General features: G+C 48.1%; 1 protein-coding gene across 1 annotated transcript; it reads left to right on the top strand.

Moving 5' to 3' along the window:
* The first annotated feature begins 49,150 nt into the window (after nt 1-49,150).
* LOC118569156 (sperm acrosome-associated protein 7-like) lies at nt 49,151-68,827 on the top strand. Its single transcript, XM_036166882.1, has 6 exons — nt 49,151-49,244; nt 60,845-60,907; nt 62,468-62,569; nt 63,416-63,502; nt 68,165-68,245; nt 68,757-68,827. The coding sequence occupies exons 1-6, from the start codon at nt 49,151-49,153 to the stop codon at nt 68,825-68,827; spliced, it is 498 nt and encodes a 165-aa protein (XP_036022775.1).
* Nucleotides 68,828-72,089: the final 3,262 nt, after the last annotated feature.

Raw genomic sequence — 72,089 nt, 5'->3', positions numbered from 1 at the left:
CCTTACTCCAGCCCCCGGCCCTATGCTTTCCCTGCTGGCTGGCACTCCGCGACAGTTTAAAATAGAGCTTGCAGTGTCCCAGGAGACCTTCCCCTGGGCCAGGCGCGCACACTCATCCTGTAACTGCTCAAGGCTAGAAGCCTTGCGATGCTGTCAGAAAACGATTAGAGGTTCTACCCTCACCCCTACATTCTCCCAGGAGCTTCCATCACCACCATCGATTGTATTTAATAGCATCTTCTGGCTAAGTGGCTACATTTCTGTTCCAGACACAAACAAAGCCTTGGAATAGTGTGGAGTCTGTTGGGGGCGAGCTCCTCTGTGATGGCAGCTGCCTTTGAAGGAACGCTAACCAACCACCGCTGCAATTCCCCTGTCTTTATCACCGACAGACACTAGCCTCGTTTTTTGTCCATTTTCCTGGTTACACACGAGAGGTAGGTAGCCTTAGCTACCTTAGCTACCCAGGAGCAGCAGCCCAACCAGTTTCCCCTCCTGCTGTCCCATGCCTGTTCAGAAAGAGGCAATGCAACTGACCACCGACACCTAAAAGTCTACCAACCACGCTGTTCAAGCCGGAAGTTACTGCTTTCCTTAGTGCTGAATTTGAAAACGGATGGAGAACATATTCGTTAAGATTTTAAAATCCTTTTAGACTAGGTCTGAGCATATCAGTAGGACAAAATACATAGATTGTGTGTGAGTGGCCTAAAAATTCAGGCCTAGGCAGACCTAGGAGACTGCAGAAGTTGGGAGCCAATGGTCATAATGGAGACTCACGGGCCATTGATTACACCCAGTCATTTTTGCAAAAGCCCCTAGGTTGCTAAATGCTCACCTTAGAGATGGCCTTCTTTTTAACTTGAATACATGTTAACTTCAAACGATTGTTGGGAAGATACCCTAGAAAGTAGCATCGCTCACAGCTGAGTATTTTCAGGTGCTTCACTGAGCACTTCTGGTGTCCAAGGTGAGTGAGCACTTGGTCAAATTCCCTTGACATTTTGTAAGTCCCTGCTACAACACTGAGTAGAGGAGATGTCCTTCTCAGTATGGGTGTGACACCAGCTACAGTGTCAGCCTCCTCCCCTCCCCACTTCAGCCTGTGCCACCTGGAGAAGTGGACTAGCCAGCCGCTACTCACCTGAGCCAGATCTCTCCTCAGACAGGTGGTGATTGACTGACGGACAAGTGGTAGATGCTGAATTGACAGATGTTAGCCCATACGGACATCAAGGATGTACAGATAGATGAAGATCCTTTACTATTATTGGATATTCTGTGGCTCCATGTCTTTGGAGAACACTAACACAGCCCATGATACAGCATGGTGTCTGGCTGGTAAAACATGTCTTCTTTAGGCTGCCTTTGGGCTCCCTTTCTGTGTGACTGTTTTCCAGGGTCCCCTCAGAAATCCCTGTGTCAATCCCGATTCATAGGGCTTCAGTGAAGGCTAGGGACTAGTCACAAGCCATCTAAACCAGGAGATGGGAAGCTACAGTGTGGCTGGTGACCTGTGGGCATCGATGTAATCCCACTGAGCCCTGGATTCATTTCCTGAGACTGATTTAGTCCTCAGGAAGTGGAGTAGCTCCACACAACAGCAGAAACGTGTTCTATCATAGTTCGGAGGTTGAAAACATTTGAGGTGGAGTGTCTGCAGCGCTGGTCCCTCCTAGAAGTGGGGGGAATCTGTCCCGCCTCCCTCCTGTCTCTGCTGGGGCCACCAGTCTTGGGGCATCCTCCCTTGGTTCATACCTCAACTTTCCAATCTCCATCCTGCCTTCTCATGGCATGCACTTCCTTTTATGCCTAGGTCTTGTAAGGATGCTAGTCACAGGGTTTGGGGCCACCCTCCCTGACCCAGGATGACTTCATCTTGACTTGATGACATCTATAAAGACCCTATTTCCAAATAAAGTCCTGCACATGGGTACTGGGACTTACAACTTGAACATGCTCTCCAGGGTATGCCAACCCACAGTCAGACCATTTGAGGAGCATCCAGGACCCCACCTCAGATACATCCCACTGGAGGACAGGACAGAGCTTCCCACCATCCCTCAGAAGAGTGTGGTGCCTGAGGCCTCTCTGAGATGTGTATGGCTCTACAGGTTCTGGTGTGGCCATTGGGTGGATCCCTCAGGAATTCGGTCATCATCTGTGATGCAGGGGCCATCAATCACCCTACTAGACTCTGGAATTCTCTGGAAGTGGCCAGTCTGTGTTGTTTGTCAGTTGAAATTCGGGAAGAGTCTCTATGAGGACCTTGCGTTATGGTTCCAATAGACAAATCAAGGTGGGACCTTGCCCACTCCTGTTGCCCACCAGTTTTGGCATCATGAGCTGCAGAGGAGCATTCTGGATGTGTGGAATCTGAGACACGCCAGTGCTTCTCTTGTTATTCCTTCTTGCCTATGTCCTTTCATGCCTGCTCCAGGATGCTCACACTTATGGACATCTGGTCATGGACATCACAGCTTTTTGTTCCTTACCTGCCTTTCAAAAGTATTTTGCGCCTGGGCATGGACCTGTAATCCTTTGCTTGGGAGGAAGAGGCAAGAAGATCACTAGTTCAAAAGCAACCTGGCTACACAGCAAGGCCCTATCTCCAAAAACCACTGTTTAATAGCAATTGCCTAGGAAAACAGAAACCTTATCTCCTCTCTTAGGCAGGGGGCAAATTTTCTGGCTGGCCAGCAGATTAAAAAACCATGTCTTCCTGTGGGACAAAGTTTGGGCAGGTTTGTGTATCCTGTAAGGACTGTTTCCAGAGCTCAGGGACCCTCATCTGTAACACAAGACCACCATGTGCAGCATTTCCCTGTCCCGCTCCAGCTCTGAAGACTCAGGAAGGAGGGGCAAGATGCAAATTTTAAGCCCCTCCCATCTACAGAGAATGACTCTAAGGTCCTCTGTCCAAATCCCAGGAGTCACACTCCTCCTACCAGCAGCTAGACTGCTGGGTAACTGCCAGGATAGACAGGGAGGCTGAACTCTCAGTCCCTTGCTGCTCCTCATGGTGCCTCACTTGTTCCAAGAATAACACCCCATCCCTTTCCCCTCCCATTCTGCTTTCACTCCCTCTGGAGAGAACCATCACCATCCCATGAGTTCTATAAGAGAAAGCTTCCAAAGGGAGTTATCATTTCCCTCTGATTCTCTCCTTAACCACAGTGTTACAGAATAATGTGTTTCTTAATAGCCAAGAACTTGAGGCTGCCGGCCACCGACGTGATCCAGGAACTGAGCCTGTAAATACCACTTTCCAAAACTGGTCTGTGAACACATGAGTGCATGCTTGCTGTTCAAGAGAATGTATGTTACATAAGCTTTTGTGCCTAAAGCAGAAAAGATCTTCTGTGAGACACTTGTACACTCACAGTATGTATCAAGAATAGTTTCCATGTGCCCCACACCCAGGACGTCCAACCATAACCACCCACACAACCAGAACACATTTTCAAGACAAGCCTCTGGAAGTGGGAAGCTAGTAACTGAACCAAATGTATAATGTGGCTCCCTCCAGACTTTGACAGACATCGTGTGTAAAGGGGAAGTAGAGAAAGAGGGAGGTAGGTGTGTAGAGTGCATGGTGTATGCATGGTGTGGGGGGGAGGGCTGTGGTATGGTATGTACAGTATGGGGGATACATGCATGTGTGCCTATGGTGTGGGGAGTGCATGTATGGTAGTATCGAGCATATGTGTAGTATTGGTGCACGCTGTGTGCTCTTGGATGTGTATGTGTATGGTGTGAGATGAGTGTGGACTGGGGGTGTGTAGTCCATGGATACACTCAGGTGGCCACCACCACAAGGTGGCTTTAGCCCTGTTCAAACCACATGGGTTCCCTGCAGCTCAGCTGTAATGTCATTCTCTGCCTGCCGAGTTTCTAAGTCCTTTCTGGTCCTCTGCCTTTAAAAAAAAAATCTCTTCTGGGTGAGTTCTCAAGGGCTTATTTTTAAATCAAGTTATAATATAAGGTATATAAGGTGTGAGGACCAGAAACTAGAAGCATTTGGCTGGTTAAGCTTTTAGGCTTTGGAGCAGCACAGTTCTGCTGAGAGCCATTGGGATGAGGACTAAGAAGCTTCCAGTCTGAGGAAATAGGATCAGCTGAGAAGTTGGCCAGGTGAGGTAGCTGTGGCTTGTTCTGTTTCTCTGATCTTCCTTTGTTCACCCAATAACTGGCCTCAGTTTTGATTTAATTAATAAGTACCTTTAAGATTCCTGCTACAGATCTCTCCATGAAGCTGTCCTGGAACTCACTATGTAAACCAGGCTAGCCTTGTAGAGATCTGCCTGCCTCTCTAGTTCTGGGATTAAAGGTATGTGCCACCATGCCTGTCTGATATTTTTTAAGATTTATTATTGTTGTTGTTATGGTTATGTGTGTGCACGTGAGTGCAGAGCCCACAGAGGCCAGAAAGGGATATCAGGATCCTGGAGCTGGAATTACAGGCATTGTTAGCCCCCTGACATTGGTGCTGGGAACTGAACTCTGGTCCTCTACAAGAACAATCTCTCTTAACCGCTGAGCCATCTCTCCAGCCCCATAAATGAATATTTCTGTCATTTGTCCTAGCCGGCAATAAAATGAGTTATGTGGGAGAAGTTTTCCTTCGTGAACATCTTCGTTTACTTGGATGTGACTTCACAAGGAGAAACATGTTCCAATGACCTACATTCTGTCTTCTTGTTGCACATTCTTGAAAGAAGGTACAGCCAATGAGCAAAGGCTTGAGAAATTGGAACCTGGTTTTAGAAGTCACAATGTAAGGAGGATCCAACACTCCCTTTAAAAACATGGCTTCCTAGGCTTGTCCAGGAACTAAATTTAATTTCTAGTCTGCCTAGAGTGGTGTTAGCAAATGTGTGTAGTGGGAGCCCTGCCCTCTCACCTCCACAGAACCAGCCATGGTGGATGGATGGAGCTCCAGCTCAGGAGACCAGGGGAGTGGGACGGTGGATTCAAAGAAGAGACAAGAAGACAGGCCGTGTGACAGTCACTCCGCAGGACTAAAAAGAATGAGAGGGTAGAAAGCGAGGGTGGCCGGGCAGGACCCTGGAGAGGGCCGGATGGAGAGAGACAGCAGTGAGGTGAGTGCGGGATCCTGGGTGCTTTTAGGGCGAGGCTGACAACAAGGCAGGAATGAAACACAGGGCTTAATGAGCCAGAGTGTCTTCACGAAGCATCGTTGTCTTATTTTAATTCACTGCTGAGAATCAAACCCAAGGCCCTGCGATGCTCTACCACTGAGCTACACCCCAGCCCAGCATTATTGCTCAGCACAGGAAAACATATTGTTGGGAAAGAGCTTGGAAAATGAAAGCAGTGGTTTTATGGATCGTGGTGAAATCAGTAAAATACAAAGCATGCTAAATATGCGTGTATCACACCAGGGCAAACCGTCTATACCACAACTGCAGCCACATGAAGAAGAGGGTCAGAAGGGGCCAAGGCCACATAGTGAGGCATCCTGTTAAGGATGGAGAATGGGTGGGGGGCTATTCTCTCTCCCCCACCATACTCTGTTTCTCAGTTGTTTATTTATGATAAGGTCTTGCTACATAGTTAAGACTCCTCCAGCAGGGGCTGGAGAGATGGCTCAGAGGTTAAGAGCACTGCTTGCTCTTCCAAAGGTCCTGAGTTCAATTTCTAGCAACCACATGGTGGATCACAACCATCTGTAATGAGATCTGGTGCCCTCTTCTGGCCTACAGGGATATGTGTGCACTGTATACATAATAAATAAATGAATTAAAAAAAAAAAAAAAGACTCCTCCCGCTTTCCAGTGCTGGGTTTGTAGGCATGCACCACCATCCCAGCTTTATACAAGGCTGGAATAAGAACCCAGGACTCAGCCGGGCGGTGGTGGTGCATGCCTTTAATCCCAGCACTCAGGAGGCAGAGGCAGGCGGATCTCTGTGAGTTCAAGGCCAGCCTGGGCTACCAAGTGAGTTCCAGGAAAAAGCACAAAGCTACACAGAGAAACCCTGTCTCAAAAAAAAAAAACCAAAAAAACAAAAACAAAAACAAAAACCAGGACTCCATGCATATCAGGCAAGCACTCTGCTGACTGGGCTACATCTTCAATATCTGCTATTATAAAACCTGGTACAGCCAGACAGCCTCTTCAGAAGGTCTGTGTGCCTTCCAGGTCCTCCAGCCTAGGTAAGGTGCTGGCAAGTCCACCAGAGAGAACACACACACACACACACACACACACACGCACACGCACACGCACACGCACACGCACACGCACACGCACACACACACACACCATTACCACCACCACCACCACCACCACATTCCTGTGTCCCATTGAGGTTTCAGGATTTACAAGAAACTTTGTTGCTTCCATGGGCAACAGTGGTGGACAGTCTGTCAGTGGTGTCTGCAAATGTAGAACCCCAGCCCCAAACCTGGCCTGGGCAATGGGCTAAAGCCCAGGAATATCAGCTGCTTCCCTGTTGCTTTCTAGGTGCTCAGCATCTGCTCCAGGACTACAGTCCTATTAACACCCTGCTGCTTAGGGACCCCTGTTCTAAAATAGGACTTGAGGATGCTACACAATGAGGCTCTGCCAGCCTCACCCGTGCTGACCTCCAGGCCAAACAGGAATCCAGAGAGCCAAGACAGCCCTGATCAAAAGGTCTGCATGAGAAAAACAATGACAGCATGAAATCTGCAGGCAAATGGATGGATCCAGAAAAACATCATCCTGAGTGAGGTAACCCAAACCCAGAAGGCCAAACATGATATGTACTCACTCATAAGTAGATTCTAGATATAAAGCAAAGAACAATCAGACTGCAACCCACAGAACCATGGAGGAGATATATATATATATATATATATATATATATATATATATATATATATATATATATATATATATATATATATATATATCATGGGGGACCCTAGGATGACTGTGGCTTATAATAGGTTTTGGTTTTACTCAATTACTGAGCAAGCCTCAACGAAACATTTCACTATTAAGGTAAGAATTTATACTGTATCAAGCTGATAATAGAATAATTAATTAATTAATTTAAAAATAAAAATGAAAAAAGAAAACACAAGGATGCTAATTATAAAAAAAAAAAGGTCTGCACATCACTGTGGTTCCCTTCTTCCACATCAATGCTTCACCCTATCCAGCCAGGGGTAGGTGGTGGGACCCCCCAAAACTGTATCCCAGTGGGGTACAGGTACCTTGGCTGCCTTGAGAACAACACACACCAAGGAAGGTGATGAGGCTGGATGGGAATGCTCACGTACCCAGGGTCTTGACATGGCCCTGTAGAGGGTACACAAGAATGGCCTCAGGTGGACATCGGGAGAGGTGCGGTGGCTCCTACGGGGGGCTGGGGGCCTCTCTCATGCCCAGAGGCTTCCTAACCCAGTGGAATTCATCTTGCTATCACAGGAAGAACCCACCCATGAGGACAGTGAGAAGACTCAAAGGTTCAGCTAGTAGAATGTTCTGATAGGATGAGAAATCAGCACACAGCTGGAAGATGAGCCTCAATGACTTCCACTCCAGGACTGGGGCACAGCCAGGAACACAGGCATAGCTTCTGGAGACTCTGGTAAGGGACAGTATGTGACACCTGCTGAGGACAGATCTTCAGATACTAGCTAGAGCTGTCTCAAGGATAGATCTTCACATACATGCCCAAAAGGAAGCCCCTCTCCTGAGGCCGCTGCACAGTCTCCTCCCAAGAGGGCAGCCGTGCTGGAAGACGGCTCCCAGGGCAAGCTCCACACCCACCGAATTCTTTACAGTGGCCCGGTGATCCTGACGGTACAGAAGTCTCTTGCTGATTCGCTGATTCGGTGCGCAGAGCCCACCTCTTCCCACACTCTTGTCAAGGGTCTAGTTTGCAGCATTGAGGTCTGCCTTGGAAAATGTTCCAACAGTAGGTTGCCACTTGCATTGGTTGGCTAAGGCAGCCATAACCATGTGCCACAGATGGAGGGATTTAAATAACATGCTTTTAGTTCACATAGTTCTAGAGGTCTGAAGTACATAGTTAGATGCCAGCATGGAGGTGAGGGGGTTCAGGTAAGACCCTTCCTGGGTGCAGATGGTGCCTTGGCACTTTGCGTGGTGGGCTTCAAGCTGCAGATCTGGGCTGTTGCCCAGCACTTACAGGGACCATCACGAGACACAGCTGTGGTCTGAAGCGGTCCCACCCTCCCTTCCATTCCATCCACTCCATCACCTTCCTGCATGTGCCGAGTGGCCACAAGCTGACCCGGTGCTTATGTCTGGTGGCCAATAATGAGATCAAGATGGATCAGATGTTCCCCTGTGGGGTTTCAGCTGCTTCTGATGTTCCCTCATTGGCCAGTGGACCAGGGACTCAGCCTTGTTCTCAAGTGTCACAGACAGGCACGAGCAGGGACAGGCAGCAGTACCCAGGTATCGGCCTCCAGGTTGGTGACTTCGGAGTGATCACTGGGAAGAGAAAGTGTAGCCAGAGACACTGAAAGCCGTGGGCTCGGCATTGCTTATTGTTACATGTCAAGAGGCAATGTTCTCAATTCCCAACTGACACCTGCCCAGAGGTCAGACATAACCTGGACAGGTGGGTAATATTCCTTTGTGACTGAGATGAAATGCTCACTGTGGGGAATTGTATTCCACAGCAGTGAGGGATCATGGGTAATTCCAGAAGTAAAAATCCAAGGAATTAAAAGGCATGACGATGTGAAAGGAAGAAGGGAATGCTATGATTGTTTGTGTAATAAAACAAGGCATCAGGGTGCATACAGGATATCTGTGGAGGGAAGAGCCTAGCAGACCAATAATAACAACTGAAAGCAAACAAAAGGTGTTATCATTGTTCAAATAAAAATAAGTGTAGAAGATACGAAGACATCATTAAAAACACAACACAAAACAAGTTGAAATTAATTTGTATTTCTTGTGTATGAATGTTTCGCCAGTGTGTCTGCACACCACATGTGTCTCTGGTGTCCTAGGAGGCCAGAAGAGGGTATTGGATCCCCTGAATCTGGAGTCACAGGTAGTCGTGAGCCACCAGGTAGGTGCTGGGGACTGAACCAGGGTCTTCTGTAAGCGTAGGCAGTGTTCTTAAGCGCTGAGCCAAAGTTCCAATCCCACAAATTGAAATTAAAATGTGCCTCGGGGCAAGCAAAATGACTCAGTCAGTAAAGGCACTTGTTGGCAAGCCTGGAGACCTGAGATCTACTTCCAGGAACCACACAGCGGAAGGAGAAAACTCACTCTGGAAGGGTGCCTATGTGCCATGTGCGCACACACGTGTACACACACACACACACACATATGTATAAACACACACACACACACACACACACACACACACACACACACACACACACGGAGGGGGAGGGATTGAGACTAAACTTCAAAAAGTAATAAAAAGATGACGCAATTGAGACATACTGTCATGAAAGTGTCCTTGTCCCCAGACTGGCCCACATAATCAGTGCAACTCCAAAGAATGCCAGTTGGCACACTGTAAGAGTTGTAAGATGAGGGAAGGGTAGAAACAGCCATTGGCGCCCAAGGGAGACCGTGGTGCATCAAGACTGACCTAAGGCTGTGAGTTCTAGGGAAGTAGGGCTCAAAGCAAACTTCAGTCAACGGGCTTGGGTGGAGGTCTCAGAACCACTTCCATGAATGGCGCCTGGCTTACCAGAGAGCCACACCCAAGGTCAGTGGAGAAAATAAGTCCTGGGTGATCGGTGATCGGCAACGACATTCTATGTGCAATCAAGGCCTCACTTCATTCCTCATACAAAAGTCAAAATTCCTGATGTGTTTAGAGCACACCAGCAATGGGAAGATCCAAAACTCAATGAGCGAAATCTGGCTGGCTCCAGAATTAGAAAACAGCTATTAAAAAAAAAAAAGACATTTGGGAATAATCCCGGAAAATTGAATATGAAAAATACATTATATAACGTTATTGAATTAAAGCAATGTTCATGACAGATATCCTCAGGAGAGAGTATTCTTAGAAAATGCACCCTTGGGATGTGGCAGGGAGCTATGGGTGCTGGCATGAACTTAACCATCTCCAAGGGGACGGACATGCCACGGTGACAACATGGTTTCTGGAATCTAGGTGGAGGGTACATGTTGTTCACTGTACAATTTTTTTTTAACTTTCTCTACCTTTGAAAGTTTCCAATAGAAAAAATACAGAAGTTAAAATGGATTTCTAGGGGCTGGAGAGATGGCTCAGTGGTTAAGAGCACTGGCTGCTCTTCCAGAGGACATAGGTTCAATTCCCAGCACCCACATGGCAACTCACAACTGTCTGAAACCTCAGTTCCAGGAGATCTAACACCTTCACACCAATGCATATAAAATAAAGTTAAATAAATTTTAAATAAATAAATAAATAAATAAATAAGTAAAAATAAAATGGATTTCTAAAAACCTGCTCTGCTCCTGTGATAGAACCCTTACAAAGCAACAAAATACAAGTGATACACAGTCGTTATGTGGGGTGCTGGCGAGTTTCATGTCAACTTGGCACAAGCTAGAGTCATTTGGGAAGGGAGAACCTCAATGGAGAAAATGCCCCTACCAGACTGGCCTGTAGGCAAGCCTAGGGGGCATTCTCTGGATTGATGATGGACGTGTGAGGACCCAGCTCACTGTGGGCAATGCCATCCCAGGCTGGCGGTCCCTGATGTAATAAGAAAGCAGGCTGCAGGCCGGGTGTGGTGGCTTGCACCTTTGATCCCAGCACTCGGGAGGCAGAGCCAGGCGGATCTCTGTGAGTTTGAGGCCAGCCTGGGCTACAGAGCGAGTTCCAGGACAGCCAGGGCTGTCACACAGAGGAACCCTGTCTTGGGGTGGGGAAGCAGGCTGAACAAGCCATACGGAGCAAGCCAGCAGACAGCACTCCTCCGTGGCCTTTGCTTCAGTTCCTGCCTTGAATTCCTGACCTCCTTAGATGAACTGTAAGCTAAAATAAACCTGTTTGTTCCCAACTGAGACATTTGTATACAATACCAGGGGCTGAATAAATCCCAACAAAAAGACAAGGATCAGCACCTCAGCACACGCAGCGTAGATTAAAGTTCGTGGCGGTCAAGAGGAGGGTTATGTGAAAAGCAAGAGAACAGCAGATGCTAATGGTGGACTGGGCCACCCCTAGGTGTGTTACCACTTAGCTCCTCTTCACTGGCTTCCCGTTGCATTGGATTACTACTATGGTGAAAACATGGGCCAAATACACCCCTGAACTGTTACTTAGGGAGCCCCTACAATCAAAAGAAGGAACAGGAAATGATGGGCCAGGACGGCCAGCGTGACTCTGGGCAAGTTGCTCAATAGAGAGTGAAAGGACACTGCTCACCATCAGATCTGCTGAGCCAAAAGGTGTGCAGCTCACACTGCAGACACTCCTAGCCTCGGGCTGCTCTTGGCCCAGCTGCAGCGACTGTCCTTGCCTGTCCCTTAGGGGTGAACCACAAGGGCTGTTACCTGCTTTGTGTGCCCCACCAGAAGAGCATTCTGAGTCCAGATGGCCTAGCCGAGGTGCCTGGGACAAGGACGGAACAATGCTCAAGCCTGATGTGGCCCTTGGAGCTGACTTCAGGAACCCTTGGGACTAGGCTCTCCTGTGAAATCAGCAGGGGCCCAGGAAGAGGGGTCTGTATTCTTCCCTCTCCATCCATCCTAGTGTTCTGACCAGCCTCTACTCACCACACTCGTGCGTGTGCGCAAGCATGCATGCACACACACGCACGTACGCGCAGAGAGAGAGAGAGAGAGAGAGAGAGAGAGAGAGAGAGAGAGAGAGAGAAGGCATTTCCCTTAAGAACAGCCTTGCCTTGCCAAGCCAGGCGTAGTGGTACAAGCCTTTAATCTCAGCACTCAGAGGCAGAGGTAGGTAGATTTCTGTGAATTTGAGGCCAGCCTGGTCTACAGAGTGAATCCCAGCACAGCTAGGACTGTTACACAGGAAACCTGGTCTTGAAAAAGGAAAAAAGAAGGAAGAGGAGGAGGAGGAGGAGGAGGAGGAGGAGGAGGAGGAGGAGGAGGAGGAGGAAGAGAAAAGAATGGCCTTGCCAACAGGCCTCTGGGAACATGCCTGATGCCCTAGTGCCTTGACTGACATTGTGAGTGGGATCCTGTTCCCTCGGAGACATTCTAGTCACTGAGGGTCGGACTGAGTCAGCCACCTCTGCTGCCTTGGCTTAGGTTACATCACAGAAAAGCAGGAGAAGCTGAGACCTATATGTGGTCAAGCCTGGTAACACCTTTGAATCTTTGGTTTGAAAGATCCTGTGGATTTTTTGATGGCCTTTGAAAGAAACTTAGCTTTAAAAAATAAATAAAAAAAAAATTTAAAAAAATTAAAAAAAAAAACCTAACCCTTGGCCCCAGAATGAAAGTTCTGGGGAAAGGCCTGGAGGCAGGAGGCTGGTGATGGAGCCAGATTGGGGACTGCTTCCTGGTGACTCACAGACCAGAGACAGATCCTTGCCTTAAGCACACAGGCTACTGGACCAGATGTAAAATGGGAATGTCTTTATAACCAGGGAGACTTGATGTAGATGTAACAGTCTTATTAAATAAGAAATACAGAGCCAAATGCAGAGTTAAAAGCCCAAGAGGTCAGAGCAGTAGCTAAGAGCTGATACTAAAAACCCTTTCTTATCCTCACTGCCGCTGCTGTCCTTCCCCTCAGAAAGAGACCTACGTCTTGTGTCTCTGTCTTTTTATTGACTTTCTGTTCTGCCTTCTTATTGGTTGTAAACCCAACCACATGACCTCCTCATCACTGCCTGTCTATACAGACCTCCAGATCTCTATGGTTGGTATTGAGATTAAAGGCGTGTGTCTCCATGTTGGCTGTGTCCTGGAACACACAGAGATCTGCCTGTCATGTGGTTGGGATTAAAGGTGTGCGCCACCACCACCTGGCTTCTGCTATGGCTTGCTATTAGCTCTGACCCCCCAGGCAACTTTATTTATTAACATACAAATAAAATCACATTTCAGTACAAATGAAATATCACCATAGCTTGGCTTTTCTCCAGGCCACACAGGGGACTGGGGGAGAATTTAGAGGCATGTGAGAAGGTTGATCTGACGTGGAGGGTCTCAAGCTCAGAGCCTGGAGGAGAGCTGAGTATCTTGCTTCCTGTAGCTCTGTCTTAGCAAGTGCTGGCTCAGAAAGCCCCAGGCTCCGGGCAGGTAGGTCACACCTTCCAGAAGTGGAAGTGACTCCCTCCCTATCTATCCTGGATCTCTCTTTGCAGCCCCTGGAGTTTGGTACAGGAGAAAATGTGAATCTGGCAGGGTTTCAACCAGAAAGCAGAAGTCTAGTAAGCTAACAGTAAAGCCTTACAAGAGACACCACGGTATCTGGACACAACGCAAAGCCCATATTAAAAGACTTCAGTTCTTGGGGCCAGGAGATGGCTTGGTCTGAAAAGTGTTGGCCATGCAAGCATGACAGCCAGAGTTCAATCCAGCAGAAAAGGCTGTGTGTGGTGCTGCACACTTGTAATCCCAGCACTAGGGAGGCGGAGACAGGCAGGTCGCTGGGCTCTTTGGCCCATCAGCCTGGCCTACTTAATGAGGTCCAAACCAGTGAGAGACCTTGCCTCACAAACCAAGGTGGATGGTGACCCAAGGAACATACTCAAGGCTGACCTCTGGCTTCTATATGTGCCTGTGCACACACACGTCACCTGCACACATGTGTACGCACATGCACACCTACAGAGAGTTCCATTTTGATTCAGATGTACAAGAAGACAAAACCAACTGCTCCAGCATCTACCCCAAACCTACTCCATGAATTTAGACGGCATTACTTAACAGTCAATTTATTCGTGGTTTGAGCATCTCTTCCAAACTCCAGATAATGGAATTTCACAGACCATGAAAAAAGTGAGAGGCAGAGCCGCTGCGAGGGAGCAGGTCATGAGTGCTCCCAGAGCCTCTGAGAGGGAGCAGGTCATGAGTGCTCCCAGAGCCTCTGAGAGTGAGCAGGTCATGAGTGCTCCCAGAGCCGCTGCGAGGGAGCAGGTCATGAGTGCTCCCAGAGCCGCTGCGAGGGAGCAGGTCATGAGTGCTCCCAGAGCCGCTGCGAGGGAGCAGGTCATGAGTGCTCCCAGAGCCTCTGAGAGGGAGCAGGTCATGAGTGCTCCCAGAGCCTCTGAGAGGGAGCAGGTCATGAGTGCTCCCAGAGCCTCTGAGAGGGAGCAGGTCATGAGTGCTCCCAGAGCCTCTGAGAGGGAGCAGGTCATGAGTGCTCCTCTTCTAAAGGGATTGAGACTCTTATATGAGACTTTGTGCCAGTGCACCCTGCCACGCTTCCTGATGGGATGGGGTGTTCCGTCCTGTGAGGATGGGATGGGGTGTTCTGTGCCCTGTGAGGATGGGATGGGGTGCTCTGTGCCCTGTGAGGATGGGATGGGGTGCTCTGAGCCCTGTGAGGATGGGATGGGGTGCTCCACCTTGTAAGGATGGGATGGGGTGCTCCATCCTGTGAGGATGGGATGGGGTGCTCTGTCCTGTGAGGATGGGATGGGGTGCTCTGAGCCCTGTGAGGATGGAATGGGGTGCTCCACCTTGTAAGGATGGGATGGGGTGCTCCATCCTGTGAGGATGGGATAGGGTGCTCCGTCCTGTGAGGATGGGATGGGGTGCTCTGTGCCCTGTGAGGATGGGATGGGGTGCTCTGTCCTGTGAGGATGGGATGGGGTGGTCTGAGCCCTGTGAGGATGGGATGGGGTGTTCCATCCTGTGAGGATGGGATGGGGTGCTCTGTCCTGTGAGGGTGGGATGGGTTGCTCTGTCCTGTGAGGATGGGATGGGGTGTTCTGTCCTGTGAGGATGGGATGGGGTGCTCTGTCCTGTGAGAACACAGTACCCCAAGACCATCTTGAGCAAGGCTAAGGCTTCACTGGATGGTGGACCTGCTTGATCTCCAGCTTCCCAGCCTCCAGAGCTGTGGGTAATAACTGTCTGTTCTTTATTGATCATGTGTCTGTCCTATTTTGTCACAGTGGCACAAATAAACTAAAGCAAAGCAGACACTTGATTTTAGGACAGATGGTAGACTGTCTGCCTCACATCCACAAAGCCCTGGGTCCCATCCCCATCACTGAGCGGAGCACACACGGCAGTGCATGCAGTCATCCCAGCACTCTGTGGTACAGACAGAAGGACCCACAGTTGAGAGTCATCCTGGGGGGGGAGGGTTGGGGATTTAGCTCAGTGGTAGAGTGCTTGCCTAGCAAGCACAAGGCCCTGGGTTCGATCCTCAGCTCCACAAACAACAACAGAGTCACCCTTGGCTATAGAACAAGTTGACATCGTTCCTCAAAAAAACAGAGAAAACACCGGGTAACTCTAGGGAGATTCAACTAGTAAAAACAAAATAAACAAAAAAACCTTTAATTCCTGTTTATAAAATATGTTAGAAAACATTTAACTTCGTGAAGTACACATCATTTCCTAAAATAGTTCTTGCTGATAATCATAACCCCTTGATCAAATGTCCACCCTAGTCTAAAGCCCCTTGTCAGTCAAGTTAACAGAGAAGCTGTGGTCCTCCTCACCTCAACAGATGGAGAAGAGAGGCCTGAGGGGAAACAACAGGGACAGGACACCACAAGGAGCTGGGGAAACTGCATGGCTCCTGACACCCTGAGCTCCCGGAGCCTGGCTGTGTCTCTGCATCCTGGCAGAGGCATCTGGGCAGCTGGCTGCAGGAGGGGACCCAGGCACTCACCGGGAGGAGCTGGAAAGAGCTGTGTCCCAGTAAAAGATGTTTCCCTAATGTTCTGACTATGGACTAAGATCTCCACACAGATCTATCAAATAAAACAGGGTCGATAACACCTAAAACAGATATGCTTTAAAAAAAATTCTTGAGGGGAGACTGGAGGGATGGCTCAGGGGTGATGCTCTCACTGAGGACCCAAGTTTGGCTCTCAGTACCCATGCCAAGTAGTCCACAACTGTCTGCAACTCCAGCTCCAAGGGACCCAACATTCTTTTCCGTCCTCTGCAGGAACCACCCCTTGTCACATGCACATAAATAAAAATAAATCTCTAAAACAAAGCAAATATACAAAAATCCTAAAGTGGGTAAAGGTGCCTGCCACCAAGGCTGACGGCCTGAGTTCAATCCCCAGGACTGACATGGTGGAAGGAGAGAGCCAACTCCCACAACCTGTCGTCTGACCTCCACACACACCTTGCAGCACACACATACACAAAACAAATAAAAATCTAATAAAAACCATTCACTAATCTGGAAAGCAACTGCCCCACCTTTCTTTGCAAAGCTGTGGATCTTCCAACCAAACAGACCTATGGGTGCTTCCCACAGTCAAACCCACATGGGTTGCATTAGGACAACGTGTGGTTTGTGATGAAATAGATGATCTAAATTTATAAGAACAGTGTAGGACAGTAGTGAGATGCAAAGGGATGTGTGCATTGCGATATTCATATAAGATTCTCTAGGGGAATCCATGCTGTATTGTTAGCTAGGACACAAGGGAGTTCAACGTATTTTAAAGTTCCAGGGTGCACTAGCTTGCTTTTTCTGTTGCTGTGACAAACCGTGACCAAAAGTAACCTGGAGAAGGAAATGGTTTATCTGGCCTACAGGTTACAGTCCATTGTTGAGGGAAGCCATGGAAGGAACCTGGAGGCAAGAACTGAAACAGAAACCATGGAGGAATGCTGCCTACTGGCTTGCTTCCTCTGACTTGCTCAACTACCTACATCCCAGGACTACCTGCCTGTAACGAGATTTCCTTGGACTGCCAGGCCCCAAATCATAACACAGAGACTTACTACTAATTATGGAAGTTCAGCCTATGGCTTAGGCTTGTTCCTAACTAGCCCTTATAACTTCAACTAACCCATTTGTTTTCATCTACATGGCTCATTACCTCGTCTCTCTATACTGCTCAGTCTGCTTCCTCCACATCTGGCTGGCAACCCTGCCTTCTTCCCAGAATTCTCTCTGTCCCCAGATGTCCTGCCTAACCTCTTCCTGCCTAGCTATTGGCCATTCAGCTCTTTATTAAACCAATCACAGTGACACATCTTCACACAGTGTAAAGTAATAGTCTGCAACACCTGCCTAGGGTTGGGATGTGCCCTCCTCTGTCAATTAACAATAAAAAAAATGCCCCAGAGACATGCCCACAGGCCATTCTGATGAAGGCCAACTGAGATTTCCCCCTTCCCCAGAACTTCAAATTGACAGCTAAGATTAGCAAACACACATGGTGAGCCAAGTGTGTTAGCTCAAAAATGTCATCTCAGCACTTTCAAGATGGAAGCAGGAAAATGGGAGGTTCAAGGTCATCCTTAGCTACCTAGCAAGTTTGAGACCAACCTGGGCTACATGAGACACTGTCTCGGACAATTTCCATAGTGTACTTTAGCTCAGCAAATTGGTTCTTCAAACTATTCACTCCTATTTTAGAGTTCTAACTTAATTGTCAATGTGGATGGAGAATGGGGTTCATATTTAGCCACTGAAGTCTACGGAGCCTTGCTCGGTGGCCTAGTGAAGAGCTGTTTTATAAAAACAAGTGTCTGGCAAAAATGAGCATTCCAAAATTCCCAGATAACCAGGCACAGTATATCTGTTAAAACAAACTTCATCGTGTGTGTGTGTGTGTGTGTGTGTGTGTGTGTGTGTGTGTGTCTGTGTGTGTGTGTGTGTGTGTGTGTGTGTCTGTGTGTGTGTGTGTTATCTGTTTCTTGGCTGTCTTTCTTAATTGTCTGTAACTGTGGCATCAATGTGCTGGGAACCCCTGCCATAATGAGTGATAGCTAAACTCCAACACTTCTGGGAATTTTCACTGTGTAATTTGGGGCATGATGGGTAGGTCATGTGTAGTCTGAATTTTCCCGCCCAGGCAGCAGCTGTTTTTATAAAATAATCATTCAGAGGCTTAATATTAATTACAAAGTGTTTGGTCTATGGCTCAGGCTTATTGTTAGCTAGCTATTACATCTTAATTAACCCATTTCTATCAATCTATGTATCGCCATGAGTCTCGTGGCTTTACATCTTACTACCCCGGTGGCTCGCAGTGTCTCCCTTGACTCTGACTTCCTTCTCCTTGTATCTTTCCTTGGATTTCCCACATGGCTATAACCTGTCTTGTCACAGGCCAGAGCAGCTTCTTTGTTAACCAATGGTAGCAACACATGTTCACAGCATACAGAAGGACCATCGCACAGCAGTCATGTGTCTCTCACTTCTTTTCTGCATCTCCCTTTGGGTGTTGTATTTTGCACCCTCTGGTCTGTCTTTCCATTGGGCATTAATTACTATAATCTTCATCTCTAGACTTGATTCTGGTCATGTTTAATTATGCCGTGCCTCCACACATCCATCTGTCCATAGCTCCTTGAACAAATAGAACTCAGTCTGTTTGTCCATCAGTTCTATCATGAGGGCCATTTATTTACTTATGATTTTAACACACACACACACACACACACACACACACACACACACACACACACTATATGCATGAGGATATGTGGGTAACCAAAGACAACAGAAGAGGGCACCTGATCCTCTCTCTGGCACTAGAGTTGAAGGTTGTGAGCCTCCTGACAGGGGTGCTGGGGTCTGAACTCAGGTCCCCTGGAGGAACAGCACACTCTTTGCCACTGAACCATCTCTCCAGCAGGACTTGTTAACAGATCACTTTCTACCTGTGGTTCTTCTTCTCTCTGGCTCACACTTCCCTGCTTCTTCTGTCTGGTAGCCTGGTGTTTGGATCTCGGACATGCAGTTCTGGGTGTTTCTGAACACCTGCAGTCATTTGATCCTGTGTTCTACAATTTTTCTCCTTTGTTACCCTCCACAGCCAGAACCGAACCCCAAACACAGGATGCTTCCATCATCTCACACAGCCAGGATGCTTCTATCTCACACAGTCAGGATGATGCCTCTATCTCACACAGTCATGATGCTTCCATCTCACACAGCCAGGATCCTCCATCTCACACAGCCAGGATGATGCCTCTATCTCATACAGCCATGATGATGCCTCCATCTCACACAGTCATGATGCTGCGTGTGGCCATGGCTTCCCGGCGCTATTTATCTCCTCGTTTCTCTAGTGCCTTGTTTCTTCCAAACATTCTTAGGCATGAACTCTCAAATATTTCCCATGCCCTGTTTCTTTTTCTTTTGGAATTCCAATTCCACGAATGCTAACTTTGGTATTTTCCCATAGCTCTTGCTTGCTCTGGGATGACTGGCTGGGTCTAAGCCCCTGTCATTCCCATGTCCTGCCGTATTTGCAGTCCTGATTCTTCTCTGCTTCCTCAAGGCTCTCCTGAGGAGCCTTTAGGGCATGCCTCCACCCAACCCCCACCCTACTGTTGTTCTGCCCAAACCTGGTATTTTAATCTCCCTGGAACTGGGAGGTGGGATTGACCACAGGAGCTAGTGGGGTCTTATTTTATACACCAGTGTGCTGCTCCATAGATGTCTGGATAGAAAGGCTACAGCCATGAGATTCAGGTCTTCCCACCTTTCTAAGGGACCCCAGCAGCCACTAGAAGACTTTTACATTCCAGGACCAGCCAAGGGCCTCAGAAACACAAAAGGAATTCTTTACCACTGTGGGAAATGGTATGGCAGCTGCTCAAAAACTCAGCATGGACACATCATGGGCCCAACAGTCCCCACGGTGGGTGAAGACCTGAGTCGCTGTGAGAAGGTGCCTAGGAGAGGAGGTGGTTATTCCAGCTCATGGTCGGAGGCTCCCGTCCATCGTGACAGGAGGGAGGCTGCTTGTCACATGGGCAAACCAGGTCTCGGAGAAGGACGTGGCATCACTCAGCTGTGTTCTAGTTGGGATTCTGTTGCTGTGGGCAGCATCATGACCAAAACCAACCTGGGGAGGACCGGTTTTAGCTCATCTTACACCTCCAGGTCCTTCACAGAGGGAAGTCAAGGCGAGAACTCAAGGCAGGAGCTGGAAGTAGAAATCACAGAGGATGGCCGCTTATGGGCTTGCTCCCTGCTCACAAGTAACCAGCCTTTGAATACAGCCCAAGCTCCCCTGCCTAGGGGATGGAACCACACACAGAGGGCCTCCTATGTCGATTGACAATCAAAAAAATACCCTCCCAGACAGTCCCCCAGACCAGTCTGACGGAGGCAACCCCCTAGCTGAGGGTCCCCCCTCCAGTATGTCAGGTTGACACCAGCGTTAGCCATCACAGTTGACTTCCTCTTTCCCCTTGTCCTTCTGTCCAGGACCCCAGGCCATAGGACGGTTCCACCTACAGTCCTTTCTAGAAAAGCCCTCACAGACCCACCCAAAGGTATGATTTGTTGGTTTGTTGGTTTGTTTTTTGGGGATGGGGTCTCTATATAGTTCTGGCTTTCTTGGAACTCACTATGTAGACCAAGGCAGCCTCAACTCACAGAGATCTGCCTGCCTCTACCTCCCAAGTGCTGGGATTAAAGGTGTGTGTCACCACACCTGTCTAGGCATGATGTTAAAAGTTTTACTTTATGTTTAATTATATGTGTGTTTGTGTATATGTGTTCACATAAGTTGGGTGCCTGTGGAGGCCAGAGGCGTCCCTTGGAACTGGAGTTACTGGTGGTTGTAAGCCACCCAACATGGGTTCTGAGACTCAAACTCAGATCCTCTGGTAGGGCAGTATATGCTGTTAATGGCTAAGCCATCTCTCTAGTCCAATCTTTTTTTTTTTCTTTTCTTATCAATTTGTAGTCTTAGGATTTATAATCAATGATCCATGCTGCTAACTAGCACCCAGTGTTGGTCACCAGCAGTAAGTGCATGGCTGAGTCAGTAACCTCTTGCTCTGACACGTCTTCGCTCACGACATCTTTATCCTGGCAGTGAAATTTAGCAGAAAAAGTGGAACTTAGGTGGAAGCTGCCATCTGCTAGGCAACACAGGGATGCTCTGGTTCCATCTTTGTTTCAGGACATCTAAGTCCTGGAGTAAATCACTCCAGCACCCACCCAGGCCCAGGACAGGAGGGAACCTCACTCTAGCATAGACAGCTGTGGCTCTGGGTGGATGCTTCTGTGCATCCAAGACAAGCAGACAGGCCCGGAGAGCACAGGCCTTTTTCAGCAACAAGTCACTTGATGGGTTCAGGAGTCCTGTGGAAGGAATTTGGGTTCTCCCACTCCACATTTTGCTGAAAGTCCAGCGGTCAAGCTTGCTTGTTTTCCCAGCACCTAAATTCTGGGTCTTTCTGCTTTGGTAAGCATCCTAGCAGTGTGGAGGACTGGAGAATGAACTCTCTGCAGCCCTTCCCACATGGGCACAGTGGGTAATCCTGCTGACTACCATAGAAGAGTGCCTGCCGGGCCACTGTGGCACACGCCTTTAATCCCAGCACTCAGGAGGCAGAGCCAGGCGGATCTCTGTGAGTTTGAGGCCAGCCTGGTCTACAGAGTGAGATCCAGGACAGGGTCCAAAACTACACAGAGAAACCCTGTCTTGAAAAAATCAGAGAGAGAAAGAGAGAGAGAGAGAGAGAGAGAGAGAGAGAGAGAAGCTTTCCTGAAATGACACAAACAGCGGGTCCCTTGATATGTGATGGTTTGCCATCTGGCTGCCTGTGAGCAGATACAGCACTTCCACAGGGCCCAGGTCTCAGGGGTCTCTCTCCAGTTAATGCAGGAAACTAGCCTCTTCCCTAGGGCCTCCACCACATCATTCTTTGCTCCTTGGCACTCGCCACCTGGAAGAGCTGCCTCCCTTATTAACTAGCTCCCTAGACACCATGTTTCCCCTTCTCCCCTAAATAGTGTCTCCTTCAAGTTTGCTCCAGATGCCCTTTCTTCGGACTGGCTTTTGGATCCATTTCCCTCATCTTAGTGCATCCTGGCTGCTATCTCTAGATGCCAGAGACTCCGTAATTTATGAAGAAGAAAGGTTCCTTTCTTACAGTCCTGGAGGCTGGGTGTTCAAGGCCAAGGTGTGACTACATTCCGTGTCTACGGTGGCATGATCTCACAGTGCCCGTCAAAGAGAAGACAAAAGGCCAGACGGGTGTGTACCCAGAGGCACTGTTGAATGGGGTTTCTAGCCCAGCCAACCAGCCTGCACAGGGCACAGTGCTAGGAGTATTTGAAAAGGAAAAAGAAAATAACAAGGGGGCGGGGGGGAAGAGCCGCTGTCTGGCTTAGAGAGTGAAGGAACTTGTCCCTAACCCTGAGTTCTGTCCTCAGGACCCACATGGTAGAAGGAAAAACATCAACCTCTGCAAATTGTCCCCCACAGAGTGTAAATGTAATATTTAAAATTTTAAGGAAAATCGTGAAAAAAATGACATGAAGTGATGGAGCCGCTTCTCTGCAGATTTTCAGGAATGGGAGACGGTCAGTTCTGTGCAGAGAGGTGGGGAGGATGCTCGGGCTGGGGCGTGTCTCCCCAGTGCCCTGGGGATGTGGGAAGTGATGGCGTCACCTGCACCAAGAGCTGCACGGGTAGAGAGCCTGCCTCGGGACCCATCAGACTCTGTCACCCTGCTGTGGCTGCCGCTGATGTCAGGTGGTCATCAAGCTGCAGCATTCGCAGGCTCTGCAGCTGTGAGCATCAGAGCCCTGGCTCTCAAGGTAGACCGGCCCTGGCCTGTCTCAGAGCTTGTCAACTCTGGGGTCACTCTCAATGGACGGGGTCTCCTGGGCAGCCGTGGAGGGCAGGGCTGTCTTTCTCTCTGCACTTTCCAGCCAGAGCGGAACCTCCTGCTGTGCCCTTCAGCTCCTCTGCATCTGGTTCTTCCCTTCATTACTTCTTTCTGGGCCTCTCTTCACCTTGGGGCTGTTCCCAGATCTTGGCACCCCTGGGTAGCTCAGTTTCTAAAATAGATTTTTCTCTCAGGATGATACCCAGACCCTGCCCTTCAAGTCACATAGAGTAGCAAAATGGGATTCCTGTCTACCACTAACCCATCTGCTGGAAGAACCACTGTCTTAGCAAAACCAACAGCTTAGATTTAAGTGAGCTTTGCGAGGGCTGTGGACCTGTCCCAAGGGTAAGACTGCCTGCTCCTCACATGGGCCCACCAACACTTGATTTGAATGAAAGATGCTGATTATTTTTGGAGTCCACTACCTATGGTGTGACACCTTGCACAGCCTTGATTCACGGGGAGGGGCTTAGACCTGCCTCAACTGAATGTACCAGGCTCTGCTGACTCCCCATGGGAGGCCTTAACTTTTCGGGAGAGGGAATGGGGGGTGGCTTGGGGAAAGAGGCTGGGGGTGGTGGGAGGAGGGAAGAGAGGAGGAATCTGTGGTATGTAAAATGATTAAAAAATTTCTTGGCCAGGCTGTGGTGGTGCACACTTGTAATCCCAGCACTTGGGAGGGGGGAGACAGGCAGATCTCTGTGAGTTCGAGGCCAGCCTGGTCTACAGAGCTAGTCCAGGACAGACTCCAAAGCTACAGAGAAACCCTGTCTTGAAAAACCAAAAAAAAAAAAAAAAAGAAAAAAAAAAAAAAAAAAAGAAAAAGAAAAAATTAGAAAAAATTTTTAAAAAGTAATTAAAACTGACTCAAAAAAAAAGACACTGGTTAATGGAGGAGAGGAGAGAAAGGCAAATTGAAAATACACAGACTTAGAGAGGGCACACATGCTAAACTATTCCATCTCACTGAACCTCTGTGTCCCGTGGAGGGAATGGAGGAGTGTCTACACATGGCGTGATTGGCGTGGGGAGTGGGATAAATGCTGTTTATGTGTGAGCGGCGCTTACTGATGACATAACGTAGGAAAACACATTTTTCCCTTTGCAGCATTCATTCCTACACCCTGCCATCCCATCACAGACCTGAATCGTGACCTAACAATAGCAGAACCTGCAAGGACAAAGCGGGCCTGTCCTGTGTCACGTCCCCTGTGTCACCTGTCCCTGAGGCACCGTGGACGGCCAGGTGGCACAGTCAAGATGGTCTCTGTGGTGGTGATGTTCTGGGCGGAGGCTGCAGTCTATAAGAAGGAACTTCTCAGAGTCGAGTACTGGAAGGTTGGTGGCATCACGCACTCGGGGGACTGGGGTGGCGGCAGCCAGGATTGTGGCCTGGGGTCCGTAATGAGTTAAGTTCCTCCAGTGTAGACGGCTGCTCTGTTCTCCCAGCACAGTGCATTTGGTACCCAGGAATCAGTTTCTCGTACTTGGCCATTCCAACACCAGGGAATGCAAGTACCCTTAGGCAAGGAGATGATGAAGAGGCTTTTAGCATCAGCAGGGAGGCTAGACACCAGTGACACCCACAGGCTGCAGCTCACAGGCTAGCCTGGATTAACACTGGAGGGATAGCCCTGCAGTCCAGTCCCAGAGGAGCACTTTCTCCTTTTAACCACAGGGCTCCAATTAGTCTAGATCAACCCCGGGAGTCCACTTACACCAGGTCCGTAGGGTGATGCCATTCCTAGAAGGGTTTCCAGGGCTAGCTCAGAAAGCACAAGGCTGGAATCAAGGCAGCGACTTGGGTGGGTGGTGACAGAGCTGATGTTGCTACCTTTGTCCTACTCTCTGCGGCCCTGCTCTGAGCCAGGGGGCCGGCACTCTGCAGGACTCCCCTGGGCCTGCCCCCAAACCCCAGCACACACGGCAGAACCACAGATGTATCCCCTCACATCCTGAGCTCAGGCATTCCCAGTGAATGTGAACATGGCTGGCAGCCTTGCGCTGCACATTCCTGTCCTGTGACACTCTTCCAGGACTCCAGAATTCTCACAGGCTTTCCATAAATAACGGGCTCCCTCGCCTGTGTTCCTGGAATATGCACTCAAGTGCCTGCCGACTGACTGATTAAAGCAGTCATGGCTTCTCTTTGCAGTCACGAAGGGCAAAGGGCCTGGGGACAGCGTGACCATCCAAAAATATGTGTTCCAAAAGTCACGTGACTTCCCTAGCCACTCCCTTGAGTACTCTTACTGTGTCCCTATCAAAAACACAACATCACAGAAGTTTGTTTTTTCAAGACAGGGTTTCTCTTCGTAGTCCTGGCTGTCCTGGGACTCACTCACAGAGATCTGCCTGTTTCCCCCTCCCAAGTGCTGGGATTAAAGGTATGCACACTATGTTTGGCTACAGAAGTGTATTTTTTTTTTTAGTTGAGGATCGGAACCCAGGGCCTTGTGCTTGCAAGCGCTCTACCACTGAGCTAAATCCCCAACCCAGAGGTGTATTTTTTAAAGTCCTGTGTTTTATACAGAGATTCCTTTCCTCTTTCCAGCCAGGCTCTGGCCCTGAGGACCCATGACATTGTACAGACACTGTGGACCATTCCAGGTCAGGCAGACAGGGTCCTACATTGCTTTTTTTCTCTCTCAGGTCTCATTATTATGTAAATACGTTTTCAATGTTGAAAAGTACAGAGAATTTTTTAAAAAAATGTGTCGGGCTGGAGAGATGGCTCAGAGGTTAAGAGCACTGACTACTCTTCCAGAGGTCCTGAGTTCAATTCCCAGCAACCACATGGTGCCTTACAACCATCTGTAATGAGATCTGGTGCCTTCTTCTGTGTACATAATAAATAAATAAATCTTACAAAGGCTTGGGGATTTAGCTCAGTGGTAGAGCGCTTGCCTAGCAAGTACAAGGCCCTGGGTTCGATCCTCAGCTTAAAAGAAAAAAATGTGTCATTGTCTTCATTTTGCTTTTTCACGAAGTTTTGTTTTGTTTTTGAGAGTCTCATGTCTCATGTAGCTCAGGCTGGCCTCAACCTTGCTATGTAGTTGAGAATGAGCTTGAATCCCTGGCCCTCTTGTCTCTGTCTCCCAAGCACTGGGATTACAGCTGTGTACAGGCAGAACTGGCATACAAAATTTCAGTAACAAAGCAGGTTATGTAGTGCAGCTCTGTTTTCCTCCCAATCCTCTTTCCCCAAGTTTGGGTTCGTGAATAACAAGCACACTTTTATCTTTACATCCTACAACACAAATACACACAGCACAGATCAAGAAAAGAAAAAAGAAGAAAAAGAACCACAAGGTAAGTACTTCAGGCTTTGTGGGCTGCTTGTGAACAAAGCCACAGAGATACATCCGTGAGCAGACAACACAGGTGTGTTCTAATAAAACTTTACTTAAAAGAACAGGCATCAGGTTGGATTTGATCCTCAAGTAGTACTTTGCCAACCACTGATGGGCACAGCTTTGTAAGTTAACAAATGACGTCACACCACTCTACAAAAGCTATTCTCCCTATTTCCGTGGCCCTATCGGGGACAATGAGTGACAGTTCCCTGCTACAAGCCACAACAATACGAAGTAGGAATTCAGCTGATTATGACAAGCTATAATATCTCGAAGAAGCCAAGGGCCTTCCAGAGGTAAAACCGAGGCTTACGGAGTCTTGGTGATACTGGCTTCTGATTATTAGCCGTTTACTGCGACGAATTTCTTCTGTGCTATTGTAGATTCCCATCATTTATTAGGTACCATTTCCCCTCTACTAGCTGAATATTTAGATACCATTCTGCTCTGACAGCTATGCACAGCCAGAACCCCAGTTCAAGCCTCCCTGTAATTATCGTCATTAGCAGCATCCAGCCAGGACCATCCCTGAACAGACGAAAGTATTTTATCAGAGATACCTCTGTACTCTCTAGGAACAGACTTAAGCATCCAGACTATCTGTTTGAGAAGGCCTGGCAGATGTGCTAATTAAGCTTAACCTTCCCCTTTCCAAAGTCTTGTCTCTAGTTTTAGATCTACCTTTAACTGTTAACTCAGAACTAAAGGGTTTCTACTTACAGGTACATCTAGCTGTGACTCAGGCTGCCCAGTCACCAAGTACACTCCTCCGCCCTGCCAGAAAGCAGTAGCCAAGACAGCTTAAACAGATAAGGGTCCAAAGGAAAATAAGGCAGTTTTATCTTTACTCATTACTGATAGACTCCTAACACTTTAACTAACCACTTCTAAGAACATGGTTGAGCACATAAAATCCCCTTTGCTCAGATATTAACCGAATTTAGCTCTCAGTTGATTCTATTCCCCATTAGTCACTTCCTTTTGGGTTACAGGTGATAGCTGGCAATTACTGCTCCTCTGTGTGGATCTTACTGCCACTCCTATTGACCCTGAGGGAATTCAAGCCTGGTGACCTTGCCTTAGCCAGAGCATTGCTGCTGCATGGGTATATAACTGTAAACCTCAGAGACTTGAGGAGACAGGGAGACAAGCGAATGGAGGAACTAGTTGGGTAAGGACTGGAGAGGAACGAACTGAGATGGGGAAGAAGCAGGTTGAAGGACTGAAAGAGAGTACCAGAGGAACAAGATGGAAGATGAGGAAGAAGAGCCCGGAAGAAGAAGATTGGGAAGAACAAGATGGGAAAGAAGGAGATGGGTGAGGTGCTGTGTGCTGTGAATGTGTTGTTCTGATTGGTTGATAAATAAAGTGCTGATTGGCCAGTAGCCAGGCTAAGATGGGAAGGAACTAGATGGATGAGAACCTAGATGAGGCAGAACTAAGATGAGAGAATTAAGATAGAACTTAGAGGGGACAGCAGATAAACGTAGAGAGAATCAGGCAAGAAAGGAGCTAGGCATGGGAGCAGACTAGAAGCTGTGTAGAGAGAGAGCTGACTCAGAAGAATAAAGTGAATGAATGGGCTAAAGAGTTTTATGTACATAGCTTCATCTAATGTTGTCAAAGGTTAGATTATCAGCGGCCTGTAGATTCTTCCCGGACCCTGGGAGAGGACTATTGAGGGGCTGGACCCCAATAGTCCCCATTAGTTCCCAGCTTATTGCTTTGTTCTTTTATGGGGGACCTGGCTTATTCTCAGTAGGAGCACTGCCAATGCATTCCATTCCCAAGATGCTTTTCATCCTGTTTAACTTTTTTACTCTTCCCATCTGTAGTTTGGAAGTGGGGCTCAACTTCAGCCCCGCTCACTTCCCAGTTCTGTGCTTTGGTTTTTCTTCTCCTCCTAACCCAGGAGAGATTGGTGGTGACTTGAACCCTGTCTGTGATAGTTCATCTCCATTGTCAGCTTACCATGATTTAGAGTCTCCTCTGAGGAAAAGCTCCGGATGTGTCTGAGGATGTTTCCAGAGAGGTACAGTTGAGGGGAGACATCCCAGAATGTGGGGGTCCTTGACTGAGGAAGGGAGAGGCTGGTGAAGTAGCCTCCATGACCCTCTGGTCCCGTGTACGTGGTGCAGCTAACCGCTTCACGCTCTCACTGCCGTGCCCTCCCACCACGATGGCACTCAGCCACCTCTAAACACCGAGCCGAAACACACCCGTGTTTTTGTCAAGAATTTTGTCAGAGGAATAAGAAAAGCAACAGGCACACCTTAATTTTTCTTTTCGCCGTTGTTTTGAAGACAGGGTCCAACCCTCCTGCTTCCCCAGCTCTGCAATCCTGGGATTATACACCCGGTTTTTGTGATGCTGGAGACCAAACCCCACTTTGTATGTTGGTGGACCAGCACTCCACCAATGAGCTGCATCCAGCCGCTTCACTCCACCAATGAGCTGCATCCCAGCCACTTCACTCCACCAATGAGCTGCATCCCAGCCGCTTGCTCCACGTTTTTTCTTCGTTTTTGCTTTTGGTTTTGGTTTGGTTTGGTTTTTGGTTTTTGGTTTTTCGAGACAGGGCTTCTCGAAAGTGTAGTTTTGGCGCCTGTCCTGGATCTCACTCTGTAGACCAGGCTGGCCTCAAACTCACAGAGATCCGCCTGCCTCTGCCTCCCGAGTGCTGGGTTTAAAGGCGTGCGCCACCGCCGCCCGGCCTGCTCCATCTCTTTAGCATGCTCTTATGTTCTATCTCCCTGCCGTGTGCCATGGACAGGGCAGTCGCCAAAGAGCTTGGATTCACAGAATTCAGCCTGAGTGCTTGGTCCTTATTCTGAACATGCATAGTCAGTTCCACTATGGTGTGTCCTGCACACCCACACAAGTCCCCTAACAGTGCAAAAGCGAGTTAAAAACCACAGGGGTGGTGGGCAAGGGGGCAGGGCACAGAAGCTTCACCGGTAAACATGTTAACCACCTAACGAAAATAACACGCATGCTACTTATTTTTATTATTACATTTTTTATGATTTCTCAACTTTTTAGACAATATATTTCACCATGTCTTGCCCTTCCCCCAGTCCTGCCAGATTCTTACCCTCCTCCATACTTTCCTCCCCTCCCCCCAAAAGCCCAAACCAAAGACAAAAAACACCAAACCATAACAACAACAACAACAAACACAAGGAGTCATTTTGTGCCGGCCAACGACTCCTGAGCACGGGGCCTTCCCTGAAGGGTGGCTGATACACCAGATGTCACTCCACTGGAGAACGCTGATTTTTCCTGACTCAGGAGTTATCAAGTGGGTTCTTGGGTAAGGGGAGGGCTTTGTGCCCACTTCCCCTTTCCCAACAACACGCATTCTAAATAGCCAAGAAAGACACATGTGCATAAATATGTAGGAATCCCACCTGGGGGTATGGGGAGCTGGGGTAGATCTGTGATGAGTCAGGAGAGCTAGTGGGGGTAACTATGATTAAAATACATTGTATGAAATTCTCAGGGAATTAATAAATGATTTCTTAAAGAGAAATCCAATTTTTTTAAAGATTTATTTATTTATATGTATACAGTGTTCTGCCTACATGCATGCTTGCAAGCCAGAAGAGGGCACCAGATCTCATTATGGATGGTTTCGAGCCACCATGTGGATGCTGGGACTTGAACTCAGGACCTCTGGAAGAACAGCCAGTGCTCTAACAGAGGACCTGGGTTAGATTCCCAGCACCCACATGACAGATCACAAAGGTATGTTAAGTCCAGTTCCAGGGGATCCCATTCCCTCTTATGGGCTCTAAGGGCACCAGACATACATGCAGGCAAAACACTCATATACATTTTTTTAATTTAAAAAAATACATTCTACTTCACCACAAAGAGGACCAGAGATGTCTGTGCTATCAGAGTCCGAGGGCCCAGCCCAGAGCTGCTGTGAACTCGGTGGAACAATCATCCCTGGAAATCACATGGAATACTGTGTCAGAAAGAAAACCAACCTTCTCCTCCACGTGTAAAACTTCTGCTGGGCCGCCTGGAACAAAGGAACGCAGACCCCTTCACCTACTGTTAAGTATTAGGTGGCATGGATGCCGTCTTAGGATCTGGAGCTCCCATGCTGTGGGAAGCAGTGGGCACATATGACAGGATGGAACCAGGGCTGAGCCTAAGGATCCTTGGAGACATTCCTTCCTCTGGTTTTACGAAGGGCACCTCTCACACAAGAGCCTTGTCACCTGATGCAGCGGCGATCAAGACTCCTTCTGCACCTGCCTTCCTCAAATCCCTTCAGTTCGAGTGCCCAACATATCAGGTCCCATGTTCTAGGGACAGTATGTCCAGACCTGCCAGGTGTCACATCACATGGGGTCTGGTGGCTTCTGACACACCCGGGGGACCCAGACAGCTGCAACAGATGGGTCTGACCTGTGGCTTTTCATCGATACTTGGCTGCACTCCCTATAGGGTCTTTACTACAACCTCATCCCTGCTGCCGCTGCTCTGCCCGCCTCTGCCAACAGTCTCTGCACTCCCTGTATGCAGCTTTATGTTTTCTCCCTCCCATGCTCCCAGTGGGCTCAGACACAAGGGCCAAGACCAAACCGCCCCGTGATCAAACCTTTGTGATGGCTGCCAACGTGACAAGCTCTAGCTAGAGTCACTTAGGAGGCAAATCTCTGGACCTGTCTGTGATAGTTTCCCGATTGTGTGGATGTGGGAAGACCCACCCCTAAACGTGGACGGTACCACACCATTGGTTTGAGCAGCCTTGATTGAACACCCCCATTCTTTGCTCTCTGCTTCCTGATTTGGATACAGCATAACCAGCTGCCATGAAGGACTAGATCCTGGGAGCTGAGAAGCAGAGTAGAGCATCCCTTCTCGAAACTGCTTCTCCTCAAGGATTTTGCCAAGGCAGCAAGGAGTATAACACACAGCTCCTGGCTTCACCAGGCTTCGGTAAACCAGCCTTCTCCAACGGTGGCTTGGAAGCGTCTTCACCTTCCATGTCCTCCTTGGCCCGTGAGCTTGGGAGCAGAGGCATGGGGATAGACGTATGCGTGGTCCTGCCTTTGCCTCTGAGACATACCTGAGGAAAAACGAGGCGTGTGTGCATGAAGGAAGACGAGCCGAGGAACGATGGGGAGAGCGTTGCTGTCCCTCTTCCCTCAAGGCACTGCTCTTTGGAGAGACCTTCTGTTTGTTTGTTTTGATTTTTCAAGACAGGGTTTCTCTGTGTAGCTTTGGTGCCTGTCCTGGATCTCACTCTGTAGCCCAGGCTGTCCTCGAACTCACAGAGATCCACCTGGCTCTGCCTCCCGAGTGCTGGGATTACAGGCGTGCACCACCACCTTCTGGCTGGAGAGACCTTCTTTAGGACAGGACTGGGGGCAGCCTGGCCTTTGGCCTCTATGTAGCCAATGAGAGACCTCATTCCAGGACAGTTCCGAATGCCCTGAAGTGTTGAGATTTCTCAAAGCAGGAAGAAGCCCGGAGGGAGAAAGCCAGACATTTCTAAAAGTGAGAGCCGGTTGGGGATTTAGCTCAGTGGTAGAGCGCTTGCCTAGCAAGCACAAGGCCCTGGGTTCGGGCCTCAGCTCTGAAAAAAATAAAAAATTAAAGTGAGAGCCACGGGGCCACAATTCCCTTAACAGCAGTCATAGAAATGTGGCCTGGGCAGGCTGGGGGTGACAGGGAACCGAGCTTACACAGGGCTCCCCCAAGTCTAATGTCTGTTGATATAGAAAGTCCTCTTTCTCACTAACATTCGCCTCCCTCCAAACACCTGTTTTCTCAGTTGGTGAATTTCCTATCCCTGGGTGCTGGGGATGTAGGATGTAAGGTTGGCCAGCAGAGGGTGCCCGCGGCACAGCGGCTCTCCCGGTCTGTCTTCCCATGGGTTCCTCTGAGACAGCAGGTGTCCCGATGAAGAGCACCCCAGCCCACCCTCTCTGTCCAGCTCTGGACATTCCCGCCTCCAAGTGTCCCTGCATCCTCTCCACACCCCAGCAGCCACACGGGCACACACAAGGCACATGCGTGCAGTCCCACATGCACCTAGCATGCAATTCTGTCCTCCTGCCTCCATCCTGGGGCATGTGGAGCAGGGCAGCCCAGCTTCTCTCCAGCAGGCAGTGTTCTCTGCATCACGATGCCACAAGGAGGAGCAGGGGACCCTGCTGCAGCCTGGCAGAGCAGATGCAGCTGTGCTGGCAGCAAGGTGACTGCAGGAGAGCCTGACTAGGTTTGCATCCACGTGTCCTGCAGAGTTCAAGCTGCCAGGTGAATCAGGGCTGTGGCTGCTGACAGCCCTGCCAGCTCAGGCTCCTGTGTGTTTCCAGCCCCAACTCACAGCCATCTTCTGCCCACACTGTAACAGACTCAAAGACCTTAGCACAACTGACGCCATGTTAGAGGCATCTGACCGTTAAACCCCATGGATTCTCAGCATCTGCTAAAACAGCAACAAAGACCTAATCCATCAAAGACCTGGTCCATAGTTCCAGGAAAGGCCCAAATGTATGAACCTTGCTTTATGGCTTTGTGTAGTTCTTTGTGTCACGGAAGTGTGACAACAAGGATGTGACTTTTGTGCATAGAAGACAAAGGGATATAGGGATCAAGGCTGCATGGTTTGGGCAAGTCCGCCATGCAGTCACCATGTTCAGATGGTGGTCTCTTGTGGACATACCTCACAACAGCATGCCCAGAATCCACATGTTCCTGCTCGAACCTTTGTACCCTGGAAGGCCTGGCAGGCTTCTCAAGAGTTACACACACCATCTGTGCTGTAGGCACAGCAGTGACCCTGGCCAGATCCCTCCCCCACCACACTTGTTCCCAGACTTCTGCCTCAACCAGAAGATGACCTTCCATCCTGGGGGGAACTGGTTCTGCTGGGCCAAAATCAAGTTACAAGTATAGAACAAAGCCAAGCCATAGGTGGGCTCTGAAGGGATCTCGGCACTCCCTCGGAGGCAATGGCCTCAAGGAAGGCCAGGCAGTGTCGGGGGCAAAGGCGGCCGGGTGGGATCTCTGGTTCCACATTCACAGCGCCGTCAAGATCTGGATCCTGCTTTCTCTCATTTTCAGGATTCTCTCCGTGGATTGCTTTGGTGCGGTGTGGAAGGGGCCACCGCCATCCCTGGAGCAACCATAACTTCCCTGCTCAGTTCTTGCTGTGGATAAAGGATGGAGTCAAGGATGTGGGAGATTTGCTGAGGACAGGAGCAGAGGCAGTGTGTGTGTGTGAGTATGTGTGTATTTGGGTTTACAGGTGTGTGTGTACACGTGTGGTGCATGTATATGGATGTGGATGTGTGAAGGTGTTTGTGTGGCAGCATATGCATAAGTGGAATGTATAAACATGTGCATATGCATGTACCTGCTTATGTGCTGGGACAAACATGTAGCTTAAATTGTGAGGCACGAAACCATAAGCAGCGGCCTTGGCTCACTACTGAGCACACTGTGAGCTGTTACACCCATGTGACATGTGCTTATCACGCACAGAACTCTGAGGTGTTATGACTGTGTGGTTCTTGTCACTGTATTCGTTAGACAGGTGAGAAAACAGAGACAGTGGAGAGGTCACCTGCCTGTCCCTTCCGGCTCTGCTCAAATGCTTCCACTGCAGAAGCCAGTGTCACAGGACACACTGGACCAGGAGGAGGCACCACGTCACTGGCCTTGAGGGACTGTGCTGGATCCAGACCTCGTGCTGAGATGGTCCCAGGTAGAAGCTTCCAGCCCGGGTTGCATCACTCAGCCAGCCATCTTTTGTACAAGCAGTCACAGGTTCTCTTCTCAAAGAAGCAGCTCTCCGTCGGGACAGAGGGATTACTGATGGAGTACCCCATCCTCAGGGACCAAGATGTGACTGTGCGGAAGAGAAGCGAACACCTACCCCCCTTTAATGTCGGTGGGAAGGCAGGTGAGGTTAGATGCGATGGAGTGTATACCTTACACACCATACTCAATGATGAGACAGAAAACAGAGCCTCGCTCACTCTCTGAGCCTCGCTCACTCACCTGTGTCTTTGGCTAAAAACAAGCACAGCGCAGTGGGAAAAGGGGGAATCGCTTTCTGCCTGCGGTGTCCTAAAGTCCTGTGAAGCAGAGCGACATGAAGCCCAGTTCCTGTTCTTGAACTATTTTTGAGGAAAAGAGTGAAATAAAAATTCTATGCTCCAAAATGATAATGACCTTTACTCTCAAACCACAGTGTGTACAGAACCCAAGAGAGGGAGCTCCGGGTCCGTGTTCCATGCCTGCTCTCCTCTGAGATATCTACTCTAGGCTCTTTCAACCCAGCTCTGCACAGTGTTTTGGGCACTAAGCTGACCTGATAGTGAAGAAAAGGGTTTGTTTAATTTTGTTTTCCTATTACTTTGTCTGACTTTAGAAGCAAGCTATAGAAAATCCTGACTGAGAAGAATTTTTTAAAATATTTTAGTTGGGCTGTGGTGGCGCACGTCTTTAATCCCAGCACTTGGGAGGCAGAGGCAGGCGATCTCTGTGAGTTTAAGGACAGCCTGGTCTACAGACCCAGTCCCAGGATAGCCAGCGATACATAGTGAGACCCTATTTCAAACATGCGCGCACGCACGCGCACACACACACACACACACACACACACACACACACACACACACACTGGCTTTTATGTTTACTCCACTCTAACTGTGTCTGGAACTGCACTAAGAGATGCAGCAAGGCTGTGTGGTCCCTGTTTTCTGCAGACACCCAGGAGCCTTTTTCTCCTCTGGAGGAATGGAGGCATGGAGTGCAGCTGTCCGCTCCCATGGAACCCTGCCATCAGACGGAACCAGCCAACATCTCTGTGTTTGACTCCCACGCACTGGCTCTGGTGTCCACCAGGTCCTCAGTTGTTGTTTCACATTCTAGACCTGCTCCTGACACTGCACTGTCTGTCCCCTTTGGTGTTCTCTCTCAGGCACCTGCTGCGCCAGAGCGCTTGCCCTTCACGCTGGCACTGTGGCCAGCATCTCACTTCTTCCTGGGTCTGGGAAGGGCTAGAGAGGGGACAGGCACCAGAGAAGCTTCCAGAAAGTACGTTGATCCAAGTTCTTCTCTTTTCTCTTCCTCTCTGGTGTCCCTCATGTGTCAGAGCTGGAGTCTTATGTTAGAAGAAAGGTAGATTCACCCCAAGGGTGCATTCACAGACTTTCAAACATTCTCCAGTCAACCACAACTTTAACATTTTGGCTTCAACAATTGTGATTGCAGTTCTGTGACTTACTTCTCGAGGGACAGACTGTTTGAAGCCCTTTAGAGAACGGTGAGGACCCCTGCTGTGTGGAAGGGTCAGCTTGTAGGGGGTCCCAGCTCTCAGCCCATCTCTGAGCCCCACTTCAAGCCCATGCACTAGGCCTGTGGGTGCCCCTCATTGGAATTCCTGGTGAAGCCTGAGCATAGTCACAGCCCCAAGGGGCTTTGGAGAGGTACGAAGTCTGCACCAGACCCAACCTCCCACAGATGGTGTGTGTGTGTGTGTGTGTGTGTGTGTGTGTGTGTGTATTTGAACATGAGCTATGGAAGTTCAGCCAGACAAACGGGAACAACTCCAATTAAAACTCTCTCCCTCCCCTCCCCCCTCTTGCTATCTTTCACACACACTCAGGATGGAACTCAGAGCAAGCACTCTAGTAACTTGTGTTCGTTTTGAGACAAGGTCTCATTATGTAGCTCTGGCTTGTGCAGGATAGATGGTGGCTGCTTGCTTGTGCAAACAAGGTACAGAGTCATGCCTCAGCATTTGCGCTCCAAGTGGAACAAACTACCACTTTATAAAGTGGCGTTCTGGAGCTGGAGAGATGGCTCAGAGGTTAAGAGCACTGGCTGCTCTTCCAGAGGTCTTGAGTTCAATTCCCAGCAAACACATGGTGGCTCACAACCGTCTGTAATGAGATCTGGCGCCCTCTTCTGGCCTGCAGGGACACATGCAGACAGAACACTGTACACATAATAAATAAAATAAATTTAAAAAGAAAGAATGAAATCTTAAAAAAAGAAAAAAAAAGGAAAAATGTTTAAAAATAAAATAAAGTGGAGTCCCAGCCTGAGAGCCACTGTCCTATGTACAGTGTGGCAAAGCCTGGAGCAGGTCCCAGCCTGAGCTCAACAACCGCCTCTCCCTCCAGGACTGTTTTCCCATGACTGGGGGGTTGCATGGGGGGGCCTGGAGGACTCAAGTTGAATGTGTTATAAATAAATCAGATAGTTCATTTTCATAGGTGCCTTGAGCCTTAGGTCCAGCTACAGAGGGACAAAGAACACCAGACTCAGCAAATTCCTGCTGGTCTGGCTCTCCCTCTCTCCCCTGCAACCAAGATATCTGCTTAGTTACCCACCCCCCAAATGGAAATTCACATTAGAAAAATGCTCATACCTAAGCTTGCCTGCCAGGCCCTGGACCTGATAAGCCTTGAATAAACGGGATGTTGTGGGGGCCTATATTACTCAAGGTCAGAGAATCTGAGCTTGCTTTACCCAGCAACGTTGCATAAGGGGATGATTTGACCATGGCCATGGTTACCAGGTGTTTGAGGGTCTACTCTTGGCTGTATCTAGCAGGGGGAGGTCTTTTGCCTAGCCCCTTGGCATTGTTATAAAAAGCCCTTCTGAATAAAATTCTGGGATGTTGGGTATTGACCCAGGCCCTCCCGAAGCTATCCTGTGTTTCTGTCTTTTCTCTCATCAACTAGATCTCTCTTTCTACCTGATATTTTCTTATCCCTCTCTCCTCAAGAGTACCCAGGGTAAAGTGGGGGAGGCCTCCCCACCAGGATGTAAAGTGTAGGGATGAACCCACACATCCCTGTGTGGAAAGGTAAAACATATAGCAAGGAAGGTTGTTCCCTCCGGACACCTCAGAAGAGGGCGGCAGTCATGTTAGGGTCATAAACCGTTCCCTGCTTAGTCAGCGCACCAGCCAGGCTAGGCAGAGGCCCAGCCTACAAAGTGCTCTTATGAAGTGGGAATTGTTTCTCACAAGTTCTGTTCTCAAGCTGGACTCACTAGGGACGATTCCTCCCTACATTTATCAGACTCCTGTGTGCATCTAGGGTTGGACTTGGAAGGAGGCAATGGAGACGCCTAGGAACCCCTAATAGCCATTCGTTCGCTAGGTCGTGGGGTGGACTAATGAATAGAGTATGAGGTAAGCTGGTAAGGGGCGCTGGCAATGGTCCCCAGCCCAAGATAACAGAGTCTAGGCTACTCCCAACACCCACTCTGAGGGAAGGCCTAAGGATCCGATGAGGGTCCAAGCCAGGGCTGCAAAGCAGGTGTGTATGTCTGTGGGCAAGGGGAAGGGTGTGCACTGGGAGACAGACCCTCAGACATCACTAGAAGGGAAGCAGAGAGAGACCAACCCAGAGACCCCAGTGCTTCTCTGGCTGTGCCTGGACTGTTCTGTCTCAGCAAAGCAGGCACGGGTGAAGTGGGGTAGCTGGGAAGAACTTGGGGTGCCCCTGATTCTCTGCAGCACCAATGCCTAGGAGCTGCCCCAGCCTCAGTGAGGCCTGTACGAGCTGCCATGAGGGAGGGGAAGTAAGAACAGAGCATGTGTGTGTATATGGAAATGTCATACACACAGTAGAGCCCAGTGCCATGCATAGCAGCTTAAAAATAACATTTTAAAAATGCAAGAAAATGAATGAGCCAGGTCTCTGTTCTCCGACCGATTACAGTGCTGGGTACTGTCTCATCTCCGGGCACAGCCAGAGCTTTAAATGAAACAACAGGTGTCAGGATGTCTCTGTGGGTTCAGATCAGGACTAGGGACAGCTGAGTCCTCTGCCTGTCAGAGGGCCTGTGTTCACATCCGAGAGTCAGATCAGGGGGTGTCTGCCAGGCTCCTGTGGGCAGGTGTTTCCATCACCACAGTCCCTATGGAAAGGCCAGAACAGGGGCTGCACATGGAAGTGTCACCTGTGGTCTCAAGATTTGGGAGGGAGAAGCAGAAGAATCGGAAATTCAAAACCAGCCTCGGCTATATAGCAAGTTTGGGACCAGTCTGGGTTACATGAGTCCCTGACTTTAGAAAAACAATGAAAAAGGAAGGAAGGGAGGGAGGGAGGGAGGGGGGGAGGGAGGCACTGTCAGAACTAGACAGGGGCTAGGGCAGAGGAGAGCTTCGTCACCCTATCACGAGGCCGGCAAAGGCTGCACTCTGCTCTGCACAAAGCTACATGGATGCAGGGTTAGTCACTCAGCGAAGGGACATGCGGATGGGACAGCTGTGGGTGTGATACAGGGAGTCTGAGTGAGTAGGACTGAGTCAGAGATGACAAATCCAACTGGAGCAATAGTAGACCTCTCTGTTAACTGAGCCATTGTCCGAAACGTTCGTTCAGCCTCGCCGAGAGAGAACCCTGAGGCTTGCTCGCGGCATAGCCTTCTGAGAGAGGCATGCTACGTGGGGACACTGGACACACTTGGCTCTCAGCAACAGTGTCTAGGGGCCTGGTGATTTCCATGTGTGCAGAGATTTTCACAGCAGGCCACGTGCAAAAGTTTACCTGCACCATCAAAGCTCGCACTGCCCTTGTCTGAGGGACTCCAGGGGCAGTGTGTATTCGTCATATGATTAAAAATTTCATACACAGAACTAAAACTTGAATAGTCAAGAAATTAGTTGAGATGAACTTCTTTTTTTATTTTATAATTAATTTAATTTTACATATCAGCCACCCTCAGCCTCTCCCCAATCTTCCCCCATTCCCACCTCCTCCAAGGTAAGGTCTCCCCTGGGGATTCAGCTCAGCCTGGTAGATCCAGTTGAGGCAGGTCTAGTCCCCTCCTCCCTACACCAAGGCAGAGCAAAATGTCTCAGCATAGGCCCTAGGTCTCAGAAAACCAGCTCATGCACTAAGGACAGGTCCCGGTCCCACTGCCTGGGGGCCCCCTAAATAGTTCAAGCAAGATGAACTTCTTAAAAGTCAATTTTCCATCTGGGCTGGAGAGACGGCTCAGCAGTCAAGAACACTGGCTACTCTTCCTGAGGACTGGGTTGGATTCCCAGCACCCACACGGTGCCTCACAACCATCTCCAGTCCCAGAGGATCCAATGCCCTCTTCTGGCCCCCAAGGTCACTGCACACACATGAGGCGCACTGGTACACATGCAGACAAAACACCCATAGACACAAAAGGGTAGGGGAGTAAGACAATCGATTTAAACTCCCTTGTGTAGCGGACAGCTGTCCTATGACCTTGAAGCATCGCCCCTAGAGATGTAGAGGTACCTGTCCTACCCACCTATGACCTTGAAATACCTGCCCCTGGGGTGTGGCTCCAGGCTACCTTAAGACCTGAGACATGTACTACACCCCTCCCTTCTCCCCCTAGTGGGCTTGGACGCTGATACGGGCCAGGCGGAAGAACAGCGAGAGACTGTTCTTCCAGGACCCTACAATAACTCTCCCATGCTGTAGTGAGTCTTCCTCCCTAATAAATTCCTTTACCCTCTAAGCAGACTCCATGGATTTCCTGTAATACACTTGGTTTAGTTAATGATTTGTTCTAGAGCCTCTGACATCAGAAGCTCTCAGATGTCAGAATCACTGATTTTATTCAGGGGAGCAGTGCTTTCTAGGAAATCCGGAGAGGTCATGTGTGTACATGGGGAGAAAGGGAGCAGGACTCTATGGCAAGAAGCAATATCTACCCAACGTCTGCAGAAGCCACGTCAAGGGTGCTTTAGAACTCTTCAGAGGCTGGGGTTAAGATCTAATGGAGTCCAATCGAGTCCAATCGGGGGTTGAATCGGCTCTCTTTTCCTGTGGCAAGGACAAAAGAGAAGTGGTTAAAAACTCCTTGATAACTATCCAGAAACATCTATCCCAACACCCCAGGCTCAGCTGAGGGCCCCACCAAACACTGTCAGCACAAGACTGTTTCTCAGCAACGAGAGGCGGAAACAGGGGCTTTTCAGTGCAGGCAGGCCTAAAGTCCAAGTTCAGATGATAAGGATTCAGGAGGAGTGTGAAGAAGACCTAGGAGCCCAGGGGACTGCTCATAGGCTTTCCTACACATTAGTATTTTCAAGGTTTATTTTTATTATTATTATTATTATTGTGTGTGTGTGTGTGTGTGTGTGTGTGTGTGTGTGTGTGCTCGCGCGTGTGCGCGCACCTGCATGTCTGCACCAGGACAGGGCGTCAGATCCCCTGGAGCTGGAGTTAGGGGTCAAGGAAAATTACCATGTCTTAGCCACAGAAGAACTTTTCAAAGAACAGTTTATGAGGAGAATGCCTTTATTCCCAGCTTTAGGGAGGCAGGGGCAGGCAGAGATCTGTGGACTCAAGGCCAGCCTGGTCTACAGAGTGAATTCTAGAACAGTCAGGGCTGTTACACAGAGAAACCCTGTCTGGGGGGTCGAGGGGTGAGGAGAAAAAGAAAAAAACAAAAACGCCTTCCCAATTCTGTGACTGTGAATATAAAAATGGACAGTGAGCAACGAGTTCCCGGAGTGCTAATCCTGGCCAGCCTTCCCTCCCCCACCTGCTCAGGGCCACCAGGCGGGTGGGGACAGCAGGACAGTAGCCAGCCCCGCCTTCCACCTTCCGGGCAGCTGCCTGAGGGGAAATCTCTAAATGGGGACAGCAGCTGCTTTCTCAAGGCCATTTCTGGGCATGTCTGCTTAGTTCAGGTAAAACTCTATGAAATATCAAACAGGAATCTCACGAATCAGTTTAGCCACATGGACGTGCGCCCAAAACCACGCGGAGAAACTGCGATGGCCAGACCGTACATTCAAATGAACTTTTACATAAATATGTGGCCATGTGTGTAGGCGACCTGTGTCCTAGCCACAAGCAACCAACCCGGAAGCCATGCTCTCAAGAACAACTTCTACAACAATGCACCCGGAGCTGCCCGGACATCACAGCCCACAGCTTCCATCCCCAGGCCAGCCAGAGCCAACGGGCTCCCTGCCAACTGCATGAGAGCTGTGTTGGCACTGACCCACCCCCAACACCCCTCGCCAACAGCTCTACCCGTGGTCCCTCTCCCTACCCCGACTTCCCCCACTCCTCTGCCTGCCTTGAGTCTCTGCCAGTCTCAAGCCACGATATCTGACACTCCAGTCATGGCAAGCTCCAAAGAAACCTCTTGTTTTCATTTAGATGGACATCTTTACTTCTACAATACTGCGAGCAGATCCTCACATGACCCTGGGTCAAGGCAGGAAGCCGTCTATATTCCCAAAGGCACAGACCTCCAACAGCTTGCCTGAGGCTGCTGTTGGGACAGCAAGTTGTTCAGGGACTCTAGTTCAATGTGGTGAGCCAGGGAGAGGACTTTCAACCCAGGACACCACCATCTCAGGGTCTTTAGGGGAGAGACCGAACCCAACTGTGAACACAGATGGGCAAGTGGGCATTCAGAACCTAAAAGAAGGTGGGGTTCAGAGGTCAGGAAGAGGAGGCCTGGGGGCAAAGAGGATTGCAGTGAAATGAAGGAGACAGAGACCCTGTCGAAGGCAGGCGAAGCAGACACCACCTAGGAGAGGAGGCTAGGACTGAGACGAGCTTGTAAAGCTCGGCAGGGTTCCTGAGGGAAGAACACAGTGCCCACAAGCACTAAGTCCAACCTTTTGTCTTCTCTGGACCACTATTAAATCTGGGTGTCCAGTAATCCAGAGGTTATTTTTGTGACATTGTGATCTACAGACTTCATGTTTGAGAACACTGAAGTTAGAAAAAAAAGTCATAAAGAAACTTCATAATGCTTTAAGTCTGTACATGGCTTTGCGCTGGGCTGTGTTCCTAGCTGCCCTGGCCCCACTAGGCTCGCAGGCTTGGACTGGACACTCTGGGTCCCATCCTGGCTTACAGATTCCTGTGCTCTTGTCCCTGGAGGGACTGTGAAAGATCCTAAACACAGTGGCGGGGAAACCATTCAGAGGAGACAGCACTCCGAAGAGTGTAGAGAGCCAAGCTGAGGTTCTCACACAGTTCCTAGCACACCCCATGGTTCAGATACTATAAAGCCAGGCAAGCAGAAGTCACTCTACAGAACTGGTCCTTCATCATCCTTAATACTCAGGCCTCAGCAGATCATGAGATCAAAATGAATTTCACAATAACTCAAGGTCTGCTAATGGGCAATGCTTGTCATTACTATATTCCATGGAATAAATGTCCATTCTCAAGATGTTTCTGTAAGGGTTCTGTCCTTAACTACATCATCAGCCTGGGACGGCCCAGCCTAAAAAGTGGGCGGGCCCTGTCTCCCTTTTCTCTTTCTGCTCTCTTCCTTCCGCACAGTCTCTCTGTCTCTGTCTCTCTCTGTTTCTCTCTCTCTCCCTCTCTCTCTCAATAAAGCTCTAAAAGGTAACTATGTTGCACTGACTCTTCTGTCCAGCACTGTCCGCCAGCGGCCAGTGCCGCCGCCTTAACCAACATATGGCTTGTGACTCCAGCACTCCTGTTCCCTTGGCATGCCGTGGCGGCCACCAGCCATGAGCAGCGCTCATTTAACCAATGGTTTCAATTTCAGTCTCAATATAAAAAACATGAATATTTATACTCCAAAGTTTATGCATTTAACAAAGGTTAAGTATGAAGAATTGTGGGTTTTAGCCAGGCATGCCTTTAATCCCAGCACTTGGGAGGCAGAGGCAGGGATCTCTGTAAGTTCAAGGCCAGCCTGGTCTACAGAGTGAGTTCCAGGACAGCCAGGAAAATCCTGTCTCAAAAAACAAATCAACAACAACAACAACAAAAAGAACTGTGTGGGTTTTTTGTTTTGTTTTGCTCTGTTTTGTTTTTGAGATAGGGTCTCACTATGTAGTCCAGGCTGGCCTCCAACTCACAGAGGTCTGCCTGCCTCTGCCCTGAGGGTTTGTAGTTTTGAAAGGTTCCAGAAAGCAAAACCACCTAAAGCCACTGTATGGGGTCAGAGATATCTGCTGCCTTTCATCATTCTTCCTGCCTCCGATGCTCTCGGTCACCCTCGATGGTAGAGAAAGCAGAGTTAGGGTCATGATGGTTGATGCTACATGCAGACTTGCCCTGCCACAGGCCGCCCAGGGCCCTGGCTGCACATCACTCCATGACAAAGGGTGCTCTCCTGGGGCAGGCACACACGTGAATCATCAGAGAGGAGAAGGGGAACGAGGGAGAAAAGGAAAGCAAAACCATGAAACTATTGTAGTCTGGGTTGAAGATGTAGCTCAGTGGGCAGGGTGCTCTCAGCACGCACAAAGCCCTGGGTCCAACCCCAGTGCCATGCACATAATCCATGCATGGTGATGCACGCCTATAATCTCAGCAGTTGGTAGGTGGAGACAGAACATCGGGTTTGAGATTGTCCTCAGCTACACAGAGAGTTCAAGGCCAGCCTGGGCCTTAAGAAAAGGAAGGAAGGGAAGGAGGGAGAAAGGAAGGGAAAATACCGTAACCTGGGGCATAAACAGAAACTTTTTCTCACTTTGGAGGAATCCAAGCCTACAGTTCCCGGTGTCAGCTCCTGCCTTGCAGACAGTTGTGGACCTGCTGTATGTTCTCCAGGCCCCTTGTTAGGGTGGGAGTATGGAAAAACAGCTGAGAAAAGGCTGTCGCTTCCTCTGAAACAGTAGTTCTCAACCTGTGGGTCACAACCCCCACAGGGTCACCTGTCAGATATTTACCTTACAATTCATTGCAGTTCTGAAGTAGCAACGAAAATAATCTTATGGTTGGGGGGGGGGGGTCATAACAACACGAGGAACTGTATTAAAGGGTCACAGCATTGGGAAGGTTGAGAACCAGCTCTTAAGAGTCTAAAACTCTGTGCATTAGGACCCCTCAGCCTTAAATGCCTCCTGAAAGTCCCATTTCCAAGAACTGCTGCCTGGGAGTGTTTGAGGGGTGAGGATACAACGCATGAGCTTGATGACTGGGCACACACTCGACCCACAGAAGCAGGATGCCCACCATTTTACAGGCAGGAACCTGAAGGCTAGTCATACAGCTAAGCTACAGATCACAGAAAAGAGCCACATCCAGCTGGCTAAGCAGTAGAGCTGCCTCCCCTCTCCAGCCCTGACCACCTTTCTCATGTTGGCTTTGGAATCCCTGCTGGGTCTCACTCCAGAAATGACAAACACGTCAGGAGCAGGACCCAGTGAGGCACAAACAATACCCGCTATCCTGGTACAAACTTGCCATCCCTAGGGTTTCCTCTTTGCCAATGACTCCAGCTTGTGTCAAGTTGACATAAGACTAGCCAGGACCAAGGAGGGTCAAGACCACGATGGGGAAATCTACAGAGACCACTGAACCAAGCTCATAGGAACTCACGAACTTTAGGCCAACAGCTGTGAAACCTGCTTGGGACCACGCTAGGCCCTCTGCATGTGTGAGACAGTTGTGTAGCTGGGTCTGTTTGAAGAGCCCCTGGCAGTGGGATCAGGATCTATCCCTGGTGCATGTGCTAGCTTTTTGGAAGCCATTACCTATGGTGGGACACCTTGCACAGCCTTGGTGCAGGAGGGGCTTGGACCTGCCTCAACTGAATATACCAGGCTTTGCTGACTCCCATGGGAAGAGGGGATAGGGGGTGAGTCGGGGGATGGGAGGAACAAGGAACGGGAAGAGGAATGAAAGAGGGATCTGTGGTTGGTATGTAAAATGAATAAAAAAATTCTTAAAAAAAAAAAAAAAGACATCCAAGAGGTGGTGGTGCACGCCTTTAATCCCAGCACTCGGGAGGCAGAGGCAGGCGGATCTCTGTGAGTTCGAGGCCAGCCTGGGCTACAGAGTGAGATCCAGGAAAGGCGCAAAGCTATACAGAGAAACTGTATCTCAAAAACAAAACAAACAAACAAACAAAAAAAAAAACGAAACCAAAAAAAAAAAACCAAAAACCAAAAACAAAAAACAACAACAACAACAAAAAAAAAAAAACTAGGCAGGACAGCACCCATGGCTGAGAGGGCAGAGAGAGCAAAAGCAGACATGTGGAGCGGAAGTTCTCAGGAGGCTGAAACACTTGTCGACCAGTTACTGATAACGTCACCAGAGCATTGCCTTTCCTAGGGTTTGAAGTCAGGCAGAGGGCAGACAGTTCATGAGCAAACAGATTTAGTTGTTGAATGACGCCAGAGCAGCAATGTTTTGTAGAAAACCAAGTGGAACCAGGTGGAACTGAAGCCCGAGGGGAGGAGGACCCAGCAATAAAATCCAAACAGCGGAGCAGGCCTGCAGTCATTTCAGTAGTACGCCATCCTCAGTGGACTATGTGGGTATGCTAACTCAAGTAGCAAGATGAAAAATTGAGAAACACACACACACACACACACACACACACACACACACACACTCATTCGCACTCACAAATGGATGATTTCAAAAAGGAAAAGAAAAAAGGCTTTTTTAAATTAAATTTATATTGAATTTCTTCTTTAACAACAACAAAAAGAGATGAATTAAAAACCAGAACCTGCAGATGGTGGTGGTGCACACTATTAGTCCCAGCACTTGGGAGGTAGAGGCAGGCAGATCTCTGTGAGTTTAGGCCAGCGTGGTCTACAGAGTGAGTTCCAGGAGAGCCAGAGAAAGTGGCAAAGTCAAACAATTCCTAAAATACCAGCATATTTTGGTCTGGGTAAGCCTGCGCTGTCTTAAGGAGCTGCAGCTTACTTAGTCAAGTTCATAAGTGAGCTTGCACACTTACTAGCTGTTAAGGGAGATGTTGGTGTCTTGGACTTTATTATGTGGACATTTACAGCCAACAGGGAGCTCTGAGCCCCTCAGGAAACTCCATCTAAAGGAAACGAAGACCCATGAATGAGTGCACATAGGTATGCAGAAAGGTGTCAGGGAATGTCCTTCTACAGCAGACAGACCTTGTGCTGTCCCTTCCCCTGAAAAGTGAGCACCCTTGATATTCCTGTCACTGACCCTTGGCCCCTCCCACTGGTTCGAACATCCCATTTTTCCTTTCCAGGCTTTCTGAGCGCCAAGGTCTGTCCTCGGGATTGGGAGGCTGAAGTGTGAGCCCGCTGTGCTCCCTGTTCTACTTTCTTTCTCAATTCCATTTTCTTACGGGAAAGGATGGGGTTCCATAGGCTAGTCTCTGAGTATTGCTCCAAACTGCACGGGACATCGAGAGGAATCAAGTAAGATTTAAAGGGCACCAGAGGTGCATTGTGTGGTCGATGGCACTCTGAGAGGCCTTCCAAAGAGCGAAGGAGATGGAAAGGAACATGGTGCAGAAACATCCTGACACGGTGTGCTGATTGGCTTTGTTTCAGTGAGGAGCTGTCTGCACTGGGTTGGCCTGTGGACATGTCTGTGCAGTTGTCTTAAGATAACTGGTGTGGGGAGACTGTGCCCACTGTGGGCAGCACCATCCCCTAGGCACGAAATCCTGAACTACATCAGAGTGGGGAACCCAAGCAGCACAAAGCAAACAAGCGCGTGTGCATTCATTTCTCTCTGCTCCAGACGGTGTATGTGATGTGACCGGCTGTTTTTAGTCCTGCTGCCTCAACTTCTGCACACGAGGGACCACAACCTGGAAATATGAGCCGAAATTAACACCTTCCTCCCCCATGTAGCTTTTGGCATGATGTTTTATACAGCAACAGAAATCAAACAAGGAAACACGATGACAAAGAAAAAGGATATTGGGCAGAGGCAAATGCTAGGCAAAGAAAAAGAATGCCAGACAACCTACAGAGAGTTCATAGGCCAGTCAGGGCTACCCAGGGAGATCCTGTCTCCAGACACACATACATACATGCGTACATACATACATACATACACACATACGTACATACATGCGTGCATACATATGTACATATGTACATGTATGCATACACACACATACGTACACCACATACATATGTACATACGTATGTACATACATGCGTACGTATGTACATACATATGTTCATGCATACATCCATACATGCGTACATATGTACATACATACAGTATAGAATTGTACACAGGTAACTGCTAGTGGCTGTGCTTGAAGCTGGTTTACATGATGGTGTGCTCACACTAGGACACCTTCAGAGGAGGGACCTGGAGGGAGCCCCTTGGAGCATGGGGCAGGTGTTTCCTGGGAGACTCTGGATAGCCATCCTCAGAGGATGGTTAGAAAAACCTGTGCCACCTTCACTTCCTGTTCTGAGGTGTGGCCTTGCACTCCTGCATCCGCCATGGGTCCCCCACCAAAGCCTGCACATTGCTGATTGGGCTTACAGCATCTAAAACTGGAAGCCGAACCTCATCTGTTTGTAAAGGTGTCCTGCCTCAAGTATTTCATTAGAGTAAAGAAAAATGGACTACCACAATGACTAAGACAAAACAAGGGCCTTATGATGTTATTACAAAGCGAGAGAAAACAATAGACGAACTAGCTGTTCCCGGAAACTGCGTGGCTTGCCGCAAGGACTATCCATCAGAGGAAGGTTGATAAACAATGAAAACCGAGACCCTCCAGCCCAAGGAACACTGTGTCCCTGGGTCAAGAACCAAGCAGACACCACTGACAGTCCCCACGAAGGCACGGGTAAGAAAAGCTTCTGGGACTACAGTGTGTTCTGACTTCTTGGGTCATACACATGTCACTCATAGGAAAACTTATGAGGAAAAATGCCAAGTTAAAACCCCGTGAAACCACTGAACTTCAAGATAAAGAGAACACTTCAGGTGGAGAGCAATCCCACCACACAGCATCAGCCTTCTTCAGCAATTCCAATTTTCCTAAAGATAATGAAGAGGTAACAGAAGCTGCCAATTTTTTTTTTTATATTAACCTAAAGCTCCTCTACAAGGGCTGGAGAGATGGCTCAGAGGTTAAGAGCACTGACTGTTCTTCCAAAGGACCTGGGTTCAATTCCCAGCACTCACATGGCAGCTCACAACTGTCTGTAACTCCAGTTCCAGGGGATCCAACACCCTCACACAGACATACATGCAGGCAAAATACCAATGTACATTTTAAAAAAAAAGCTCCTCTACAAACAAAACATTTTTGGTTTAAAGGAAAGCCTGGTCCAAGAGTATCATTCCCAAACAACCATCTGTTAGATTATGGAGCAACCAACGTACACACTCACATGTGAAGAATTCCTGGATGACAACGCCCATGAGGCCAAACTACAGCAAACTGACACTGAATTAAAAGACATCTGGGAGAGGAAGAATATTGAAACAGGAACGTGCTTTCAGGTCCCCATACAAGCAATAAAAAGCAAAGCACCCAAGAACCCTGGGGGGCACACCACAATGGGTCCTCTGGGTCACGGAGGCATGGTTGGCCCTGCATCTAGGATTACTTCATGTCCCACTAGGTCTGAAACTATCATTAAGGTCCATCAACTGATGCCAAGGACCTGATACATTCTGTATGACCTTGCTGGGTGCTGGATTTGTGCAGGGAAAGTACGGAGCACAGATGAGCCACCAGAAGGACCGTTTCGGGGATTTTGCAGTCCTGATGGACAAGAGGAAGAACAGGAGGAAGATGACAGAGAATGTGGCCAGATGCTCTGCCTTGTGAGGACCTTTCAGGGAGTGAGACAGAAGCCAATGCAAAGAAAGACAGAGACAGGGAGGGACTCAAGCGCCTGGAGCCTTTAGTCCCTGAACTCCATGCTTCCGGACCCTGGAACCGCAGAGCCATAGGCCATGCTCTTCAAGGACCGTCTGGATCTGCTTGTCCTGGCATATGCCCTGGAATTCATCCAGTCTTCCAGCATCCTTCCAGCCCATCCGTTCATGGAAGAAGGTATGCTGGGCTTTGGCTTCACATTAAGAGTCTTGATGGATGCCTTGCCTCTCTGGTCCTCGAAGATCTTGGGACTGAGGTAGACACAATACAGGCAGTGGAAAGGAGAGAAGATCACAGTTGTGTGCAGTTGACTCCCATCAGCCTCTCCTGAAGAGCAGCCAACAGGCGCACAGTCCTATTCACAAGGAAAAGGAACCCAGGTCACTTCCTGGTGTTGATGTCACAGGTCCCTGACATTCTATGTATCCAGGAGACCAAGGCTGGGGAGGCTGAAGACCTTCCAGGGACGGGTCTCCTCCTTCTGCTGGAGGGACCATGGCAGCGAATAGGGGAGTAGAGACCTTCTTATCTGTCTTCCTGCTGTGCTGCTGGCCAGATGTGCAGCCCTGGCCGAATAGAGAGTTTTCAGGTAGAGTCCCCAGGAGACTGGCAGATAGAAAACCATAGGCATGAACCAGGCAGGTAATGTGTTTCTCTGCTATTGTTTGATGGGGTCCCCTTCCAAATTCCAGGTGTTGAAATGCTGACAGTAGGTGCTAGCTGGGATCTTCATGGTAACTGAGCCATGAGGGCTCTCCCTAGGGACCTGATTAAGGCCCCTGCCAAAAAGGTCTTTGTAGTACTTCACTGGTTTGCCTGGCCACTTCCTGCTTGATCATGCAGCAGTGAGCATTGTTCGGGAGCCAGGAGCAACCCTCCATAGACACCACACCTGCCTGAGTGTGAGGAATACATTTATGTTCTTTGTAACAACATGGCCTCAGGTCTTTTCTTAGACCAGCAGGCATGGACTAAGGTGTTCTCCTTCCTGCCTATGCAAATGTACCGTTGAACCAATTCCAGTTTCTGTCTTGAAGTCCTTTGGAATTCTGCAAGTCTATGGGAGAGTTGTTCTATCCTGTGTTTTAATTTTAATCAACCTGCAGAAATAGTCTAACTTACCTAAAAGGAAAGGAAGGGTGACAGGAACCTCAGGATGGGTTGATGTTCTTGGATTTAAATGACTGTGAACATTTTGCTAGTTTATTTTAGCTTGTTCTTTGGTACTTTTTTTTTAATGGCACACACATCCATGCAGCCATGTGTGCATACCTGTGCACAGGAGACTAGAGGGTGACAATGAGTGTCTTCTATTGCTCTCCACTATATTTTCAAGACAGGGTGTCTCACTGAACTCAGAGCCCAACGATTGGTTAAACTATCTGGGTAGCTACCTCTGGGCATCCACGTGTCTCTGTCTTCCCTGGTCCTGTGGTTACAGATGTGCACCGCCATGCCCAGATGTTATGTGGGTACTAGGGATCTGAACTCAGGTCCTCATGATTGCACAGCAGGCCCTTTACTGAGTGAGAGTCATATCCTCGGCCCCTTGGTACTTTTTAACTGATAACTTTAAAGTTACTTTTTACTAATGTTTTCGTTGTGTACATTCATTGTACATAACTCCACACCATGTATCAACATTTTCATAGAAGTATGTAATATGTGCCAAGCACATCCCTTCCCGTATCTTTCTACCCTGCTGTCTTAGTTACCTTTCTAAAGCTGTGACAAAACACTATGACCAAGGCAACTTATAAAAGGAAGCATTTAATTTGGGGCTCACAGTTCCAAGTGGTTAAGAGTCCGTGATCATTATGTTGGGGCCATGGCAGCAGTCATGGCGCTGGAGTAGTAGCTGAGAGTGTATATCCTTACACTCAAGCAGGAGGCAGAGAGAGGATGGCTTGTGCTTTTTTTTTTTTTTTTTTAATGCTGAATGTCTTTTATGGGAGAACCCCAGAGGGCAGAAGTTTGCTTCCAATGTTTTACAATCTTGCATCTAAGCTGCTAACGCTCAATATGCAGGATACACAGGCAAGGAACTTCCCTTAAGCATTCAGGAGGGTGGAATCTCGCAGAGAATTAGCTTAGGGAGGATATCAAGGTCAAAGTCAGCAAGCAAGGCAACAGTTACCCAAAACAGGGGCCAGGGCCCTACAGGTCTCCCCCCCCACACTTTTACTAAAAAATGAGCCTCTGACTTAGGCTGCATAGGACATCAGCAGGTCACCTTACCCGTCATGGAGACACCTGTCCATGGCCTGGGCTTTTTAAACCAAAGCCCACCCCCAGTGACACACCTCCAACAAGGCCACACCTCCTAATCCTTCCCAAACAGTTCCGCCCTCTTGGGACCAAGTATTCAAACACATGAGCCTATGAGGCCATTTTCGTTCAAACCACACCTGCCTTACCTTCAGCCCCCTTCATTCCTCCAGAGAGCGTTGCCTTACCTTCATATTATATACATATACAGGACATTTACCTTTCAGAAGCTGGATTAATTTCCTTAACGTGGTCATCTCCACTTGCATCTCTCTCCTGCAAATGACATACATAACTTCGCTGTTCACTGTGGCTGAAGAAGATTCAATCATGTACAGACAGCACATTTTTATTATCCATCCATCCATCTGTTATTAGGACGCTAAGTTAGTTCCATAACTTGGCTACTGTAAACTGGGTTGCAATAAACATCAGTGTTGAAACAGCTCCATGATGTGTTGAAGTCCTCTGCATAAATATCCAGGAACTGGCTCATGGTGCCACTTCCTTTAGTTGTTCTGAGGACCCTCCATACTGAATTCCACAGTAGGTAGACTAGTTTCCATCCCCCCAGCAGTGAGCATGATCCCTGGTGTCCCACTAGACTTCCTGTTTTCTTAATGGATGCCATTCTGACTGGCATCTCAATGCAGTTTTAATTTGCATAAGTCTCTGTAGTAGAATATTATTTTATTTGCTTATGTTGCATTTGTTTAACTCTGTGAAGCTGGGTTACTGTGCCTGTCTAAAACACCTGATGGTCTAATGAAGAACTGAACGGCCAATAGCAAGGCAGCAGAGAGAGGGGAAACTTGGGAGGAGAGATCCAGGAGCCAGAGAAGAAGAAGGACATCAGGGGCCAGCCACCCAGCTACACAGCCAGCTGTGGATTAAGACTAAGAGAATGGGAAAAGCCCAGAGGCAAATGGTAGATTGGTTAATGTAAGAAAAGAAAAGCTGGCAAGCAACAAACCAAGCTAAGGACAGACTGATAATTAAGAATAAGCCTCTGGGGTTGGGGATTTAGCTCAGTGGTAGAGTGTTCGCCTAGCAAGCTCAAGGTCCTGGGTTCAATCCTCAGCTCCAAAAAAACAAAAACAAAAACAAACAAACAAACAAAACCCCCTCACAATTCTAAAAAAAAAAAAAAAAAAAAAAAAGCCGGCGGTGGTAGCACACACCTTTAATCCCAGCACTCGGGAGGCAGAGCCAGGAGGATCTCTGTGAGTTCGAGGCCAGCCTGGTCTACCAACTGAGTTCCAGGAAAGGCGCAAAGCTACACAGAGAAACCCTGTCTCAAAAAACCAAAAAAAAAAAAAAAAAAAAAGAATAAGCCTCTGTGTGTGATTTATTTGGGAGCTGAGTAGTGGGCTCCTCAAAAGAGCAAAAACAAACACCAGGCTGACTATTTTCCAGCAATAGACCCCTCCACTGCATCCTCAGTTAAAGCTCTCTCCTCTCAAATGAATTAGTACTTCACAATCTGGAGCCTTTGATTGGCAGGTCTTGCCTTTGGGCATCTTTTCTAGTGTCCCAGTGCAGAGCTGGAGTTTTCTCTTTAAGAATCAGAGCCTCGCAGGGCACTGGTGATGCTCACCTTTAATCCCAGCACTTGGGAGACAGAGGCAGACAGATCTCTGAGTTCCAGGCCAGCCTGGGCTACAGAGTAAGTTCCAGAACAGGCTCCAAAGCTACTCAGAGAAACCCTGTCTCCGGAAAAAAAAAATCAGAGCTTCCTTTTAGCCCCACTTCAGTCACAATTTTAAACTTCCTACACTCCTTTTCTTGCCAAATTCCACAGTTATTTATCTTTTTTTAAAAAATATTTTTTTTATTTTTATTTCATGTGCATTGGTGTTTTTGCCTGCATGTATGCCTGTGAAAGTGTTGGATTTCCTAGAACAGGTGTTATAGACAGTTGTGAGCTCTCATATGGGTCCTGGGAATTGAACCTGGATCCTCTGGAAGAGCAGTCAGTGCTCTTAACCGCTGAGCCATCTCTCCAATCTCCCCTCTTCTTTATCTTTCTGCTCAGCTTTTTGAATACTTTCACTGGACAAACATACATACATACATATATATGTGTGAGTGTGTGTACTCAATATATACATATGTATGTATATATTTATAGAGACAGACAGAGAGAGAAAGAGAGAGAGAGTGTAAGAGTAGAATTCAGCAGCAAATCAACCCCGGCTGGGGGTTTTCTTTTCTTTCTTTTGGTTTTTCGAGACAGGGTTTCTCTGTAGCTTTGGAGGCTGTCCTGGAACTCACTGGCCTCGAACTCACAGAGATCCACCTGGCTCTGCCTCCCAAGTGCTGGGATTACAGGTGTGCGCCACCACCGCCCGGCTCGGGTTTTCTTAATTGGGGATTTTTACTGTTATTATCACTTCTTCAATCTCATTGCTTTTTTACACTATTAAATTCTTTCTCTGACTTTCTGAATGTCATTGTTATCTGTTACAATGCCTCCTTTTTAATCCCTAATTTTATGTATTTAGGTCTTCATTTCCTTTGGTAAATTTGGCTAAGGATTAGCTAATCCTACTTTTCAAAGAGGTAACTCTTTGGTTTTATTATTCATATTATTTCTTCATTTCTATTTCTTTAATTTCTTCTACCTTGATCTTGATTATTTTTGCCTACTGATTTTGGATCTGGCTTTTTCCTGTTTTTCCAAGGCCTACAGCTAATCACTGAGTTATTTATCTGAGCTCTAATTTTTTTAATGTAGGCAACTACATAAAGTCCCTTCTTTTCAAAATAAAATAACATGCATTATTATTAGTGTGTATGTGCATGCACACACCACAGTGTGTGTACAGAGGTCAGAGGACAGCTTGCCAGGACCCAGTTCTCTCCTCTCATCCCATGAATCCCAGGAGCTGAACTCAGGTCATCAGGTTAGGCAGCAAGTGTCTTACCTGCAAAGCCATCTAACTGGCCATAATGTTTCCTCTTAGAACTGTTTCTGTTATAGCCCATAGGTTTTGTAGATTTTTTTAAAGATTTATTTATTTATTATATATACAGAAGAGGGCACCAGATCTCATTATAGATGAGTACCGTGTGGTTTCTGGGAATTGAACTCAGGACCTCTAGAAGAGCAGTCAGTACTCTTGACCTCTAAACCATCTCTCCAGCCCTGTTCTGTAGATTCTTACTCACACTTGACTCTAGGATTTATTTTTCCTTCTGGATTTTGATGATGATCCAGTCATCATCCAATCGAGTGCTGCTCACTCTTTAAGGATGTATACATGACCTGTAGTTTCTCTTACTGTTGTTGGTTTCTAGATTTATTCCATTGTCAGAGAGAATACAATAAATTTGACTTCCTTTGTAGTCTACTGTATGATCTGTTTTAGAGAAATATCCATGAGCTGCTGAGAAGTATGTGTACTCTGCTGTGTTTGGGTGGAATGTTCTGAAGAGATCAGCTAAATCCATTGGATCTGTTTACCTCAGCTACTTATTTTCATTACCAAATGACCTAAGTATCATCCAGTGAAAGCAGGGTACTGATGTCACTCACCCGTGAATGACATCACTGTATTGTGCAGGGGTCAATCTCTGTGTGTCTTTACATCTACTAGTATTGTTTTATGAAATTGGATGCCCCTGTGGTCAGTGTTCATGTGTTTAAATTGTAATGCTCTCTTGATACACTGATTCCTTTATCAGTATGAGGTAACAGATGTCTCTTCTAATATTTGAACTCTATTTTTGTCAGATAATAGATTCTAATGTTAATAATTAGATCTTCTAATAATTGTATCTTCTAATAATTAAATATTCTAATAATTAGGAGGCCCAAACCTTGTTTCCTAGCTCCAGTTGCTTGGAATTCCTTTTTCTGTCCTTTCATACTAAGGTTGTATCTGTCTTTGACAGACGTGCCTCTTGGAGGCAATACCTAAAATGAATCCTGCTTTTAATCCAAACTGCTAATCTGTGTCTTTTGATTGAAGAATGGAGACCATTCCTACTCAGTCATTACTGGAGGTGTTGTGATGGTTATTACCATTGATGGTCAACCTGATAGGCTCTGGAGTCACCTAGGAGACAAGGTCCTGGGCTGTTACTGAGAGCACAGTGCTGATTTCTAAGACATGTCTTACACCATGGGCTCAGGTCACTTGCACTAGGAAGGGAGAGATCCCAGAGTTCGTAAGTCCCTCCAGCCAACAAACTTTGCTCCCCATATTATTTTCTTTGCTCTTTACTTTTGGTGGTCTACCTATGATGGCTGGTAGACAGTTCTATTTTGATCAAATTATTTAGGGTTCTAAATGCCTACACATCCATATTTCCCCCAGGACTTTGTGTGGTGGGGAGAGTATCTGTTATGTTATTAATGAATAAGTTTTCAGTCAGTCACTCTGTACCTCTTTTTGGCATCATTTCATTTTTTAATGGTTGATTTTGCTTTTGGATGTTTTTTGTTTTTGTGGTTTGAATAAGAATGGCACCTATAGGCTCATACATTTGAATGCTTAGTCATAAGGGAGTGGCACTACTTGAGAAGGATTACTGTGGCCTTGTTAGAGGAAGTGTGTCACAAGGGGTGGTCTTCGAGGTTTCGAAAGCCCAAGCCAGGTCCAGTGTTGTCCTTTCTCTCTGCCTACAGACCAGGATGTAGCTCTCAACTACTTCTCCAGCACCGTGCCTGCCTGCCCGCATGCCACCATGTTCCCTGCCACGACGATAATGGACTAAGCCTCTGATGCTGGAAACAAGCACCCAATTCAACGCTTTCTTTTGTGAAGGTCCTCTTAGTCATGGTGTCTCTTCATGGCAAGAGAACAGTGACTAAGACATTTTTGTCTGTTTTGTTGAGTGAGACAGGGTCTTACCATGTAGTCCTGGCTGGCCTAAAGCTTGCTATGTAAGCCAGGCAGGCCACTAACATACTGATATCAGCCTACCTCTGCCTCCCTAATGCTGAGAATAACTGCAAATGCCACTGAACCTAGATTATTGATTTTGTATGTTGTTTATTCTGCCTCTTTTTCTTTACTACTTTCTGAGTGTGGTTACACACCAGCCTTAGCTTCAAGCCCCTGATAGTCTCTCTTTCACTTGATCTGGTATATCTTTGAGGTTTTCTACCATGTTCTTGTGTGATTTACTGGGTATTTCTTTTCCAGGCATCCAGTTGTGCTTTTCAGAATCTCCATCTCCTTACTGAAGATACTTTTATGTCCAATGTTATCTTCTGTAATTTGTTCAACTATTTATTTTGGCCTCTTTGAATTTACAGAATTTCACTTTAGAAATCATTCCTTGTCATTTCATCATGTAGATATCTTTAGAGTTGGTCACTGGAGAGTCCTAGACTTTGGAAGAGTCATGTTACCCTGTGTTCTCGACTAACTGCTTCTGCGTTGACATTTGTATAGCTGTTGGCATGGATATTTGCTCCAGTGTTACACATGGGCGTTCTTAGTGAGCAGCCTGGTTTTGTTTTTTAATATTTTTAAATCTTTGAAAGTTCCATACATACTCTACAGTGTAAATTGACCATAAACATCCACCACTGCTTCCTTCCAGAGTGCCTCCATGCATAACCCCAAGTCCAGCTGGTGTTGCTTACATACACATGATGTATAGTTGTCTACTGGCAGGAGTAACCTACTAGTGGCCACATCTTCAGGAGTGGCTCCCCTTCCTCAGCAGCCCGCTCCTCTGGGACTCAGGACTCCTCTCCACGCTGGAATTTTGACCAGCTTAACCTTGTGCGGGTCACCTTGGTGAGCCTGTGCTTGATGGATGTGGAATCTTGGTCTGTTGTGCACCTTTCACATGAACTTCACAGTCTCATTTCCATGTGGCCGGTTTGCCTTGGTGAGTGGGTTCTGACACAGTGTGTACTTCCTTCTCGATCAGTCTCACAAGAGCACTGTCTCTCTAATAGTTCAGGAAGGCACAATGCCAGCCGCTGGAAATATGTTACGGACCACCTGTGGTGGTTACTCCTCTGGACTTGCCTACAGTATATGAGCTAACAGGATATGGGATCTAGCTACAGTGAGGTCTTTTAGAGGATCAGGTTCAAAGTCTTTATGCTGTTAATCCCTGCTGCTGCTATGATGTGAGTGTATAGGAGTGGACTTTCAGCCCTCCTATAGTTACACACACTTAGGTTACATTTAGTGGGGATTTTATCTCCCCTATTCTTTAATAATAATTTATTTTTATTTCATGTACATTGGTGTTTTGCCTACATGTCTGTATGAGGATGTCAGGTCCCCTGGAACTGGAATTACAGACAGTTATGAGCTATCATGTAGGTGCTGGGAATTGAACCCAGGTTCCCTGGAAAAGCAATCAGTGCTTTTAATTGCTGAGCCATCTCTCCAGCCCCTTATCTCCCCTATTCTTTAAGTTAAAGAATCCACCAATGTATTAGTATGGCTGGCCTCCCTTTTTCTTAAAGAAACATACTCTGGGTCATTTATATAGCAAATTTTTATATGGCAGTGGGTGTCAGAAGGATCCAGAATAGGTACAGGGTGCTGGTCCTCATGAGTGTCTCTGCCAGCCTCACTTGTCTACTGCCGTGCACGACTCTTGCTTGTGCTTGAGAATTCCTCAACTGGTGTTTGTTAAGGGATTTGATCTCAGTGCTCTCCAGTCATTTTCTCCCAAGACCTCATCAAAACTGGGATAGCATTCACAGTCTTCTCTAGCTTGAAACTGCATTAGAATGGTTGCCACAAGGCTAGGCTGGGCATGGTGACACACTCCTTCCTTCCTTCCTTCCTTCCTTCCTTCCTTCCTTCCTTCCTTCCTTCCTTCCTTCCTTCTTTTTGGTTTTTCGAGACAGGGTCTCTGTAGCTTTGGAGCCTGACCTGGACTGGCTCTTTAGACCAGGCTGTCCTCGAACTCAAAGATCTGCCTGCCTCTGCCTCCTGAGTGCTGGGATTACAGGTGTGCGCCACCACTGCCCAGTGACACACACCTTTAATTCCAACACTCCAGAGACCAAGGCAGGCAGAGCCCTGAATTTAAGACCAACTTGGTTTACAAAGTAAGTTCTAGGGCAGCCAGAGTTTTGTAGAGAGACCCTGTATAAAAAGGAATAAATAAATAAATAAATAAACAAACAAAAAACAACTAAATGAATAAACAAATGAAAAACAAACCTCATAAAAGATCTAGCCATAACCATGTATTACCCCCAAGGATTCCCTAGCTTGAGACCTAGACATAGTTCTATGTGATCACCAAGGTCTTTCTTGGCTTGAGATCTGACCATAGCCCTGTCTCTCTCTCTCTCTCTCTCTCTCTCTCTCTCTCTCTCTCTCTCTCTCTCACTCACACACACACACACACACACACACACACACACACACACACACACACAGTCTTCTTCAGCTTGAGAGGCCAGTGAAAGGAAAATTTCTCCATTGCCCTGAGGGTAACAAAAGTATCCTCACCCCATCCTGGGGTGCTCCCACTGCTTGCCAGGAGACCAAGTTGTGACTGCCAAGTGTGTGTGATTTCCTCATGGGAAGGTGCTATCTACTTAGAAGGATAGCAGTTAGTGTGAGCCTTATAATGGAGAAGGGCTCTGACTTGCATTCACTAAACTAACTGAACTCAGAACTCAACAGTGAACTTTATGAAACCAGAATGTGCTGATGTTGATAATGATAAGACATCAGAGTGTCCTGACCTTGTGGGTGTGTGCTGTCTGGAAGCTGTGACTCTCTGGAGGAGGGGACAACAGGAAAACCATGGCAGAGCAGCTACATTTGACAATGCACGTTAACAGGCACGGACAACATGAGCATACACACCACGCATGTGCACACGGCTGACTCACACAATGCTTCCATTGTGATTATGGGACAGACGCAAAATGAAAAGAATATTTTTAACAAAGTGCTGGCGCTGCGCAGCTGTACCCATTCGTAATGATCCATTAATGTCTCATGCAAAGAGAACTGTACTGTTTGTTTGGTTTACCGAGGTCAGCACACTGGGAAGCAATTGTCATCACCGGCACAGACCTCCTTACATACTTCCCTTTGTTCTGAGCGTGCAGATGAACACATTGGGATGCAGATTGCCCATCATTAAAGCCTTTGAGAATAGCTTTGTCATTGGTTTAGCGGCAACTTTACTTCTCCCAGACAGAGCTCTGTATCTCAGAAAGGGAAGGGAAGGTGGCCCTGCTTGCCATCTTCGGGGGTCCCAGGACCTGAGAGCTGGAGGAAGAGACTGACCCTGAGCTCAAACCAAGGGATGTACCAGATCAAGAGACACCACAGCCCCTGAGATAAACAAAGGTCATGTCAGGAGGAGGACGTGTGTGCTGGAAGCTGCAGAGGAGAAACTGGTCCTCAGCACTGCCAGAGTGTCTAGATACAGCTAGACCCTATATGCCCAGCACAGCTCCTCCCGTCCATCAGGAAGCAGACATCACAGATAAGACAGCCCTGGACTCTGGAGATAACTGCCATCCAGAACTCTTTAGCTCACTACTCAGAGACTCCACTTCTTAACTGCAGACAGACCACCCTGGAGGGCTCTGCTCACGTGGGAAGAATGAGGTGACCAGCCTCTGGCCTCCCCCTCCCCCTGAGAGAACCTCAGGTAGCATAAGTGAGTGTGCAGGGTCACCTGGGGCTCAGAGAAACACACTCAGGAGGTGTTTTCTCATCACAGGACAAAGTGAGTATTTGGCTGGCAACATGGAAAACCTCAGTCAGAGGCTGAGCAAATGCTTCTTCTCCCTGTGTGCCAAGCTGGGCTCTGGGCTGCTCAGATGGGATCCCAGGCCAGAGTTTCTCAGTCTGGTGTCCCCAGCCATGCAGGAGGCAAAGTGCTGCTTCCTACAAAACAGTGCATGTGACCCTCTTCCTTCTTTGCCCCTGTGATAGAGCTGAGTTGTCCCTAGTGTGGACACTGTCCTACCATCTGTGTAGGTGACTCCAGTGACCAGGAGGGCAGGTTCGACTCAGGGCACCTGGGGAGATCATGGGTTCCATGCACACAGCCATCCCATGGGTAATGTCTTTCCCATCTTCCATATGAGAAACTCAAGTTCCAGAGGGCTTTCCTCAGCACACATGGGAAAGAGCAGCACTCCACACAGGATCCTTCCTCTAGACCAGGCTGGGGCCATCTCTCACAATTATCTGTTCACAGAGAAGTGGATAAAAAATAAATGCTGTAAAACTATTGTGTTGGGGAATATTATCTTAAAGTGTATTACTTATGTTACATTTGTTTAACTCTGTGTGTTACTGTGCCTGTCTAAAACACCTGATGGTCTAATAAAGAGCTGAACGGCCAATAGCAAGGCAGGAGAAAGGATAGGCAGAGTTGGCAGGCAGAAAGAATATATAGAAAGAGAAATCTAAAAGAAGGAAGAAGTAGCCTGAGAAGGAGGAGGACATCAGAGGCCAGCTACCCAGGTACACAGCAAGCCACAAAGTAAGAGTAAAATCATATGTAAAAAGAAAAAGCCCAGACGCAAAAGGTAGATGGGTTAAGTTAAGGAAAGCTAGCAAGAAACAAGCCAAGCTAAGGCCAGGTGTTGATAATTAAGAGTAAGCCTCTGTGTGTGATTTATTTGGGAGCTGGGTGGAGGGCCCTCCAAAAGAACAACAACAACAAAAAAAAAAAAAAACCAACATTTTGGTGCCCAATGTGGGGCATCAAAATGTTTTTTTACTCTTTTATATATTCTTTCTGCCTGCTAACCCCACCAATCCTTTCTCCTACCTTACTATTGGCCATTCAGCTCTTCAATAGACTATCGGGTGTTTTAGACAGGCACAGTAACACAGCTTCACAGAGTTTAACAAATGCTATATAAACAAAAGTAACACACCTTAAAAATAATATTCTACAACTACTATAGGGTTGTTTTGTTGTTGTTGTTTTGTTTTGTTTCCCTATCAGGTTCACGTTCTAAACAACTGCCAGGATTTAAAACTATGGATGATGATATAGCTACAGTATTTGGTAAGGACTCCTCAGGTGGTCTGTGGTGAGGGAGGGGGTAGCACTCACCAAGGCCTTTCGCAGACAACCTGGTGTCAGTCCCAGGCACTGTAGGAACTGATCTGGTTTGAGGTCAGAACTACATTCTTCTGGCCCAGAATGCTAGTGACTAAATTACTGAAATCAGAGTGACTGTCAGAACAAACACACATGTGGACAGACAGCAGGAGTCTGTCACCCGTGGACTTTTTTCAAACACCCTGCACTCAAGCCTTCCATATCAGAATCCATATTTAGCTGGACACACTGATGCAATGTGTGTGCAACTGTGAGATCTGAGGCCAAGGAACAGCTCCTCGGCCTCCTCGATCTGCAGTAGGCAGGGGTCACTTCCTGGGCAACTGTCTGCCCATGGTCACCTGTCAAATGGGGTCAGGAGTAGACCACAGGAACACAGGATATGGCTATGAAGCTGCTCTCAGCTGAGCCTCATCAGGAAGGTTCAGATGTAGATGCCACCAGGTGACAGGGGCCCTTCCCAGGAGGGACCTCTTCCAGGAAGGTCGGCTCTGCTCGTTCTGAGTCTGGGCTGGGGAACCATCATGGACTCCCAACTGATGGATTGATCATATGAATGACTGAATGCATGTTCACAGCTCATCTATGCTACCCTGTCTACCCTCTTAAGCTACTCCTGAGTCACATACAGGAGGCCTCATCTTCTGACTCCAAGGTCAGGAGACAGAGGCAGGCAGATCTCTGAGATCAAAGCCAGACTGGTCTACAGAGTGAGTTCCAGGTCATCCAGAGTTACACTGCACAAAAAAATGGCTGGACATGTGCAGAAAACACAGCTGTTCTGTCAGCACTTGAGAGCAGAGTCAGGACAAAATGATCATAGGACAGAAAGTAAGTCATGAGCAGGGCCAGGGCTAGGTTTTGGCAGGGGCTAGGTTTAGCATTGTGTCTATGAAGAGTGTATTAGATTTCTCTCACTATGACAAAATGCTAGAAATAACCATATATTTATTTATTTATTTATTTATTTATTTATTTATTTATTTGGGGTCAGTTTGGAGTTTCTAGTCCTTGTTTGGTTGGCTCTGTTGCTTTGAGCAACCGGTCACACATCATGGTACAAGTGTGTGGTAGTAAAAACATTTACTTCATGGCCAAGGAGCAAAAGAGAGAAAAGAGACCAGGGCCCCACACCTCCCATGTAGATAACCCCAATGCCCTAAAGACCTCCCTCTAGGCTCCACCTTTAAAGAGGTTCCATCACTCCCAGTAGTGTCACTGAGGAATCAAGCCTTTGAAGACATGGGCATTGAGAAACCTTCAACATCTGGATTATAGGGGTGCTCAGGAGATACTCAGATAATCTCGATCTTTCTGAATTTAGGGAGGTGACAGTATGGACAGCCTCCCTAGATGAATTCTGCAGAGTAAAGGCCACTATCCAAAAGTTCCTTGGGTTTTCTATTCATAGTGTTGACAGGCTCTGCCTGGAGTTCAATTCTTCACAGAACATCTGCCCTGAACCATTGCCTCTATAACATATTCTTGTGTGCTTTTCCCAAGATGAAATTTTAGTCCGGGAGATTTTGGAGCCAAGGAAACTATCATATTTGGAAAATCAAAGCCCATCAACAACCTCACAATCAAAAACAACGAAAGGTAAAAGCAAGTATATCCTTTTTATCCCACAACTGCAAGTATTTTTAGACACGTGGTGTTGAACACAGGACCTTATTTCATGAGCACTCACTAGATTCAGCCACATCTGGGCAAGAGCAAGTGGACATGTGAAAGAAGCCATGGTCCAAGGCCACTGTTAAGGTGCCGTGAGATGGAGGGAGTCACCACCAAGGCAGAGGCAGCTTGCTTCATCTGGGGTGATCTCTGGGTCACATCCATGCATGTTCTAAGCTCCTGGATGTGAACAGGGTTCAGCCAGTGCAGGAGCACAGGCTTACAGATGAGCCAGACCAGTAGTTTAGCACACACCATCTCCTTGTGCTCACCTACGGCTTCTACGGGAACCCTTCTGTTGCACCACATGACTAAAGTAAAACCAAGGTCCAGCAGATGACATGCCCAAGACCAAGGAGAGCAGGGGACAAAAGCAAATCACATGCTTTGCAAAGCGCAGCCCCACACTGTGAGACCGTGAGCAGATGAGGCGTTTCAGGGCATGAAGGAAGAAGTGACCAGGCAGTGGCAAGGAGGGGCTTTGGGGAAACACACTCAGAGGCAGGAGCACTCAACACTTCCTGGGAGGTTTTAGTTCAGAATTAACTAGATGCTAAGGGTTTCTTCACCCTAGTCCCAAACCACCAGGCTCGAGGTGGTTAGATGACTCCTGATTATTTAAAGATTAACTTTCCAGCACACAATTCAACTAGAACTTGGACACTGTGCCATCCTTCCAACTCAATGTTGTAAAATAGGGCTCGGGCCAAAAATGTTCACAAGCATGTAACAGGAAAATACTTCCCTGTTTTTTTTTTTCTATGTTCCTCATCAAAGAAGTCCACAAGAAAGAATCCAGCACTCCTAAGAAATATCAAGAGAAGCAATTATCTTCTGGGATCATAGATACCCTTTCCTTTGATGGTAAATATAAACCCACAACCCTTTACTGGGCTCAGAACCTAACTGGGGAGCCCCAGCCAGGTACAGATAGATGCTTCTGCTTGGGTGAGAGCAGAGATTCTTCTGCTGGGGTTGGTGGCTGCTGCACCTGGTTAGGTAGGATTCCTACTGTGTCCCAAGCCTTAAGATGCCCCAGGTGTCTAGTCCTGCACTGGGATTCAGGATCCCACAACTCCCTAGCCCTGTCCGTGCGGAACCCAGACCAGGCTAGCCCAGAGGAAACATCTTCTTGTAAGTGGGCAGTTACCAGGAAGGAACACAAGCCAAGTCCTCTCGCAGACTTCCAACTTAAGACACTTCTCCCTCAATAGAAAGGGTAGAAGAGCAGACAGAGTGCCCTCACGGCAGGGGGAGACCTCCCTCTCTCCATCAGATGAGTCTGCCACCACTGACACCCACAGGAGACACAGCTCTTTGATGTAAAGAATAGACACAATGAAGGACATGTGTACATGGGATGTACATGTACATTGCTTGCGGAGTAACTCCATGTGGGACTCGACTGTGGCTTCAGGTATAGAAGAGGGAATATACTAATACATTAATAGCGGTGATGCAATATGGGCATGGGAACCTGCATTTCAATCCTTCATGTCTTCTCCAGCTGCTTAAACTTAGGGTGTATCAGAATGATGTCTCCATGGCATAAAGAAGAACACAGATCTATTTAAAATGATTGTTCTAGGTTGTTCTAACACCCTTGAGTTTGTCCCACTCATGAGTTTGATTGACATTAGCTAATGGTTCTAGATCAATAGGTAAGGATTCTTCAGGTAGCTGCCTACAGCCAGAGGGTACAGGTGAATCCATAGGTCATAGGATTGTCCTATGCATAGTGGCAGGCAAAAGTAGACTCAGAGACAGAGACCAGCCTCATGGATAAGGAGATCTGGGGCTCTAACAAAGAAGGGGGAGGGGACCCTGAGGTACCACCAGGGCCCTGGAGCTGGCTACACCCTTGGGAACAGTGTGCTTGCTCACTGGAGGTCAGCAAACAACCTGAACCAGTCCAGACTGAGGTTTGCACTGCTGCCTCGGCCTAAGGACTGGCCTATGGCCACCATATGGAGTCCCTCCCTCCCCAAGGAGTCGCTGAGCCACTGGGTCCTGTGGGAGACTTATTCTGGACCCTGGGCACACACCAGCCATTAGTACAAATGAATCCCTCACTGCAATGGTTTGACCAAGCCAAGCCAAGCCTCTTCGGGGACTGAGTGAAAATGCATATGAGATATGTGTCCGTGATGGAGAGGGTGAGGATCGGGTTGGAGGGGACTTAGAGATCACCAGAGACTGGTGTGAGATGTGGGTAATATGAGGAACATCCAGAAAAAGAAGGTGGCAAGTGTAGGAAGAAGGAGGGTCCTTGGGTGCCTGGGATCCCCCCCTGTAGAACTGAGCTAACCAGCCAGCATTCAAGAAAGGAAGCCCTGGGTCTCAGCAGCAGCCATGTGGCAGAGCCCTCAGTTCTGGACACCCCTGCCAGACTCCCTGCCAGGTACCTGTTGCCAAAAGACACTGCCAGCGAAGAAGGTTAGGCAGATCTGAGTCAGAAGGCAGGCAGAGACCTCCATCCACTGTTTCCACGTTCTTGTCTCAGACCGAGGAAGAATTCAAATAGACAAAATGTGAACTGGAAGGAGATTTTATCAGCAAACATATCACCCATGGGGCCGGAGAAATGGCTCAGCCATTGAGAGCATTTGCTGCTCTTGCAGAGGCTCCAAGTTCGGTTCCCAATGCCCATGTCAAGGAACTCACAACTGGAGATCTAGTGACTTCTCTGGGACTCCACAGACACCTGTATGATTCATATATTCATACATATATTCACACACACAAACACATAAATAATTGTTAAACAGATCTTCAAAACAAAAGCACACATTCAGGAGTGATGGCTGGCTTCATACGAGAGTTGTACTTCCCAGGCTTTGTAGTAAATCTGGGGCATGAGACACAGGGTGGCACAGATCATTCTGACCTGGAATCTGACAAAAACTGCTTGGGGACTGTATCTTGTCAGGCTGCAGGTCTTTCAACACAAGGCTCATTCTGATGGTTGGGAATCCCATGTCCTGAGTTTTTGCTCCTCTTCCTGATCTCTGGTTAGTCCCTACTTCAGGTCTCTAGGGCACAGAGGGATGGGCCGTAGCCAGGCAACTTCTTTCCATGGTCACATCATGGACTGCCCACAAAGCCTAAGTCTAGGCCCCCATGACCTAGAGCGGAAGTGGGAGTCAGTGTGAGAAGGCAAAGTGTAGTGGGCCATCTTCATCCTCGGCACACAGGTCCTCTGCTGGAGCCCTTCCCGGGGAAAGGAGAGTTCCAGGAAAAGACATTCAACCAGGTGAGGGAGCAAGGCTGTGAGCACTACTGGACCTGGAGGCTGCCCTGAGCTCTTAGTCTCTGGAACAGACAGTAAGCCAGGCCCTCCTGCTGTCTGGGTACCTTTGCTTGGATGGAGAGCTCATGGCCTCTTTATGTCTGGGAGGTATCAAAGCTGCAGCCCCTGCCCAGAGCTGCCATGGGTACAGCAGGTGTGCTGTGCTGAGTAAAAGCATCCACTCCCTTTCACATATGGTCACTCGTGTCAGAAAAATGGCTGTACTTGTAGGTCTCTAGCACACAGCAGAGCACCCCCTCCTCCAGTGTTTCCTCATCTTTGCCAGTGATGCCAAAGTTGAGGACACAGAGAACAGAGGACAGGAGGTGAGACACAGGCCCTGGGACGCTGATGTCAAACTCAGCTCTGGCACACTGTTCCGTACCACCTTCATCTTCACATGGACCTTTCTGGGTGTGCAGCATCAGCCAAGAGTGTTGTGTGGCAACAACATAGGGTGCTGAGAGTGTGTCAGCCCGCTAGAGAATGCATGTTTCCCAGCCCAATTCCAGCACTATCCAGTGGAAATGCTGACTGCAGCATGCAGCTGCAAGCTTGGGGCTCCAGGTAGAGCAGGTAGTGGGAGGTGGGGAACCAGCCCCGTGTCTGGCTGCTGCAGAGTACATGGGTGGCAGAGGGCATAAGAGGAAGCACATCTGGAGCATTTCAACTTTGTAACAGAGGGCCCAAAGGAAAAGTGGAGGCATGTGGCCTGTGGGCTAACCTGCCCCTCAGTGTCTCCCAGGTCCAGGACAAGGCAGTATGTCTGTCTCTCTCTAGGAAGGGGATAAGAAGCTCCTGGAGCCCTCACATCAGAGCTGAGGCCTTGCAGCTGTGGAGATGGCAGGAAGGAAGCTGAAGACAACACACTGTGGCCTCCACTACAAATTAGGGTGGTCAGTGTAAACAAAGATGCTTGTTTGCCAAGTGCTACTGAGGGAGACCAGAGTCTGTGTCTACCTACCTGCAAGGGGAAGTGGGCTACTGTATGGTCCTGTGCATGCAGCTGTTGCCTAGGGAACAAGGATCAGGAAAAAACCCAGGACAGGTTAAAAAAGGAGAGCAAGGCACTTAAAATAGCATCCATTGTGACAGTATTTTAAGCTTACAAGAAACCTTCAAAGTTTCACAAAGCGCTTGCTCGTAAACTCATTTCCCAGCACTTGAAGGTGGATGGCTGGTAGTCAGGGTGGGGACACTCATCCCTGCAAAGCTCTTAAATAATCCACCAACACCAGCTACAACAGAAACAAGTAACAAAATCCCAGGTCTCACTCACTTCTGAGGTCACAGGAGAGTTTATTCTGGAACCAACTATGAGTGACCGCAGCCCAGGAACATAGATCCAGGGCACCCCAAATCTGTGTTCAGACAAGGTCACAGTTTCACCAACTTTTCATAGTAATAGAACAAAGGAAGTTATACATCAAGACACTGTTAAAATACATCAATGGAAGCCAGGCAGGCTGTTACAGACAAGCGAGAAGTCTCTGCTACAGGCCTCGACCCTATCTGAGGACATTCTTAGCTTTTGGGTCGGTGGAAGCTAAGGGTCTGTTTGTATACTCCAGAAGGTTTTCCCTAATAGTCTCAAAGATGTTAGTCAGACACTGTGGTGGGCAAGAAATGGCTAGTAAGTGGCAAAAGACTGCCCATATAGACTATAATCAGACTTGCAACATTCCAACCTCTCCACACTCACTGTAGTTCTATCGGTCAGTCAATCATCATCAGCCTTGCAGAGGGTACACACAAGGCACAGCTTCTTCCTGTGAACTTCAGTTCCCATGTACACAGCATATGCAAACATCAGCACCCCTCTACTGTGTTTCTGAGTCCAGAGCCCGTAAAAATGCCACCTGTCCACTGTCTCAGTGTCCCGAACACGGCTGCTTCCTCTTCCACTGTGTCTTCGATGACCTCGAAGAACCAGGCTCTCTGTGGAACAGCTCTCAGTTTGGGTATGTGAGATTTTTCCTGCCTCCAGGGACTTAAAACATTTCATCTGGCCTCCAGCTTCATTTGTTTAATGGTGAATGACTATGACTATTTGGAGTTTTTTGTTTCTTCATGGATTCAGACTGAATAGGCCCTCCTGGTAGCCACAGGACAGCAGGCTACAAACACGTACACATATGCTCACGCTATGTTTTGAGAGCCCAGTGGCCTGGTTTCAAAACGTTTGTGGTTAAACAGTAATTGTGGAGTCTAGTCATTGCCCTTTCCTGTTCCCACAGATGAAGAGAAAGAAACACTTTTTCAGATGAAAAGCCTTGAAGCCCTGGAGAAAATCATTGACACTATTCGAAGAGCTATTGGTAAGCAAAAGCTATGGCATCATCCTTGGGGGGAGGTAGGGCTTGGACAGGATGAGGAGGAGAGGCCCAGGAGACTGCTCAGCAGGTAACGGTGCTTGCTGTCCAGCCTGCGGCCTGACTTCCACCCCTGGGACCCACATGCTGAAAGGGAATAACTGATACTCAAGTTGTGTGCATGCTCTCTCTCTCTCTCTCTCTCTCACACACACACACACACACACACACACACACACACACACACAAATGCAATTCTTTTCAAGGAGAAAGTGGGCCGAATACCAGCATGCATGTCTCTCTGCTTCCCGGCTGTGAATGCAGGCTGATCAATGCCCCATGCTCCTGCCGCCATGATTTCCAGCCATGATTGTCCACCTATTTGTACCTGAAGGGCACCTGATATCACAGATGCCTCCTGAATGCCATCCAGGTGACAGAGGAGTCAGTGCCACACAGGCTTGGTGACAATCAGCGGGACAGTCATAATGACTCAAGGAAATCTCTTCTCTAACAGGAACTCATCTCAAGAATAACCGGAAGCTTCGGAAAAGCAGAACCAGACAACTCCTGGGGAAACTAATCTAGCCCTAAGTACCAAGACTGGCAGAGGGGCAAGCCACTGCCCAACCAGGGACAGAATAGAGTGGGGCAGCCACCACCCTGTGTGAAGAACCGCACTCAAGGAGCACCAAATAAAATTTGCATATTTAAACATTAAGTTATCAGAAGTGGCTTTTTAGCTTTTTATTGTTTTTTAATTATGCAAAATGGGAGAGATGACTGAAATCAGAGGGCGTGGAGTGGGGTTGGAAACCTAGTGCAGTGGACACTGAGACCTTATCTGAACACGGGATTTGGGGTGCCCTGGATCTATGTTCCTGGGCTGCGGTCACTCCTATTTGGTTCCAGAGTAAACTCTCTTATGCCCTCTGAAGTGAGCAAGACCTGGGATTTTGTCACTGTTCACTTGTTTCTGTTGTAGCTGGTGTTGGTGGGTTATTTAAGAGCTTTGCAGGGATGAGTGTCCCCACCCTGACTACCAGCCATCCACCTTGAAATGCTGGGAAATGAGTTTACCAGCACTCTGTGACACTTCTGAAGGCTTCTGTGTAAGTCCCTGGAATCCATAAGGGTGACCCTAGCGAGTCCTAGTCATGGAGGATATGGAGCCGAACTGTCCGTCTTCTGTAACCAGCTGTAGAAAATACTTCCATAAGGTTCAGCTGTCAGGCATTTTCTTTATTAATGAAGAGGAAGAGGGCCCAGTTCACTGTGGGTGAGGCCACCTCTGGGCCAGTGGTCCTGGTTTCTCTAAGAAAGCAGGGTGCTCTTTTCTGAATGGAAATGGAAGAGCAGGGGACGGGCAGGGGGTGGGGGAGTGGAGGGAGGGGAGGCTGCAGTTAGGATGTATTGTATGAGAGAAGAATAAAAAGAAAGAAAGAGGGAGGAGACGAAAGGAGGAAGGGAGGGAGGAATGGAGGGAGGGAGGGAGGAAGCCGAGCAAGCCAATAAGCAGCACCCCTCCATGGCCTCTGCATCAGCTCCTGCCTCCAGGATCCTGCCCTGTTTGAGTTCCTGTCCTGACTTCCTTCAGTGATGAGCAGTGATATCAACTTGCTTTTTAGTCATGGTGTTTCATCACCGCAATAGAGACCCCAACTAAACACCAGGCAAGATTTTCAGTAGAGGGACTAGGACCCCAACCCAGCCTCAAAACCTTTGACCTGCAATCTGTCCTGCCTGCAAGATGTGCTGGAGCAATGGTGGTACAGAACCTGTGGGAGCGGATAATCAGTGCGTAGTCTGATTATAGGCCCACACCACAGAGAGGGATCCCATGACCCTCACTGCCTGGGTGACCAGGAACAAGAGGCTGCATAGCCCAGATCACAGGGTAGAACCAGACAAGGGTGGCCAAAACAAAAGAAAACATCAATGAAGTGATTCCTATGATGGTCTGCTATACTCACAGATCCCTGTCTAGTCCAGTCATCATCAGAGGGCAGCATCTGGTAGCTGATGGGAGCAGAGACCCACAGCCAAACACTAGCTGGAGAGAGAGCCCAGGTTGGGGGTCTCCACTGAGCACACAGAGCTTAGAGGGAAGAGGAATTGTGGGAGCCAGAGGGGTTGAGGACATCCGGTGAGCACAGCATAGAATCAACAGGGCTTAGAGGGGCTCACGGAGACTGAAGCGGCAATCACGGAGCCTGTGCCGGTCTACTCTAGGTCCTCTGCATATGTTATATTGTTGGCTTGGTGTTTTGGGGGGACTCCTGACAATGGGAGTATCTCTGACTCTTTTGCCTGCTCTTGGGGACCCTTTTCCTCCTACTGGGTTGCCTCACCCAACCTTGATATGAGGTTTTGTGCCTGATCTTATTGTATCTTGTGCCGTGTTCCATAGATGTCTCTGGGAGGCCTATTCTTTTCTTGGGGAGATGGGGGAGGGCAGGTGGAGGGGGAAGGGAGGGAAACTGGAAGGAGTGGAGGGAAGGGAAGCTTCAGTCTGAAGAATAAATTTAAATATACATTTTAAATTTAATGGCTAGGCGGCGGTGGTGCAGCCTTTAGTCCCAGCACTCGGGAGGCAGAGGCAGGCGGGTCTCTGTGAGTTCGAGGCCAGCCTGGGCTACAGAGCGAGATCCAGGACAGTCGGGGCTGTCACACAGAGAAGAAATCCTGTCTCAAAAACAAACACACACAAAACTTAGTAGTCATATTCTCCCTGCCATCCATCCTTCCATACCTTCTTCTCCTTCACCCTACCCCTCAACTTTAAGTCCTCAAAAAAAAAAAAAAAATCCCCAGAAACTAAATAAAACAAAACCTAGAAAACAAAATACAACACCCCAAAATGTCTGCCTGTGGGTCTCCTTGTTTGTTCCCATCTGCTGCAGGAGGAGGCTTCTCTGATGACGGCTGCATAAGGTATGGATCTGCGAGTGTAGCAGAATGTCATTAGGAGTCATTTATCACTACTTTTTTTCCCCTCTTTTTTCTTTCAGGCCAGTAATATCCGGTTCTTCCTAGAACGCTGGGTAATCTAGTCTCAGGTTCTTGGTCACCCAAGCAGTGTTGGACATGGAGTCCGTCTCACAGAGTGGGCCCTGAGTCAGGTCAGTCATTGGTTAGTCACTCCCGCAAGCTTTGTACCATAGCTACGCTAGCATATCTTGCAGGTAGTAGACCACTGCAAAGTGTTTGAGACTGGCTTGGTGTTTACATTTCTTTTTTGATAGTGTGCAGAGTATCTTCCTGTAGCAAAGAGGTTGGGACGTAGGGTGGAGGCTCTATGTGGGCAGTAGCGTCGGGACGTCTCCATCTTCAATGAGTTGTATGTGGGTGTTGTCTTCAGCAATGGGGCTTCGCCGTCAGACCTTGGAGAGCAACCTATTGTTTTGGCAACAGCCTGGGTTGTGTGGGGATTCCTGTAAGGCCCCTTTGGACAACAACTCGATTAGATGTAACCCAATACGGTACTGAAAGCTTCATTTGGTGATGAGAGATGACCAATCAGGACTCTGCCTCCCCCCTGTTTGGAGATCTCATTTAGATGTATGCATTTTAAGGTTTCTACTGTATTAGCTTCCCATACTACCCCACAAACACCCCATAATTTTAGCTCTATCTCCCTATATTCCTTCCCACTACCCCTTCTCCCTTCCCCATGACCTTCCCATGCCTCAACCCCCTAATTCATATACATATACATGTATGTATATGAATTACACGATATGGATTGTAGCCTGGTTATCAATGACGTAGCAGCTAATATCTACATATAAGCAAATACATATCATACTTGTCTTTCAGGGTCTGGGTTACCTCACTCAGGATGATTTTT

Source organism: Onychomys torridus, chromosome 17 (assembly GCF_903995425.1).
Source record: "Onychomys torridus chromosome 17, mOncTor1.1, whole genome shotgun sequence".
In the NCBI taxonomy this organism is placed as follows: domain Eukaryota; kingdom Metazoa; phylum Chordata; class Mammalia; order Rodentia; family Cricetidae; genus Onychomys; species Onychomys torridus.
This window is presented reverse-complemented; position numbering and strand designations above follow the sequence as displayed.

Coding starts and splice junctions, on each gene's coding strand:
- LOC118569156 (XM_036166882.1), top strand. CDS start 49,151: ATGGCAGCGAATAGGGGAGTAGAGACCTTCTTATCTGTCTTCCTGCTG. Junction 49,245..60,844: donor GCCGAATAGAGAGTTTTCAG/GTAGAGTCCCCA, acceptor TTTCCCTATCAG/GTTCACGTTCTAAACAACTG. Junction 62,570..63,415: donor AAAAACAACGAAAGGTAAAA/GCAAGTATATCC, acceptor TCCTCATCAAAG/AAGTCCACAAGAAAGAATCC.